The sequence below is a fragment of the Cyprinus carpio genome, chromosome B15 (genome assembly GCF_018340385.1).
Source record: "Cyprinus carpio isolate SPL01 chromosome B15, ASM1834038v1, whole genome shotgun sequence".
NCBI lineage: Eukaryota > Metazoa > Chordata > Actinopteri > Cypriniformes > Cyprinidae > Cyprinus > Cyprinus carpio.
Window position 1 is genome coordinate 2,885,439 of NC_056611.1, and position 72,089 is coordinate 2,957,527.

The following is a 72,089-nucleotide window of genomic DNA, read 5'->3' on the forward strand; positions in this document are numbered from 1 at the left end:
ACCTTCTATAAAACAACATCCCAAACACAGTGTTAGGTTACAGTGCCTTAGGAAAAACAGCTCATCTTTAAAAATAAAGCTTATACATAAACCCAAATAGGAAATAAAAGTTATTGAATAAGCATGTGTTCTGAGACACTGGTGTCTTGTATTTTAGAGCAGTCAATGCAATTTATGAAAGAAATCAACTAAATCTGTATGTGTGTGAAAATATTCAGATGCAACCCCTTTTGTAGTCATTAACATTTTCATAAGTAACTGTAGTTTAATTACACATTTTTATCTCAGTAACTGTAACAGATTACAGTTTCATTTATTTTGTAATTAAATTAACTAATTCTGTTACTCCCAAACACTGTATACAACACAAACAAACAAACAAACAAACAAACAAACAACAAAAACATTTAAAAAATTGTATTCATGACATCTCTAAACGGGCGCTGCAATCTTTCTATGAAGGCTATATATATATATATATATATATATATATATATATATATATATATATTATATATATATATATTATATATACTATATATATTAATTAATAAAACAACTGGATATTGTCATTGTTGTCCTTCAAAAGCGCTCTTATCAAATGTTACTTTCTTGTCTTTTAATCGGCGTCACAATGTATCAGGGAGACAGCGCGAGCGCATGCGCGCCAGTGTTTTCCAGGGCTGGTGTTCATGTGTCTGGAGCAGTCCCACTATGGCCAAGGCTCGGGAAGCGCCCAGGCGCGTAACTAAAACTGAAACTACACTCAAAGCTTCGCCAGCGGACTCCCGCCTACTTACCGACTCAAAGCCGTAAGCTAATCAGACAGCAGCGCGACGCGACGCGACGCGTGTAATATTCATGAGGCGAGGCTTTGCTGTTTGCAGCGCAGCTCCAGCGCCGCGTTTCTCCAGCGCGTCTGACCGCAGAGGGGAGCTTCTGTCGCGGCGCTTGAATGAGGTTGATGCTGCTCTGCTGCTCCTGGAAGGACGAACGCATGGGAGAGGAGGAAGGTTAGTGTGTCTGGTGTACACTGCTGATGCTGAGGATGATGATGATGATGAGGATGAGGATGTGTTGTGTCGCTATAGCGTGACCTGTGAAGAAGCACATGTGTGCTCACTGCTGCTGCAATATTGAGAGAAACATTGACTCAAGTGTCTCCTCAGATGCTCACTATCCCTTCACTTGTGTTCACTTCAGCAGCTGTCTGATTTAAAGAGAGGAGGTTTGAGCTGGTTGGCTTTTACTGGTGCATGCATACAATTATCATGCACCAATACCATGTTTATGGATGTTTACCATGGTTTTTAAGCACATCACGAAAAACTTGATATCTAGCGTTTCCAGATAAAAGCTTGCCGAAACTTTAGTCTGTCTGTTGAGATTCTTAATGAAGATGCATGTAATCATTTAGGCTAAATCTATTAATACAAATCTATTGACTCAGATGACTGGAAAATCAGAAAAGTTCTGGAAATTCATGGGCCAGAAAGACTGGGAATGTACAATGGCGCTGTGATACCACTTGTTACAAACTTATTACAACTGTGTTACGTGTCCAAAGTGCCATGTTAGTATTTTGTTTATATTTTGCATATTTAGTGTGATGTTATCCTGTATCCATCTGCCCTCATGTACATCTCTCTCTCTCTCTCTCTCTCTCTCTCTGTCTCATTCTCCATCTCATTCTCCCCTCTCTCTCTCTCTCTCTCTCTCTCTCTCTCTCTCTCTCTCTCTCTCTGTGTGTGTGTGTGTGTTCACTGGTTTGGGTGGTTTTTGGGGACACATTTGTATATTAACATGGGTATGACAGAAGCATTGGCCACTGAATGTGGTTTATGAGGACACTGCCTCTGTCCCCGTAATTCAAAAGGCTTAAAAACATACTAAATGGTGTTTTTTTTAGGGTTGAGTTGATGTAGGGCGATAGAAAATACAGTTTGTATAGTAGAAACACCATTATGCCTATGGAGAGTCCCTGTAAACCATAAAAACCAATGTGTGTGTGTGTGTGTGTGTGTGTGTGTGTGTGTGTGTCAGACACATGGATCTGTCATAACCACACGTCCGTCACAGTCCATACACACCTCCAGTTTATACATGAATCACACACATGCAGAGAGCAGATCACTGAGAGACGCATGGCACAGATGATCATGTCACTTGTGCTGAATATAGGACCGTTTGTTTGATCATTCAGTGTTAACAGCATCATAAAGAAATGCACAAGCTGCAGACTGACACTCCTCACCTAAACTCCCCCCGGAAGCATGTCAGTAGTTTGTTCAGTGTTATTACAGCGCACCTGTTATGGAAAATTCACTTGCGGTGGTGGCTTATGTCTGTTGAATGGTGATTTAATGCTACGTTGTCACCTAGCTGGAGAGACCCAATGCTAAGTAAATAAACAACAGTGTCGTACAATGAGCTTATTATATTCGTTTGCTACATTAGTAGGGCACTGTGATTTTTCGCGATGCAGAAAACATGAATGGAATCATGGAATTCAGTCATAAAAACAGATTTTACTGTATAACGTGGAATTTCATGAAATTTATCTTATTTTTGATGAACTAATATAAAACTAAAAATTTCTATATATATTATTATTTATTCATTTTAGATGTTTACATCTGGAAAAGCTGTGCTTCCATAACTTAAATAGACAAGGAAACAGTTGAAATGCTGTTAAACGGACCGTTCACCCAAACATGACACCAAAGATATTTTGAAGAATGTGTGTAACCAAACAGTTGACGGATCCCATTGACTTCCACAAGTGGAAAAGAGAAAGAAGTCGAACAGGAATATTAGAGAAATACCATATATAGTTTAGACTAATCCATCATTTAATATTTAAGCACTTTGAAATGATCTGCGTTGGCTAACTACCCTCAGTCTTGTCTGTGGATAATGCACAGCTTCTGTTTGCAGTACGAATGGGCGTTGTGTATCAGGATGAGCTGTGCAGGGTGCTGATGCGAGTGTGTGCTGTGTTTGTGTGTGCAGCTGGCGGCAGGTTGCCGGAGTGTGCGGGCTGCAGACAGCACATCTATGATCAGCAGTACCTACAGGCCCTGGACTCGGACTGGCACACGCTGTGTTTCAGGTAAGAGCTGCGTCCGGGAGCGTGACAGGGCCGCCTCCTTACCTGGAGTTTGCACATCACCAAAACTACTGCTACATGATCTACACCACCAAGACAACGATTTCACCCAAGTTGTGGGTTTAGAGTCCAAATGATGAGGTGAAAATAAAATGAATGGCCTTTCTGCTGAGTTGTTCTCGTGGGCCGTACACAGTGCAGTGATCCACCAACAGATGACCCCGACTCACTGACTCCATCAGAGCAGATCATTTCACATGCTCCAGAAAGAGAAATGTTGGTTATTCATGGCATTCAATAGGAAATACATTTCATTTATACCATGTTTATCAATAAAATGAATGAAAATAAATAGAAATTGGTTCATTTTAATTACCCAAATATTTGTGTGCTTATCAGAGTAAGACATTGGGTCTCATACACTAATAATTGCATAGATTATTGGTATTTATATACACATTCGGACTTCCACCTAATTCACATCACATGAATTAGTTCTTAATGTTAGTGACTCTGGAGTACTCTAAATCAGCAGCCGCACGCACGAGGTCAGTCAAGTGCATTAAGATGCCCAGACCATCTCTTTCCTTACAGCCTTTCGTCACTCTCATCAAAGATCCCCCACACGAACTCGTATGACGCTCGCTGTCTACAGACGCACTCTCACCAGATCTTTCAGCAATGCAAAGAGCCAGTTCATGCACCATAAAACAGACCCAGCTTCCAGAGCTCTCATTGGCCGGCTGGGCAGATGCTCGCAGCTCCAGCTATAGTCTAACACAGCTCGTCTTACTCTTTCACTGTATATGATGAACTCATTTTAAGACTATTATCCTGAGATGAAACATATATGATATACATATTTTATCCTATAGATTAAATACATTATTAAGAGATGCGTATGTGTGCATTTGGCTGTTCCTATATTTTTCTTAAATTTAGAATATATTTTAGAAGGAAAATGTTTTAGTGAATCATGATTTCTCCGTGAAAACATTTGTACGCAGGTTTCACATGTATTCATGCTCGGTGTGAATGAGAGCCATTGTTAGTGTATTCTAGTTTTCTTGTCTTCAGGCACTATGTAGGCAGTCTGCTCTCAGCCATTTGAAACAGAACTAGTGTGTTACTTTGCTCTGCTTGTGTATTTAATTAAACCTTTCTTAAACCCCTCAGTTACTGAGGTACAGTGTGGAGACTGAAGCTGAAGTGTCTGCGTTTCCTCAGAGCCAAACTAACGCTGATGAACTCACTTCTTGCCCTAGCAGAGGAAGTACGGCGCTTACAGGACAGACAAGCGGCTCTGAGTGTTGAACAGAGCTGCTTTTGTCTTTGTTTTCTGTGTTCACCTCTTGTTTGGGGCTTTTTTGCTGTGTAATTGTTTCTTTCCCAATAATCCATCAGACCGCTGAGAGGGATCTGTTCCTTCTACCAATAACTGGAAGATTTGTGTGTCACATGATCTCAGGTGGTGTGTAGAGGCCTCCATCTCACCTGATGAAAAGCGATCTGAGATTGGGAAACCATTCAGCTACGTAATTCTTTTCAGCAACATTGTGGAAGTCTGTTTCATCATCAGCGGCACTGGAGGAAAACACTCTAAATAAGTGAGATTGTAAGGTGCTGACTGACCCAATTAAAAAGAATCTGTCCTTGTGTGTCTGTGATCTTTGGTCTGTAGATGTAGCTCAGGTTCATCCTTCAGCGTGCGTCTCCTGATCTGAGGACTCGTCTCCATGTTCTGCTGTGTTCATGTGTCAATCACAGTCGTGAGGCCAAAAACCCACACATTGTGAAACACACACAACCCACTCATATTTACACAATCCTCATCTCAAAGCCTCTTGTGAATCGCTCACTGATGCTGAAATCAAGTTGCTGGCTGCTTATCCAAACAGTTAAAGAATGAGCTGTGTTCTTTATGCTAATGTTGGACTAATCTGTGTGGCTATAACAGGAACAGTCATGCATGCTGCTGGCTTTAAGCAATATCTGCACAGGATTTCAGAAGTTTGTTGGGAAACTGTGTTTACAGGTTCATACGATGGTAACACTTAACAGCAAGATAAAAATAATCATGCTCAGACTTCTGTATTTCATTTGGTTGTAAATATTGTGTTAGTGTTGTTTTTAATTTCACTATTTGAAAATAAAATATTACATAAAATAAGTTCACTAATAATGCCATTAAATAGTACATTAAAACATGTATCCTTAGATTTTTCAAACATTGCATTAAAAAGTTCAATTGAAAGTAATACAACAACAAAGAAACACATTACACAGAACAGTGGCAGGACTATTGCACTAACACTGCAAGACTTGATGCACAGCTCTATTTTACAGCATACAAATATCACTTTTATATTATGAAGGGGTTATACTCCGAAACCAAACAAAAAAGAAGGCTTATTAATCAATCAAGCTCATATCACTTCAGTTCAGCCACAGTTCAAGCTCACCGACTGACTGAAAACTTCCATTCTAATCAAAAATCTGTCTATGCTGCACTATTAATCTCATATTTACATTGGGTTTAATCTTTGGTTAAAGCGACACTGAACAAACTAAATGCAGTGTCTGCGATTGAATGCTGCAGACACACGTTGTAAATAGAAACCTCGTGAGAGTGTTTGAAAGCAGGCGCTCATCAACCGGTGACAGGTTTTCAGTATTTTAGTATTGACTTGGCACCATAGTACTGGTACTTTTGACAACAGTAATGTATATGAAATAATCACTTTTGCAGTCAGTCATTTTGATTGAAAGCTGGTCTATATGAGGAGTACTGGTCAGATTGTGGTTGTCTGGATCAGAGCTCATGCAGATATTCAGAGGTCCTCACAACAGCGGCTTTGCTTGTTTTCTGGTGTGTCACTGAGTCACAAAGCAGAAGCTGAACTTCCCTATAGCGCTGAACCGCACAGAGCTGTGTGAGAGCCGGTGATTTTCCATCACGTCTGTCATTGTCCTGACACGCTCTAATCCAGGGGATGGAGGATCAGTTCTTGATTTCTTCCTCAGAACTGTCCAGATCCGCTTAGAATGAGCGAGGGCCGGATCTGTGTTTGTGAATGCAATAAGACTCAAATCACGGCGTGAGCGTTCAGCTGCCTAATCATCAGCTCTGATCTCCAGGGAATAATGGCATTGATGTGGGGTGATTAGCTGTGTGTGTTGTGTTTTATATAAGAGGTGATTCTTGTGGCCCGCATGACGCCTGTGTCAGCTGAGAGACCAGCACAAGTGAGCCAGAGTTTCCAGATTAGATCAAATGGTATTTCAGGGGAATTTACTTCCTTGGGTTTTACTCTTTCATTCACTCTTTTGAATTCAATCTTTCAGTTATTGCAAATATCTTGACAAACAGCAGTTAAACACATCAGAGTACTAGACAAAGTTTAATAAAGCACTTGTGTTATGATCCTTATTAATAGTAGTAGGATTTGTTCCTGGATCAAAGTCCATGTTGGTCAATAACTTTGTTCAACATCAGGTTTTATTGAGAGTTGGGGTGGGCGATATATACACAATATATATAACTATGTAGTTATTTTTGCTTTTAATAAGGTTTTTATGATATAAACACTTTTGATACCATTGAATTTTCTTAATTCTTGTCACAAGTGTCAGTATCACAAAAAAAAAAAAAAATATAAGCATAAAACAAGAAGTACAAAATCTCAAGCTCATGTGTGCAAGTGATACATTGTCATGACCACGGCACACAGCAGCTTGAGGTGAGTGTGTAACTGTGATGAAGGCGATAGTCCAGAATCTCTACTGGTTAATAGTGTCTAGTGGTATTTCACACAGCTCTAGTGAAGGTTAAGGATGGAGGCTTGTCAAATATTTTTGTTGACTTTTGTCAACTTTTTTTTTTTTTGTCAATGATTTTAGGGATTGCTGAATTCAGAGTATGGGTCACCATACTTGTCTGTATGTCACGTCACTCATATTAGGGTTGGGGATTTCTTTGACATGAATGTTGTTCCATAGCTAGCAGAAGATCTATTGACGACTCACTCATCGTCAAATTAAGGTATAGAGAACATGAACTAATGAAACAGTTTAGTTCCAGAGACACATCCGTCCTGCGAGGCAGAAAAACAGTGTTTTCTCAGCAAAAAGTCTCAGCAAAAGCATTTCCACTGGGTTTGGAAAGTGGCACGATCGAGAACTGTCTCTGTGCTGAGATGGAGGACATCAGGTCCGAGGGAAAGAGAGGACTGGGGATTTTTGGAGATGCAGTGTTCACATCTGTGGCCTCAGCCGTGAGCAGAGAGAGGCGGAGGTCGAGGAAAGAGGTCGCTCTGTTCCCATCTGTGACACAAGTAGCTTATACCTGAGCCAAACCTTGACCAGGTGTATTTAAGTAGCTGCACAGGAAATATATGCAAAAATGGATTTAGTCCATTTTCTTTTCTTTCTTTTTTTCCGCTTTGCTGTTTCAGTTCTCAGTTTAAATATCAGTTCAGTTTTTGTTTAACTGGTCTGAGGTATAGTTCCGGTGGGGTTTTAAGTCAAGGAAGAGAGGAAGGCTGTCATTGAAAGCAGCCTGCAGACTAAAGCAATGTGAACGGTTGAAGAATTCATCGTCCACTGCAGTCCAGAAAGACGCGAGTAAAGCTTGTGGAAAACAGCTTCGCGGTCTGCTTTATTTGCAGGGCTGTTAGTTGTCCCTTGGTTGGGGAATCACAGTTTTCCTTGGAAGACATAAACGGAGCTTTAATTTGATGGGAAAGCATCTCTGCATTATCTTCATCCAAACAACAGATTCTAATTATAATTTATAACTTAAATGCTAATACAAGCATTCTGAGTAGTTACTAGATGGACTTTATATTATTGGTGGGATATTGGGTGTTTGCTGACTGATCAAAGGTGTCTCAGGATTGGAGTTTTGCTCAAATCACTAACCCTAGCAGGAGCAATAGTGATGATGATGCTGGACTTAGCCAACACCAGTAATACAATCTCATAGCTGGCTTTATTGGAGCATCTGTACTACACACACTGTGTCATTTCCTCCCAAAAATTACACCAGTCCTGTCCAGTTCATTATTTCTAGCAATAACCGCTCAACTTAAATTAGCTCCACATGTAGTAGTTGCGAAACACATTACAGCTAGAATACTTCCAGTGTTTTCCAATGACATAATGTTCTGGCCAAACCCAGGGCAGCGGCTTTCCCTTCAGAGCCTTGCTTCCTCCTGAGCTTTCTTTCTTACTTTCAGGGAGTTTTTCTCTGCCACCGTTGCCTTGTTTCTGTTCCCAAAAGGGTTTCAGCCCAAATCTGCTCTGTGGTAATTGGTATAATTAGGGCTGGGCAATATATTGCATGCAATTGTCACGCACATTTCGTCAGTAAAGCCGGTTCCCTGATTAGCGCTAAATCACCATCACCTGCTTTCAAATGGAGCAGCATGTAATAGACAGAGCCGTAGATCACTGACAAGCTACGCAATATCGCGTTCATTATCGCAGATGAATTGCCCTCGATATTGAACGTGATATTGCGTAGCTGAAGAAATGCGCGTGACAATCACATGCGACATATCGCGCAGCCCTAGGTATAGTTAAAAACAGCATGTAAATGAATTGAGTTTCCATCCACGCTGCTGGGAAAGTGGCGTGAGAATATCAGAGACCCTGTTACTGCCGATCCATCAGACATAGGTTTGTTTTATGGAGATGTTTCTCCTGGATGCGTGCAGGGAGTCAACAGCTCTGCGCTGGAGAACATCTGCTGGAGCTGTGTGTATTTCTGTATTTGGGTATCTGCCGATACCGATCATCAATACCGATCTTTTTAAAGGCTTCTTTTTATCATTTATAACTATATATAGTGATACTCCAGTCAGGATTTTTAGAAATTTATTCAGGGCCTGAATTTCAATTTTGAAAATGGGGTAATTCCCCTCTTATGTGTCTCTTGTGAGAGGGGAAGCACCATGGACTGTGCTTTCACAGAAGAGTCCGCTACTGATCCTTGGCTGTTTACCACAAACACAACATTTATCCATTATTTTGATATCAAATCCAAACTTTGTCACTGAAAATACTTTTTCAGCATTGCAATTATTATTATTTTTACACAGTACAGTAATACAATCTTTATCAGACATGTTTAAACACAATAAATATAAGCAACACATTATTCAATACTTTTACTTTTGCATTTACTTCTATATATTAATTTGCTCAAGCAAGTGGCAAAACATTTAAACTACTTTTCTTACATTATCAAAACTTACCATTGACAGAAATAGTCAGCTCTACTGCCTTTCCTTTTTTAAAATATTTATTACAAGCAATCCTGCTGTTCATAAAGAACTTTGTTTTTCTTCCTCCATGAGTGCCATCATTTTGCCTTGTTTATCTAAAAGTGCTCTTTCCCTATGAACCTAGCCAAAAAGCCATACATGTTGACTTTAATAATATGCATGTATGGTGTAATTACTACATTTACGTGTCAATCCGTTCATATTTACTGAAAACAATGCGCTGTTATTTTAATTCAGCGCATGCAGCGGAGCAATAGACATGAGTGCGGGAAAAAAATACACACCGCATACGCTCTTGACAGACACTGAGACGGTGCCGCTGCATGTCATGCCAAACCTCTCACTGCAGGCGTGTCATCAGCTTCAGATCGTTTTTTTTTTTTTTAGATCGGCCTTTTTAGAGACCGCCGATCAATCACCCCAAAGCAATTATCGGCCTGTTGTGATCGGTAGCCAATCAATCGGAGCACCCCTAATTTTCACCCACATTTTGACGTTTTATTCTCCCAAAACGTATTTGAAACTTTAAAAGTAGACACTTTACTTTGCTTTCAATGCATATGAAATCGCTTTTGTAAAATTATTTTTGATGCGGACATTTAAATATCTTTGACCCATTTATGTTTGTATGTCATGATTTTGTGGCACCCTGTCCTTTCTTCTCATCAGATTTGATTCAGCAAGAGTTAGTAGAGTAGAGGTGAGCTGAAGCTTGATTCACAATCCTAGCAGACACTAACGGCTGATCTCAGGTCAGTGGTGGCTGGGGAAGTACAGGCAGGTGCTTAGCGTTTCAGCGCAGGTCAGATCAGATGAAACCCGTGTGAGGAACTCACTGTCATTCACACACGTCTCCTTCAGCAGCCAGGCTGGATTTCACTCTGTTCAGAAAGATCAGTTTGAATCATTCACACAAAACAACTCTGATGGCGTTCCGGTGTCGCAGAAGAAGGTAGGACGAGTTTGACTGAATATCCACAACAACAGATGTACAGTAGTAAATATCGTTCTTTGGCAGTACCATGGTAAAATAACACTGTCATATGGTAGGACCATGGTTTGTTTTCATACAGTTAAAAGTTTTCGTATGCTTAGCCCACACTTAAAACTGTGACTGTTATTGCATTGATGATTTTAGTGGAAGTATGAAGTTAGTTCCCCTCAGTAACCACAGGTGTAGTTCATCACACTAACACGTTTATTACAGCACAGTACTTTTTGAACAGTATATCTGTTGTTTTATCTTTTAAAAGGAACATACTTATTTTCATCAAGTGTATTCTTTGTAAAATTGCTTGTACTGTATTTATGTAAAGTATGTCATTTGGTTGATATTTTGCTAATGCAGTGGTGTTTTAATTTTAAAACAAACCTCGGTAGTTATTTAAAAGCTGTAGAAACGTTAATTATGTAGGAATCCTATCAGTAATATCATCAATAATAAAGTTACATATTTTACAATTTTATAGATAAATATTTAGATCACAAAACCAAAACATAACCACAATACTAAAAGCATAGCGAACAGAAAAAGTGAAGTGTACCGTGACAATAGCTGTAGTTACACTATAGCATTATATGCTGTAGATATCTCTAAACCTGACTCTAACCATTTCTCTAAAATATAAGCAGTATCAAGAAAAAGTAACAGACAGTCCCACATAAGGATTTTTATCCAAATTTTTTGCTCAGATTGGCTGTAAGGTTCTTTGAATAAGCTGAAGTTAATTTTGAAGTTAATAACATTCTTCATTTGGGGGCAAAAAGAAGTTTGAAAAGGCTGAGCGACGGTATACAGTTTTCGATCATTCCGACACCCCCGCGCTGCTGGAGGCGGGGTGTAGATTAATGTTAACATGTGTCGCAACACTCACACGTATCCCTTAAACACAACAACGATGAAATGATGAAGTGTAGGCAATCTAGGTGTGAGATGGGCACCGATGGTCAGAATATTATAGACAAAAGAATAATGATTAGCAGCAGTTCAGAGTCAAGTATCATGTTTGCAATAGAATGGTTCTTTTGTATTTCCATAATCAGTCCTTTTTGGGAAGTGTGAATGTCTCATTCATGTCTCAAGCTCAAGTCTGAAAACTTTAGCATGATTTGGAGAAAAAATACTGGAGTCAGTTTGTTACTTGGTTTTATTATTTGTGTTCATTTATTTGATTAAACTGGATAAATTATAACACATTTTTATATTTTATGTGGTGTCATGATTTACTTTTTATAAAAACAAAGGTTTATTATTGTATGTTTGTGTGGCATTTCATTTATTGTATACCCTTTAACCCTCTGGGGTCTGAGGGGTTTTGGGGGCCTGGAGAAGTTTTGACATGCCCTGACTTTTGAGCTTTTTTCAGTTGCTTATACATGGCTAAAGTCTGAAAACACTATATTCAGTACAAAGTGGGCTACAACAATATGTAAATATAGCATGTATGTACATGATTGTGTTTTTGAGAAAACTACAATTTTGAAGTCAATGAAATAAGGTCATAAAACACATACAGAACATTTCTTCACAAGACTATCAAACATGGAGCTTGTAGCCTAGAATTTTTGCTTCAAAATTATGTGAAAATCATCATGCTTACTCACTCACAGAAAACAATAGATTAATTTAAATTTTCTAAGACATTTTGTTTCAAAAGGACATATGCGAGTAGGCATGATTGACCATGAATGTTAGTATGATTCACACCTGAGAAGACAAAGGCAATGTGACCAAGAGGGAAGAGTTAAAGAAAGAATTTGAGGACCTAATAAATGTATATATATATATATATATATTTTTATGTTTGTAGTTTATTTATAATATATTTAATTATCCCACAAAACAACTTTAGATTCACTTGCGAGTGCAGTTAAACAGTTTATTAGGAGCAATCAAAGCTGAATTTTTAGAAAATCATTTTTAGAATTTTTAGAAATCATTGTAATATTCTGATTTGCTACTCAAAAAATGTATTATTATTATTATTAATGTTGAAAAGAGCTGAAATAATTTGATAAATTGAAAGAACAGCATATTTATCATCATGTGTGTGCTAAATAAAAGTTTGAATTTCTATATATACTGACTCCAAGCTTTTGAAAGGTATAGTGTATATTGTTACACTTTGAGTAAGACTGGAGTAATGATGCTGAAAATTAAGATTTGATCACAGGAATAAATTAAATTTTAAAATATATTCAGTTATTTTAAATAGTAAAAATGTGAAGAAGTGACCTTCTTTACCGCTGCAAGTGGTAGCACTGGCACGCATATATGAACACGCACACACACATACAATCATTACTCACCCATCCTGTCCCAGTTTATGCCGCTATCAGCATAGCTTGGTAGCACTCGGTCAGTCATCCACACTCCTTCCTCTCCCTCAGTCATCATGCCATCCGTATAAATCACACATAAACTTTGTCTACTGTTTTATGTTTTATTGCTAATCGTCTGTGTTACATGTTGCCATAGCCGGGTTACTAGACACTGTGCTGGCGAACTAGAGGTTGCGGATGGCGATCGCTTTTGACATTATCGGCTGGCGTCACGCCAGCGCGGCAGTCTAAGGACCTGGTGAAACCATGTTTGTTGGTGTTGTGGGGTACCTGAATGTTTCGATCTGTAAAGAGAAAGGGATTGGTGACAGCTAATACATGGTTGTTTTATATTACGGTTAAAAATGCAATAGTGATCTGTTTTACTATATTACCAAGTTAAGTTATTGTATAAATCTTAAAGTGGATGATTAAATAATAACTGGTGTAACATACCTTTTGGTCGTGCCTGGAAAAGGGGGGGAGTCTGGTCTTTAAAATCTGGCGCCAGACTTCAAACGGTGCTTGTCAACCAAGTCGAGCAAACGTGCTACTGCAGCCCCTTTGTATATTAGTGGATACAAGTGGAAAGTCTGTATATATTATATCGTTGTTTGGTTTATTTTGGGATATTTTGGTACTTTGTTTTTTCCCTTTGGTGTTTATATTTGTATATATATTGGTTTGGACTAAGCACTTGTAAATAGCTACACTGCTGGACTGTTGGATTATCGGTGCATGTGTAAATAAAACACCAGTTTACACTGAAGAAAATCCGCGGTTTAAGTCATCCTTATTGTTTAGGGGTTTTTTATGTGTGTTTTTTTGGACATTATCATGATCCACAGTAGACTGGAGAGACCCATTCTGGGCCTATCAAAGTCTGCTGCATCACAAAAAATATTTCACAATATTACTGCTTTAGCAAAATGCAACTTTGTATGTAGGCCTATACAATATATATAGTTCTAAATATATATGGCTATATTCGTGAACAGAGAATAGCCTATCACAGTAAAGTTTTGTCTAATCATTCTTACTGACATTAAGCTAGCAACAGTATAACTCATATTCCTTTTATATCGCATTGCTGTCTATGTTATAGAACATTAAAAAAAATAATTAAAAAAAACATCCTTGCATCATGAAACATTTAGATGATGTGAATGAAACTTCATTATGTTTCACCTGATTATACATTTAGTCAGGAATTATAGTTTGGAAAAAGTCTAACTAGTAAAATGTGTACAAGTTATGTGAAAACTAATACAAGTAGATTAATAAAAAAAGACTTACTTATGTTTTTGATCTCTGCTGGATCAAGCCGCTGCATTCTTTTTTCTGAGGTAATCCAAATGTTATTCCTCTCAGCGCGTCTACTTGGGGTGAATTATGTCTTATTCCTCTCAGCGCAAAGCAAACAGTAACATAAAAAAAAAAAAAACTTCAACAGTCTCGCTGCTTTGTTTGCTGTCATGTGGGTGTTTACAATCTGCGTGCTTCATGTGGACTATTGTAATATCAATAGTGCACTCACCGTGTGGGCGTGGTCGCATTAGATATAATGAAGGGAGACGTGAAAGACGGAACATCGCGTTGTTTTCATATGGATTACTTTATCACAGAATATTTGTTTTCAATAAAACTTGCTTAGTTTAAAAGTAGACATGTCAAGCTTTCTATAGATCTATCTCTCATGTGTCTTTATTGAGTATTTGCTGAGTTAAAGTTCGCTTTGGTCAGCTGTTTGAACTGCCGAAACGAACCCAAAACAAACTTCTTTCGGCCTGATTTTGTTCGAAATGATGTCATATCAGTTCGTACTTTGATTTCGTTTGAAGTATATCAGGGCCTTTAGTCTTATACAACTCTTTGTAGGACTGTTTTTTTTTAGGACTGCACCACTGATTTGAATGTGTGTAAATTTGTTCATACACAAATTATTTATGTTTTAGATGCGTTCAATTCATAAATATTGTGTGTTTCAGTTTATATGCACGTGTAAGTAAATGTATATGTGGTGGAAAAACACTTCACTTAATACATACAACTACCGGCAAGGTCATGGCACTATAAGGACCTTCAAAGAATGCCATCTTCATCTAATACCAGGATGTATGTTCACAAAATACAATATTACCATTCTACAAAAAAAAAAAAAAAATACTTTGTAAATGTTACACTGTCCAAAACAAATCACAAAACTAAACTATAGTAAACAAAACACTAAACTAAACTAAACTAAACAAAGCAAAAAAAAAAACAAAACTAAACAAAAAACACAAAACTAAACTACACAAAACAAACCACAAAACTAACGTACACAAAACACAAAACTAAACTAAACACAAAACTAATGCAAACTAAACAAAACAAAACACAAACTTAATGCAAACAAAAAAACTAATCTAAACAAAACACAAAATTAAAGTAAACTAAACAAAACACAAAATTAAAGTAAACTAAACAAAACACAAAACTAAATTAAAGCTGCAAGCAGCGATGAACGGGCCCTCGCACCCGGGCTCACCGCCACTGGGTGGCTTTAGTAAAACAGCGAACGCCGAGAAATATGCGTTTAATGTGGTAAATATAAGAGGAATATGTCAAAGTCATTTATATATGCCAATCTTCCTGCTGCCAGCTGGTGGCGCTATGACTATAACTGGATTTTGTCATGTAGATTTCTTCAGTCCAGCACTTTTATCAAGCATATGCAATTAAGTGCAGATTGAACATGGTATGTTTGAGTTAGTATAAAGCATGAAGTGTCTATTGCCAACAGGTGGCGCTATGATTATAACTGAATATTGGCTTTTACATGTCTTCAGGCCATGACTCTTTCCATACATGTCAAGTTTGGTGCAGAATGGACATTGCATGTGTAAGTTAGTGTAAAACCAGCCATTTCCTGTTGCTAGCAGGTGGCACTATGATTATGATTGAATATTGACCTTCAGATGTGTTCAGGCCAAGACTCTTTTCGAACATGTGAAGTTTAGGGAAGATCTGAAATTTTATGCCTGAGTTACAACAACTTCTATTCCCATGGCGAGACATCAAACTTTGTCACGGCGCCATGGCCACACTTTTTAATGAAACCTCAAGATGTTCACAATTTAACATTGCAAAGGCCTTTAGATTAGACTGACCAAAAAAAAATTATAAAGTGTCATAAAATTTCTAAGAGTAGTTCGTTACAGCGTAAAACATGTCACTTCCTGTTGCCAGCAGGTGGAGCTATGGTTATAACTGAATTTGGGCATGTAGATATATTCAGGTCAGGAGTCTTATCAAACGTGAAGTTTGGGGCAGATTGGACATTGTATGTCTGGGTTACAACAACTTCCTTTCTCATGGCGAAACATTGATATTTGTAAGGCTGCCACAGACACGCCCTTCAACGAAATAGGGCTGTATACCTTGGAGAACCTGGCGATACGATACATACCTCGATACACAGGTCACGATTCGATACGTACCTCGATACAGAGCTGTCTCGATACGATTTGATACAATGTGACACGATTCGATACGATTCAATAAAAATACATGGGCCAGAGCCAATTAGTTAATGCTGAACACATTTACTCAACAAACAGAACTCTGCATTTTTCTTCCATTTATTGAAGACAAAAGTGCATTATAACAAAGTGCATTTTGCTTAAATATTTGCAACTTTAAGTGCTCTGATTAATTGTACACAAATTGTATTAATCTGGAAATTACCACAAGTCAACATTTAACTTTCCAAGGGTACAGTCTGAGCTCACACAAGCACAAAATCTTCTTCTTATTATTCTTCTTATTAAATCTTCTTATAATTCTTTTTTGTGACACCATGTACTGCCATAACATATTTCACTATGAAATCACTTAAATGCTACATCTTGCTTTAACATTTGGCAAAACAACAAAATCTAATCTACCTCATAACAGGATGGATTTTTAAAATCTTACGGCTAAACCAGGTTTGTCCTCAAAAAGGCAGGTTGAACAAAAATCACTGCAGCAGACAAAACAATAACCTGAGGATACTCTTGGTAATGCTAGTTTTATCCTATGACTTAAGATTTTTGTTCAAAAACAGAAGTTGGTCAACATGCTTTGAGCTTAGTACACTTCTCTGTGCGGTTACAATATCGCCTGCCTTAGAGAAAACGCGCTCCGAGGAGACACTAGTCCCTGGAATGCACAGGTACACTTTGGCAAGGCGTGACATTAGTGGATATTCATTCTGGTGCTCTTTCCACCAACTGAGTGGACTTCCCTCAGCAAGAGACAGGGGTGGTGCCTCCTTGTACCTTGACATCTCCTCTTCTGCCTGGGCCTGTGTGGTTCTGTGTCTCACCTTAGGACCTGCACTGTAAGTTGAACCAAGCAGAAGTCCTTTTTCTTCTTGGGTGGTGGGCTGGCAGGAATGTCATCCTTGTCTTCCACATGATTGTCCTCCTCTCCTGGTATCACTTCAGCCTCTTCCTATTATGCAAAATACAAATTTTTTATCAATAAACCCATAGTTAATTCTATAAAGAGCATATTCAAAGACATGTAATAGTAAGTTTGCCTTTTATTTAATGCGATGAACTGACAAACCTTTACAATATATGTATTGCTAGTATAGTGCTTTACATGAAGTATATGTCTGAAACCATTTAGTTTTTTAAGCTCTAACATACTATTATGAATTTGAAATTATGAACTGAATATTTTGTTTTATTACACTTGGTGTATGTATGTATATATATATATATATATATATATATATATATATATATATATATATATATATATATATATATATATATATATTTTTAAGTACCTCAGTATTTATCCGTATGTCTGTGTGTTTGTTTGTTATGTTTTTTAACCATGTAATGCTAATGTTAATGACACAGTAAAACGGCTTACCTGAAATAGTTCTTGAATTCTTCGAGCTTCTGCAGTGATTCTCAAGTATATTTCCTCTCGTTCATCATCAGGAAGGAAGGGCAAAGCTTTGAATCTTGGATCGAGTGCTGAACATACATACATGGTCTCTTTCTGCTGATCCATGTACCTCTTGCTCAAATCTTGGCAAATAGCCGCTTTGATTTCTTTCACTATCTCACTATCTGCTCTGCTCTCTTGGAAATCCTGGATGAGCTGAGCATGAAGAGGGGCCACAACTGACAGCGTTGGAGAGCTTTCTTTTGACATTACAAGAGTAGCAATCTTCATGGGCTTCATTGCATCCACTATCTCCTCCGCAGATGTAATGTCCGACTCACATAGGGTGCAAACTTCTTTCTCGGTTTTTCCTAAGCTCGTTGGACAGAAGAGCAGCGGAGACAGCGGGTTGCTGCTCAAGAAAGCGCTCGAGCATATCATGCGCGCTATTCCAGCGCGTCACAACATCTGTGATCAGTTTATGTTCAGGCAACTCGAGCAACTTCTGCTTCTGTCGAAGTACGTGGCTGGCTGTGGTACTGCGCTTAAAAAAGGTGGATATCCGTCTAACACGTCCCAATAAACGAGCGACAGCAGGAAGCTTCAGTGCACGCTGCGAGGCAAGGTTTAAAGTGTGAGCGAAGCACCTGAAATGCAACATACCGGCAAGCTCCGCCGCGACGCTCATATTTGCGGCGTTGTCAGTCACAATAGCTGGGTCTTTGGATACGAGGTCCCACTCCTCCAGCGCCCGCTTTAAGTAACTCTGCAATGTTTGACCCCGTATGGCTCTCGTGCATGGCTCGCGTTTGTAAAACGTGCGACATCAGTTCCCACTCCTCGTTAACGTAATGGCAAGTGATTGTAACAAAAGCTTCCGTGGCTCGCGATGTCCACCCATCACAAGTCAGTGCCACTCGTGGGGCAGAACTCAGGGCTGACTTAACATTGTCTTTGACTTTGTCATACATCCTCGGTACTGCTTTGTCGGACATGTAGCTGCGGGTAGGGATCACATAACGGGGATCTAACGTGTTGATCATAAAGCGAAAGCCTGTGTTCTCGACAACACTGTAGGGACATAAACCTTTGCAAATATAATGCACCACAGACTCCGTAATCTTCTGTGCACGGACTGAGTTAGATGGAAGCTTGGATGTTGTGTTGTCCAAAGTAGTTTGCGTGGGGTCCCGTGTTTTTTTGGGCTGCGGCGAAGCTAGCTTGTCTGCATGGTGTCTTTGCAGGTGGGTGCGCAGGTTAGTTGTATTACCGGTGTAGCGTATAGAAGCCTGGCAATGCTTGCAGATTGCATTTGTTTTATCGATCCCTTGGTTTCCTTCCTTTGCTTTAAAACCAAAATGTGTCCAAACATCTGCCTTTAGGGACAACGGCGCCTTCTAAAATCTTCGACATTTTCCATGAGTTTTTTAAAACTCGCGGGCGCCGCTGCGCCCCCTAACGGCTGGGCGGAGTATCGATACTAAGGGCTAGAATATCGATACTGTATCTTTTTTTATTATATCGGTATGTATCTAAGAATCGATATTTTGAGCACACCCCTACAACGAAACCTCAAGATCTTCGCTATTTAAGATCGCAAAGGCCTTTAGATTACACTGACAAAGTTTGGTGTTGATCTGAATAAATCTCTAGGAGGAGTTCGTTAAAGTACAACCCCTGAAAATGGCAAAAACGACACAAATTTCGCAGAGAAAATTCAAAATAACTGACTTCCTGTTGGGATTCGAATTTCGTACCAAGAGACTTTTTTGTAGGTATTGGTGTGTTACATGTGTGTACCGACTTTTGTACATGTACGTGAAACATAGCTCGAAACGCACTCCATTGAAAGTGTATAGGTGGCGCTATCGAGGCATTTTGCCACACCCGATGGAATATTGGCCTTCAGATGTGTTCAGGCCAGGACTCTTATCTAACATGTGAAGTTTGGGGAAGATCAGACATTTTATGCCTGAGTTACAATACCTTTTATTCCCATGGCGAGACATCGAACTTTGTGACAGCGCCATGGACACGCCCTTTAACGAAAACTCAAGATCTTCACAATTTAACATTGCACAGGCCTTTAGAATAGAGTGACTGAAAAAAAAATGAATGTCGTAAAATTTCTCAGAGTACTTTGTTACAGCGTAAAATATGTCATTTCCTGTTGCCAGTAGGTGGCGCTATGACTATAACTGAATATGGGCATATCAATCTGTTCAGGTCAGGAGTCTTATCAAACATGTGAAGTTTGGGGCAGATTGGACATTGTATGTCTGAGTTATAGCAACTTCATGGCGAAACATCGAAATTCGTCAGGCCGCCACGGACACGCCCTTCAACGAAAACTCAAGATCTTCGCAATTTAACATCGCAAAGGCCTTTAGATTAGGCATACCAAATTTGGTGTTGATCTGAATAAATCTCTAGGAGGAGTTCGTTAAAATACAACGCATGCAAATGACAAAAATGATGCAAAATTTGCTCATAAAATTAAAAATAACACCGTCTTCCTGTTGGGTTTCGGATATTGCTCCAAGAGTCTTTTTTGTAGGTACTGATGCTTTACATATGTGTGCCAATTTTCATGCATGTACGTGAAACACAGCTCGAGGGCTGCTGATTTTTTTAAAATAGGTGGCGCTGTTGAGCCATTTTGCCACACCCTCTTCTGAAACCTATATCAGACATAAACTAAGCTAAACTAAACAAAACACAAAACAAAACTAAAAACAAAACTAAACTAAAAAACACAAAACTAACGTAAACTACACAAAACTAATCAAAACAAAACTAAAGTGAACTACAAGAAACAAAACACAAAACTAAACTAAACAAAACATAGAACTAGCATAAACTAAACAAAACACAAAACAAAACAAAACAACTCAAAACCTAAACAACTCAAAACTAAACTAAACTAAACACAAAGCTCAACTACAAGAAACAAATCTCAAAACTAAACAAAAAAAAAAAAAAAAAAAAAAAAAAAAAAAATAAACTAAACTAAAAAACACACAAAACTAACGTAAACAAAACAAAACATAACAAAACTAAACAAAACACACTAAACTAAACTAAACAAAACAAAACACAAAGCTAAACTACACAAGACAAAACACAAAATTAAACTAAACTAAAATAAACTAAACACAAAGGTAAACTACACAAACAAAACCAAAACTAGACAAACAAAACACAAAACTAAACTTAAAAACACACAAAAACAAAACAAAACACAACAAAACTAAACTAAACAAAACACAAACCTAAACTACACAAAACAAAAAACATTTATTTAGGATTGATTTTAAAGTACTTTTACTTGTCTATAAATCACTAAATGACCTAGGACCTAAATACATAGCAGATATGTTCACTGAATATAAACCTAACAGACCACTCAGATCATTAGGATCGAGTCAGTTAGAAATACAAAGGGTTCACACAAAACAAGAGGAGTCTGCTTTTAGTTATTATGCCGCCCGCAGCTGGAATCAGCTTCCAGAAGAGATCAGATGTGCTAAAACAATAGTCATATTTAAATGCAGACTCAAAATTCATCTGTTTAGCTGTGCATTTATTGAATGAGCACTGTGCTATGTCCGAACTGATTGCCCTGTATTTTATGTATAATAATTTTCTATTTTTAAAACTGTTTTTAAACTCATTTTAAACCTCTTAAATTGATTTTTTAATCATTTTCAAAGTTTTTAAATTACTTGTTTCATTGTTGTGATGATGTTTTTATTATTATTATTTTCTTTTCTTTCCTGTTAAAGCACTTTGAATTACCATTGTGTATGAAATGTGCTATATAAATAAACTTGCCTTGCCTTACTACAATGAAGCGCTTTACTGCAGCGCAACTCTCGCGAGTCTTTTTAAAGTTTTAAATTCCTGCCGCTAAGATGCTCCTCCGTCGGTCACGGATCATGGAAATTGAAACTTATAGGGGTGGTTGGAAATTTTTCACACATGTTAAAATATTTATTTGAAGCTTCTTTCTTTTCAGATTCTTATTTATAGTATTATCTTAATAGGCTGTGTATTAACTTTGGGAGAAAAACGGTAGTTCTATGTGTAATCAGACATTTGAGCTAGGGATATGCCGGTATCAAATTTTCATGTTGCGATTAATTGCTAATTCTTTTATCATGGTATATGGTATTATCATGGTATTGAAATTTAGTTTCAAAAAAGTGGTCATAATACAGTATAACAGGTTAAATAACTTTTCTTATAATAACAAAAATAACTGAACATTTAAATACAATAAAGCAATACAGAAAAATATATAAAGTGAAAAGTTTTACACAGATTAGTGTAAAAGAACACAGTGCAAAAGAACTATAAAGTCCAATAGGTACCACTTTACAACAGGTCCTCATTAGTTAACCTTAGTTAATGCATTAACATTCTTAATGAGCCAAAAATAGACTCGGTACATAAACGAACGCTGCACTGCTGCAGACGCACCGCTCCTGGAACGCACTGATGGACCGCAACCTCATGCAGTATGAACGCTGGAATCCGTTAACATGTGTGCGTAAAAGAAATACGCAACGCATACGCACTGCAGACGGAGTATGTGTGAAACAGGCGTTATAACGTAACACCAGAGCACTACTGTGTTTACCGCTGTCGCTGCTTAGAAGTGCAACATTGTAAAGGGTCCGTCTGAAAACAGTGTGCCGCGGCAGCGGCGCAGCATAACATTCTGAACGTTGAGTAATTAAATACATCGGTATGGAAGTATATTTAAAAATTACTATCGTAATTAAAATATACACCGGTTTTCGGTGTAAACCGGTATACCGCCCAGCACTACATTTGCTACAGAAGTTATTAATCTTTGTTAAAAAAATACAAGTCTTCGTTCATGTTAGCTCATTAAATAACACAGTTGCAACTTTCGATTTTAACAACGTGTTATTAAATATTGGAATAGCTAAGATGAATGAATGTTCAGAAGAATTTTTTATTGGCAGTTTATGTTAACTAATGAATTAACTAATGTTAAAGGGGTCATGACATGGGTTTTTTTTATTTTATTATTATGGTTCCCTAGGTGCAATTATAGTATTACTATAGTTTTTTTTTAAAAAAAACTTTTAAAATGTAGTGAATTATGACATTTTCCCACCCTGTTTCTCATCCTTTGATTCAAACAGTCTGTTTTTGGGTTGTTTCCCCTTTAAGAGTACAGTGTTAACGCCCACTGTTATGATTGGCTAACGACGGTGCCTATGGATCAATTATTAACACCCCCAGCCAGAACATTTGCGGATTGAGCGTAACTGTTTAGTAGCGGGTGATTCCATGTACGATGTCGCGTTTTTAATTGGTAAGTCGCTGAAGCCTATTTCTGATTGGTTGTTGCCGTTTTGACAGCGTTTATGCCAAGATCAAAGAGAAAGAAATCGAAGAGAAGAGTACTTGGCCATGCGCGAACGCACGGGACACAGTCTAAGCACATACACGCTTACTTTAAGCGAAGAGGAGAGATTCGCGATTGCACTGAACACGGTTTAAGTGCAGGCAGACTCTCTGAGCGATCCCAGAGAAAATTCTTACAAGAGCAACGTGTATCTGAGAGCACCAGCGCCCAGTTCCCGCGCGAGCAGAGAGATTCGTGCTCACACATTATATTAATGTACTTTCGCGCTACAATAATGCGCTCTCGACATTTGACAGGGAAATAACGCCATACCTGCGTGGCACTGTAATTTTCCTGTACACAGACCCACTCGCTGTCCGTCGACTGAACACTTGTGAGGCGCGCGGCGTGACAACGATACGAAATGAGCGTAGTTGTCTTGTGCAGGAGGCGGTCATATGCAAATGGTTGGAACGTCACTTCGCACCGTGACGTCACTTCTTACCCTGGATCCAGAACGAGCTGTATTTAGAGCTGGATTAAATAAATGGCTCGTTTATAATGGGGAGGACGTCTTAAGCTATGAAACTTGCAGGACGTTTTAATGGTACAAAGACCTCTTATATTCCAAAAGATCAAGGCAAATTTGGTTTCTCATTTCATGACCCCTTTAACTAATGAAGCCCTAATGTAAAGTGTGAATGAACAATAAAGATTCAGAACACTTTCAAACAGTATCTAGGGTATGTTGTAGTCCAGATTAAAATGTAAAAAAAAAAAAAAACACACTGTGATGAACACCATAGCAAATCCACAAATCTGAATGGCTATTTAAAATTAATTAAATATGTTTTAGAAAGTAAAGCAGCTGCTTTATTTATGGGGTTTCCAGGGTAAGGGCTGCATTTTCTGCAGTTTAGCGCCATCTGCTGTCAGAGAGTGAATGTGCTTTCATTCAGCGCGTCTCTCACGTGTTCCTCATGTGCTTCTCTTACATGCTTGTTTACATCAGAGCGCACACGTATCTTTCAAGCAGCATGCAGCGTTGTTGTGCATTTTGACCAGCTGATGGGAAAAGTATTCTTAAAATGCATTCCAAATTCTGAATAATTTGTAATATATAATTATTCACGGTATTTAGAAGTGCCCACGATAACTATATCATGCATATTCATAACCGTGATATATCGCATTACCGAATACCGGCACAAGTCTAATTTGAGCACCCCCATATAGTCAAAATGACATGGTCATAACACCCTGTGAATATCTGACTGTGAGATTGGTAGTCGAATCAGGTTCCTCCTTTCAAAGCATCGAATCGTTGACTATTCGGGGTCACCCCTAAAACGAAACAAAACTAAACTAAACTAAACTAAACTAAACTAAACACAAAACTATACAAAACACAAAACAAAACAAAACAAAACAAAGCATGGTACTGTCCCATAAAGATGTGATCTGGGTGAGTGTCAGTCAGACAGGAAGTGGAAGGGAAGGGTGGAGAAAGAGCTGGGGTCATGGGGTCACAGGAAGTGGCAGAGGCATGCAGTTGGCTGTAGAGATGAGCAGAGACGCTCAGACATGAGTGATCCTCCAGCAGTGCAGCAGAAGGTGCAGATGATCTCCTGCAGGAGCCGGCGCTACCGCCGCATCACTGGCACAGCGTAAGCCTTCACATGCGCCTCTGATTAGTGGACAGCTATAGTGAGGAATTGTCTAAATAATGATCTTTCTTTTATTTGTGTCAGAAAACATACAGTATCAGTGGTTGTTAGTGTCTTTCTGTTGGAGTGGTTTGTGATCGGTTAAGAAGGGTGTTCGTCGCCTGTAGTTTCACTTCTGTTTTTTCCAGCAAACAGTGTTTAGTTAGATGTGGTTGTGTGCGATTAACCCTTGTGTAGTTTGTGATACAGTACTGCAGTGTGACTGGAGTTCTGACTACTAGGTTGATCTGCAGTGTCCTTTCTCGTCCTGCTCTCTCTTTCATGACTGCTCAACTACAGAAGGTCCAGTCAGCGGTCAGGGTTTGCTTTCTGCCATGCAGCGTCAGCAGTGGGAGACATAGAACGACTTACAGGTTCGTCAACATCTGGACGACTTTTATTTCAGGCATCTCAGAGTTTTGCACTGTAGGAATGTGCTGACATTCTGCCATAAGCTGATGAGTTTTATGAGGAGGACTTTCATATTATGAGCAGTAACTCATGAATAATGATGACATTTACTAAATACTACATTGATTTACATGCTACAAATGAATTTAGGCATCATCATATTGTTATACGCAAGGATAGATACATTTTTTTGAAATCTGATTTAAAAATGTATATTAAGTGCAGAGGATGATGTGGATGAGGTGTGGTGTGTGTGTGTGTGTGTGTGTGTGTGTGTGTGTGTGTGTGTGTGTGTGTGTGTGTGTGTGTGTGTGTGTGTGTGTGGTCTGAAAACAAGCATGGTCTATAAATGTGTCATTATGTGCCAGTAAGAATGAAAATGCACGACACAGGCATCATGTATGTTGTGTTCTCCAGCGCTTTATGAAACAGCAGGAGTGTGTGACAGAGAGCAGCATTTTTCAGTGTGTGTGTTCAGATGTGTGAGGGCTGCAGTTTGTAATACACTGAGTGCTTGTTGCAATCTTAACGGTGCTCAACCATTTTAAACAATGCAAAGAATTGCTTTTTGACACTGTTATGCAGATTCTTCATTTCCCATGCTAAAGTGAGGTCACTTCAGGTGCTAGTCTGGGATTTTATTCATATTAATTGGAGTGTGGCAGATGAATGCCATTACTCAAAAAAAAAAAAAAAAAAAAAAAAACAGAAGCGCATCTTAATTTGGTTTTTGGTCTGTGGGCAAAATGTTTTGTGATCTGATGAAAGCAAATGTAACTTTTGGGTCATAAGTTTGGTGCAAAAAACAAGACTGTTTGTCACCCAAACAGCACCATATCCACGATGAAGTTATTTTAAGTCTTCTGTTTTTCTTTTTCTTTTTTTTTATATCTATGGTGTTGATACAGTACACTTTTACATTTACTTTTATGTTTCAAATCTAAAATATCTGCAGTTTTAACAGGGGTGTGTAGACTTTTTTCTGGCCCACTGTCGTTGTTATAGTTAGTCTTGATTACAGAAATCTGTTCAGTCAAAGCACATTAATAAGCAGCATTTGTAGTGTAGCTGCTAACAAGTCCTGATTTGTCCTGACAGCACAACGTTTCACAACGCTTCATTATAAAATCCACTGCTCATGTCCTCAGTGTTGCCAACTCATTTTCAGAGAGAGAGAGCTGCTAAAGGAATGTCGATTTGTTGCTAAAAGTTGCTAAGTGACGTTGTGACGTCTTTGCGTGATGATATCATTGTGTAATCACTACGCAAAACTGTCACTACATCAAATATCAACAAAAATATATTTTATATCTAATTTAGATTTGTTTATAACAATATTCTTAATATATGTATATACATTTTAAATATTGAATGATTACAATTTAAGTTTTTCAATAGCTGGTAAACTAGTAATACAACACATTTTCAACCATTATGCTTTAAGCAGTGTATTAGTAGTTTACTTAGTATAGCTACAAGAAAAGTGGGAAAAAAAATTAGGGCACAATCTTCTCTGTTAATGTTTTAATAATTTTTCCGTTTTGGTTTTTTACCTGCATCTTAAGTTACGCATTGTGTTTTCAGGTAACATGGTTACAATGGATAATGTCCTGGAAAATTACTAGTATTTTTTTCTTTTTTTCTTAGAGTGTACTCACTGATCAACTTACTTACAAAGTGCATCATAGATGAACAATTATTCAAATTTTAATTAATTATTAAATTGTTGTTGTTTTTTGTTGTTCAACTGAACAGTTGCAAACAGCAGCTCTGGTCACGTGATGTGTGTACTGCTAAGCATCTGTGGTTTCCTCTTTTCGTTTTATTTGGATGGAAAATGTGTGCCTTTTTATTGTCTGAGTCACTTATCAAAGGTTGCTAAAAGTTAAATGAAAAAAAAAATTGCTAAATTTGTTGCTAGGGTAGTCTGAAAAGTTGCTAAATTTAGCACCAAAATTGCTTAGTTGGCAACAGTGCGTGTGTCCTACAGAACTGGCGTCTGCATCTCTAAAAACAGATGCTGAACCTATATAAAGGCCTGTGTTGTGGCGATAAGCCTTGTGTCAGGCTGGATCTGATGTGTCTGTCTCACGCTGATAAAACTCTGCATCGGATTCGGAGTTCATTATGCTGGTTAGATTCGCTCAGATGGGTCTGTTACCCCTCCTCCTGCTTCTCCTGTCCTGATGTCTGCTGAGGATTGTTTGTCTTCTGTGGGATCAGATCCAGATCTTGGCTGAACTTGTGAGGGCACTTCATTCTTCCTCCAGACTGACAGAATGAGAACCGGAGCAGTGCTTTCTGGGAAGGGCTTAGTAAGCACAAAGGAAGCACTGGCATGCAAAACCATTCCCACAAGACACCCCCGAAATGCAAAACACGTCTAATGCTGTTAAAGAGACACCGTGAGAAAAACAGCAGCCAAATCCCCAAACATGCTCTGTTCTTATATTCCAGCTTTATGCATGCATGCTTCAACATTCATTTGATCAGAAGACTCTGAACATCTGGTTTATATCCATCAAAGAAAGATCATTTGAGATGAAGCAATTTTCTCTTTGCACTAAATTGCATTAGCACATGGTTTTGTTTCCATTTCAAGCAAAAGCACATAGTGATCTGAACTGTTACCCTGATACAGAATGACTCACTGTGATACTGGATTTGAGCCACAACCAGCCTTATGTGTGCTCCTCTGCTGCTCCTGCTGCTCCGCCCTCACCATGACATCACAGCTCACACTCGTGATGTCATCCGTGTGCTGCTCTGCTGCTCCTGATGCTCCGCCCTCACCATGACATCACAGCTCACACTCATGATGTCATCCGTGTGCTCCTCTGCTGCTCCTGCTGCTCCGCCCTCACCATGACATCACAGCTCACACTCGTGATGTCATCCGTGTGCTGCTCTGCTGCTCCTGATGCTCCGCCCTCACCATGACATCACAGCTCACACTCGTGATGTCATCCGTGTGCTCCTCCGCTGCCCCTGATGCTCCGCCCTCACCATGACATCACAGCTCACACTCGTGATGTCATCCGTGTGCTGCTCCTGATGCTCCGCCCTCACCATGACATCACAGATCACACTCATGATGTCATCCGTGTGCTGATCTGCTGCTCCTGATGCTCCGCCGCCCTCACCATGACATCACAGCTCACACTCATGATGTCATCCGTGTGCTCCTCCGCTGCTCCCTGATGCTCCGCCCTCACCATGACATCACAGCTCACACTCGTGATGTCATCCGTGTGCTCCTCCGCTGCTCCTGATGCTCCGCCCCTCACCATGACATCACAGCTCACACTCGTGATGTCATCCGTGTGCTCCTCTGCTGCTCCTGATGCTCCGCCCTCACCATGACATCACAGCTCACACTCGTGATGTCTTCCGTGTGCTCCTCTGCTGCTCCTGATGCTCCGCCCTCACCATGACATCACAACTCACACTCGTGATGTCATCCGTGTGCTGCTCTGCTGCTCCTGATGCTCTGACATCACCATGACATCACAGCTCACACTCGTGATGTCTTCCGTGTGCTCCTCTGATGCTCCCGCCCTCACCATGACATCACAGCTCACACTCATGATGTCATCCGTGTGCTCCTCCGCTGCTCTGATGCTCCGCCCTCACCATGACATCACAGCTCACAACTCGTGATGTCATCCGTGTGCTCCTCTGCTGCTCCTGATGCTCCGCCCCTCACCATGACATCACAGCTCACACTCGTGATGTCATCCGTGTGCTGCTCTGCTGCTCCTGATGCTCTGACATCACCATGACATCACAGCTCACACTCGTGATGTCTTCCGTGTGCTCCTCTGCTGCTCCTGATGCTCCGCCCTCACCATGACATCACAGCTCACACTCATGATGCCATCCGTGTGCTCCCTCCGCTGCTCCTGATGCTCCGCCCTCACCATGACATCACAACTCACACTCGTGATGTCATCCGTGTGCTCCTCTGATGCTCCGCCCTCACCATGACATCACAGCTCACACTCGTGATGTCATCCCGTGTGCTCCTCTGCTGCTCCTGATGCTCCGCCCTCACCATGACATCACAGCTCACACTCGTGATGTCATCCGTGTGCTCTCCTCTGATGCTCCGCCCTCACCATGACATCACAGCTCACACTCGTGATGTCATCCGTGTGCTCCTCTGCTGCTCCTGATGCTCCACCAAAACATTTTGTAATGCGTTTTTTTTTTTGTTTTTACTTTATTTTTACTTTTATCTTTTATCTTTTTATCTTTTTATTCTGTGCATGACACCCTGAGCATGTAAGAAGCACACAGAATTACTAAAATCAATGTTTTAATAGGGCTTGTGTGATTTATGTTCATGTGTCCTGAATCTGAGCGTCACGTGTCGGATGATGTGCTGTTCAATTCAATTCAATTCAAGTTTATTTGTATAGCGCTTTTTACGATACAAATCATTACAAAGCAACTTTACAGAAAATTAAGTTTCTACAATATTTAGTAGTAGCTTATCAGTGGTGACTGTCAGTTCATGTGCATATAGCAGAAATGTTCAGAGAAATCAATGTTTTGCACTGATGAATTCTAGTATTACGTCTCGAGGTGTTTTAGGGATGTCAGAAAACGACTAGGTTTGATTATAGACTGGCAGTATTGAGTCACACTTCAGAAGATGTCATCTGTAGTATCGCTCTTACTGTTCCTCATACTAACTGATCTTAAAACAGGGAAAGTCAGAGTCTGGTTGTATTGTGGAGCACTTACTCCCCTGAGTCTGATGAGCTTTCATGACAAATAGAGAGCTTTCCCTGACGCTGAGACCCAGCGGAGCTCCTCTTTTCCTGCTGCTCTCTCACAGGGGATGTTTTGAGGGATCATCATCAGTGTGTGTTGATGAAGTAACACTGAAGGTGATGCAACATCAGCTGCTTACAGAGCTGTGCAGCTATAAACCTGCTGCCGCCCCCCCCCCCCCCAGTGTTTGAGTGAGAAGGAACTGAGGAAACGGCCGTTTGTTTTTCTCTCTTTGCTGCATCTCTTACTCAACATTAGCACAGTTACACAAACACTGGAGGAGCTGCAGTCACTGTGAATGGAACTGGACATTATTCACTGCTGTCATCTCAGCAAGAAAATTAAAAATGACACAAACTCTCTCAAAGGCTTGTTAGAGTTGGTTATTTATTGATTTGTGGTTTTTACTATAGTAAGAATGACTGTATCTTTGCTTACTGTGGTAAATGTTAAGCACATTTTATTAATCATGTCCATATTCTGTTACTTTTCCTTTTTTGAAATGGCAACTTGTTGATGTCTAGAGTAAGTCACTGCTTCTGTTTCACGCAGCACTAATGTGCTGTTAACATGCTTAATAACTTAACGTTGTGTTAACATGACATTATTACCATGGTACTGTCACGTCCCTCAAGCATGGCGCTACATGTATTCTTTAAGCAGACTTTTTAATCTGAAGAAACACAAATGAAAACCAACTGGAAAATACAGATTCCACAACGAGATGTTTCCCCAAGATGGCTCTCAATCATCAGATGTTTTGCTGAGGAAAAAAAAAACCCAGTAAAACCAGTAACGCCAGTTATTTTGCTGTAAATATTTTCATCCAGTGACAAATTCAGAGGCAAATGGGCTTTAACTGCAGATGCTGCTAGATGTGGTGAGCTGTGACAGATATCCTCTGGGATGGAGCCGATGTCATGTGTTTGTGCTGCTCTGACCCGGATCAGTAGATGGGCGCTGGATGAAGTGAGAAAAGCCAGCTCTGATGAGAGATCTGAGACGAGGAGCGATTCACAGCATCCGCTCCGTCTCCGCTTTCATCATTAGCGCTGATAACAGAGCCCTGGGGATCATGGCATGGATTACCCAGCTTCCCCCGTGTCTGCCGGCCAAACAACTTTCCTCTTCTCCTCTTTCTAATGGAGAGATCTTCATTGACTTGGCTCAGCATTGTGCTCAGACTTTCTGAAGATGATGTCTGAAGGTTTGTGATGCTCAGAGCGGCTGGGGTTCGACTGCTCTGACACCTATATCTGTAGTCTGCGGCTGTGGTTTGTCAGACTCTCGCTGTTATTATCAGCACCGCATTGCTGTTATAGAGAATTATAAAACACGCAGAGACATGCAGCTTCTGTCCCTAAAGACAGGTGCATCACAGCACACTCAGCATTCCCACTTCAGTTCAACAGAACACTGCGGTTCTTCCTTCTTTCTAAAAACTAATCTGCTTTATTTGCATTGAGTGTGGGCACGTTATATCAGCTCTCGCCCGGTGAACAGGAATTAGTTTACTAGAGCATTTATCCTGGTTATACACCGATCCATGGAGCCATTGTTATCAGGACAATTGTGTTTCCTCATCTCACACGAATACAGTGACGCTTCAAGTTCAGTTTACAGTAAAGATGGGGGATAGGGGGGGGGCATAAGAAAGGCAAAATATGAGCTCAGATGCATTTTGCTTTTGCACATATTCACTTAGCAGATGCTTTTATCCAAAGTGTCTTGAGGAATCAGGAAAGGATAAAACAAGCGTTTCGTTTCAAGGAGGCAGCAGTAAAGAGTTTCAGCATCATTCAGAGTATATAAGACCGTAAAAGCACAGAGGAAGAGAAGCGTTTTTACCGGTTTCCCATTGATTGTTCTGTCTGTAGGGTTAGAGGAGCTTCAGCAAATGCTCAACACTTTATTCGCTTTGGGTAAAAACACCTGCAAGTGCATAGATGTTGTATTATTATGAAATATTATTCAGACACACTTCTGTAATACATCATAGGTGAGATCTGGTGGATAACTTTTCTCTTTTGCCTTGCTTGAACTGGCCGTTGTGTCCTCCTTCAGGTCCTGTGGTGTGTATGTGAGAAGGTAAAGCCTCTTCTTCACTGTGATCAGAAGACTGATGAACATGATGAAATACTCTCCACTAGATCTAGTAGTTGTACTGATTCTCCGCTCACTCTGCCACACAGTCAGGAGGCTCAGGGGTCAGTAATGAGCTCTCATCAGATCAAGCCTCACACACAGAGGACAGTGAGGCATCAGCGTCTGGCTGCTGTTATGACACACACATGACGGATGAACTGACGTCATGCTGATGCTGCTGTGTTTAGGTTTCTCAATGCATTTGCTCCGTCTCCCGTCATCTCTGCGAGTATCAGCATGTTCTTTCCTGGTTTGCTTCATTGAGTATTAAACAGAGAGTATTATCTGTGCCTGTGGATCCATCACTAAGAGTTAAATAACACCAATCTATTTGATTTGCATAAATGTTTTCATGATGATTGAAGTCCTTAAAGGGTTTACTCCACCACAAAATTAAAATTTTGTCAATCACTTACCCCCATGTCATTCCAAACCAGTAAAAGCTTTGTTTTTGTTTTTTGTGTTGTTGTTGTTTCTTCTGTGTGCAAAAAGTATTTCGTCGCTTCATAATGTTTACGGTTTGAAATCAAATCTGATGGCAGATGGAGTATTCTGACGATATCTTTCATACTTTTCTGGACCTTGACACTGTTATTTACTTGTCAGTCTATGGGACAGTCACAAGCCTCCCGGTTTTCATCCAAAATATCATAAATTGTGTTCTGAAGACGAACAAAAGCTTTTACGGGGTTTGGAAAGGACCATGGGGGGGGGTAAGTGATTAATGACTAAATTGTCATTTTGTGGTGGGTATACCCTTCAATAGTTTACAAACAGTAGTAAACCCTTTTCTAAAGGCTCTGTGCAGTATTGTGAATCTGTTGTGTACCATAACTGTATTTATTTTTCACATCGAAATACAATCTATCATTACACTATTACCTAATTCTAGTTAAATGATGCTGTTGCCAAACAAACCTCAGAGTTTCATTGGATGACGCTCTTTTCAGTTGGGATTTTGTTGGCCAATCTCAGGCCCACATGGTCAGATATATTGCTAACTAGTATCAGGGTTGTAACAAGATACCGGTATGACGATTATACCGCAGTATAAACATGTACGATTATCATACCGTGAACATTTGCTTATCTACGGTATTGGGAAGGGGGGGGAAAATAACAGATGACCAGAATCTCACCTGCCCCTAGGCAAACAACTTTACACTTAACTGTTCTCAAAGTTGCTCCACCCACACATACAGTGTAGAACAACATCAACATATCTCTAATCTCTATCCTACGGCCACATCGAAATTAAAAAATGGGCAGTATGGAAATACCTTGGATAATAGAAAATTATATGAACTCTTATTTGTCCTCGAGGACTAGACACAGTTGGACACAAAAACTGTGGTCGCAAAGCGGCTACAAAAAGAGTAAAACGCATCGAACATGTTTTGCCTATATTTTAGAACACCATCCCCACAATGCAGATACAGGTATGTCCCATTTATAACTTAAGGTTTAAAGCCTTATGATTTCCATTTTGCGGAGTTATGCTTGTGTTTCCAGGCAGGTTTTTGAGCCCGTAAAGCCCCGACTTCAAACCCCGACTCACGACTTTGTAGCGTTCCAAGGCAAAGTCACGCCAAACTGCCTGAGTGCAAGGAATTGTAGCTAGATTAGGTAAATTAATTGCGACGTTATATTGTCATAAAATCTATTTTTCAACATGTACCACCTGCATAAACACCGCATCCATAGGTAATATTATCCATAGGGGCTGCCATTGTTGTTTCACGGGCTATGTGACGTCAGAGCTCGGAACTGGGAGTACATCGATCTAGTACGAGTTCACGGGTGGGAAGTCACCGATTTGACTGCCGTTCCAGTGCACTTTCACGGGTAGAAGGTTGGAAAAACACAGGTTACGGGTTGCCTGGAACGCCGGGGCATTAATCCCAGAATCCATAATGAATTTACAGTAGGTCTACAATGCAGATGACACACAAGAAGCCCAATTTGATGGATTGATGAATAAATCAAAAACAGAGCTTGTCAAATAACGGCATGGTCTAGTGTCTGTGAATACAAAAAAAACACCCTGCTATATAAATATATATTCTGTTGTTTTCTGTGTGTCTCTCTGTGAAATAAATGGGCGTTGTGTCATGTACTACATTATTAAGTATTTACCGGCATCGCTCATAGTGTTTAAAAGGCCTGGCTGTCTCACATACTGAGGACGTGAACACAAACACGGAGAGACACCTGAGAGAGAACAATTAATAATCCTTTTCATCATTTTATTTTTGAGAAATAAATTTATTTGTTTAATACCGTATACCGTGATATTTTCCCGAGACTATTATCATACCGTGAAAATATCATACCATTACAACAACTAACTAGATTCATACTCGACCAACATACAGGAAAGCAGACGTTCAACCTTGAGTGTGCAAAAATGTTTAAAGAAGTATTGAAGCATGCAGAGGAAACGGGCAAGCGGTCAGGGAGAACGGAATGACTCTTCTTCACGAGGACTGAGGGCCCGCAGACCGAATGTTGATTTCTCCCTGCGTTGAATGCGACTGTGCCTTGTGTTTGATCTGCAGGTTGCTGTGGAGTGGGCGCGCGTACCTCTCTAACTGGTTACTATGCGAAGGGCGGCCGTATCGTCTAGTAAGAAGGGACTACTGGGCTAAGTTGGAGAGGCGTGTCCATTGGCGCTGTTCAGAGCAATCACCCCCCCCCCCAAAACCGGAATCATCATGGTGAGTCCAAACCGTCCGAAACCCAATCTCTGCGTCCCTCCTACCCCCACATGTCCTGCTGTCCACCCGTCCGTGCAATACGGTTTATCACAGCCGATCCAGTTACACGGCTATGCAGTGGATTCTCCCATTTCACACAGTCAATGCTTGCTGGTATCACTCAGGAGCAGATCAACAGCACTCCTCGTGTGCGTTCATGAAAGAGCTGCTAGCTATAATTTTCAGACACAGAGCTCATTAAGGCAGAGGTTCGAGTTGTGCGCATCTTGTTTTGAATGCATTCAATGTACTGGCTGGTGCTTATTCAGGGTTGTATCTACAAAGAGAGAGAGCTGTTTCATTTGAAAAGCATTCATTTGAATCATGTATGGACTGTTCTGAATTCCTTCAATGTGCCTTGATCTTTAAATGTTAACTCTTTAGCATCCAGTCATCTGGTCTGTTTACTTCTGCCTTTAATTAAGTTTTAAATAAAACTTTCAATTTAACATGCACAATTTTACAAGTATATCAAAACGTTCCACAGATGTTGGCAGTTTGTTCCCGTACGTCAAAAGTGTCAGTAGTTATGGACGTAATAGGACTAAAAAAAAAAACTGCTATTTTATTTATTTCTTTATTTATTTGACATAAAAAATAAATTAATTATTTTAATTTTCTTTTTTTTCTCATATAGTACTCATATAGTTGCCCATTGGATTTTTTCCTGATCCAGACACAAAAATGTCTCATGTTTTGTTTTGTTGCTTTTTTAAGGTGTTTCTCCCTTTTTTCCTTAGAAAAAAATTAATAATACTAATGTTAATAAGAATAATAAACCACCCTTATGAAACGATCTATGTGAAATTTTTTCATTTTGCCAGCACAACATCATAAATAGTATGCAATTTTGATGAATTCAAACCTGTCTCGCTGGTTTGGATTTAAAAGAAACTGCATCTGAGATGAACGTTGACCCGCATTTCCCTCCTGAGGGTGTGGTGACGATGCTTCATTTATTCTCAAGAAACACGTTAATACAGGCTGAACCCTTTGACCTAGTTTGTTACTAGCTTATTATGGTTGTTGGTGGATCAAAGTTGATCACCAACTTATTTTAGAGCACTTGAATGAACATTTACACAAAATGAGATCGATTGTTTTTGTTTGTGGTTTTTATGTGTTTGTATTTTGAACATGTAAATATTGATAAGCAGGAGAATAGTTATTGCAATGCTTTCTATAAAAACGTTACAACCAGGTGAGTTAGTAAATTTAGTGACAGCAAACTCTTCATGTGGTCAGATTGACGTTGCGGGTACTGCATTCAATGTCTGCGACGCCAAATGCAAAAACAGCTCTAAAGATGTTTACAGCACTCAGGTCTGGTGTGTTCTGTCAGTAATATAAAACCTCCATGCATCTGTTACCACACGGCACGCTGTCGTCTGCTCGCTCTCACAGTGTTTTTTCCTCTGTTGCTGGTGGGGGTTTGACCCAGTTTGGTTTTGCTCAGATTAGTTTCTGGCTGTCAGTGTTGCCTCCTAATGGAACTATAGAGCAGATGGCAGCAGTCTGCTGTGGTCTGGTTTTTATATATAAAGCGTCTGCATTGAGGGTGAAATTAGTGGCACACAGAGCGCCTCAGGCAGTGCAGTCCAATAATCAAACTCTTCCTGCATTTGATGGACACACACACACATCTTCATTAGAGGGAATGTTGAAGGTCAGGTCTGTGTAGACTGTGCTTTTTAGCTTACTGTGAAGAAAAAAGAGGAAGATTCTGCTCAGCAGAACAAGAGCATCAAGCCACAAAACAGGACTTATTTTAGAGTTTAAGAATTTGAGAGTGAAGTGATGCTTAAATAAAAAATAATATAGACCTTAGTATACGGCAATGCTTCATTTCAATAGAAAGAAATAGAAAATGAGGGTTATGGAACCTCAACATAGCCAAATAGGAAAATGTATGGTAAAGATGTTATTTTAAATGTTTGCAGTGGCCAGAACAGAATGCTCAACACTGGACCTGCGTACAAAATAACTATTGTTATCAACCAATGCCTGTAGAGGGTATGCAAAGGAGTGATTTTTTAGTCCCACTTCTGTAGATTCTGCGCATGCTGTTTCTGGGGGGACCGAAAGCCTTCCCAGTTAGGGCTGCTCGATCCGATAGACAAAGAAAAAGATATCTTTAGTTTATTTCGGAATTTTGTGGATACTGATTAATAGACACTATTTGGCTGAGCTTGTTATTTGTGCGTGCATGTTATCAATAGGTGATATTTGAAATGATTTGGGGGGTGGGGGCGGGGGGGGGGGATGGGGAATATACTTTAAATGTAAACCTGAAATCGACATGCAGGTGGAGGGGGATTCAAGGATGAGTGAGGTCAATGAGTCATTCACTCAACTGATTCGTTCAACACACGCTGAATGATGCAGTAAAGAAACACTTAGAGATGCAAAAGGAGTTCTGCGGTTTGGATTTGTTTTGGAAACTATTTTTCCTTGATGAAACGATGAATAGAGCCAAAAGTCATTTTATCTTAACTTGTTTTATTGGAACGTTTTATTAAAATTCCAACCATGATTTACTAACCTAATCCAAACCGCCTTTGATTGTTAAAACAGTTACTGTCAGGATTCACTAAAGACGTTGCAGTGAGGAATTAGTGATGAAAAGGCCGTTGCCAAAGGTTATTTTGCCACATGAATCTGACATTTGTAGGGAGTTTTCCATTCAGACAACAGACGAGGAGAGGAAGACACAGAAGGTTGGTGAGGAGCGTACGCCCCCCCTTTTTAGACGCGTGCCCCAATAAAATGACGGCTACTGTATTTGTGCCATTATTCTCACCAGCCCAAAAAAGCATGTAAACTATTTTGTGGTTGAAATTTGTTGTTGTGGGTGGTTAGAAAGGGAAGAGGGCTTTTCCACACATATTAATTTATTTGAGGCATGCCAGAAGAACACATTATTAGAATCTGACCATTACGCGGATACTACACTGCACTTGGTAGATCAACGTTGTCAGTAAAATCACCCACAGAAAGTCCACTGGGAGGCTCCCAGCGGTCACCTGATCCAAGGAGGGCCAACCCTGTGCATGTAAACCGTTTATTTTTTTATTGATGCAGTGGACAAATAATGTTCTTAGGCCTCAACACCTTCATATAGTTGGCCTCTAAAGAAAACATTGCTCAGATCACCAATCAGGCAGCATCCTTCATGGAGAAGGCAATCCCAGAATGCATTGCAGCTAGGTCACACATTTTTTTTTTTTTAAATGTGTTGATCAGAATAGTTAATCTACAAACTGACAGTTTCAACCAAACTCTTGTTTCTTGTTTATGCCTACAAAACTATTGAATTGTTAGCAACATGCTAACTATACTCAGACAGAGAAATCTGCTGTGAGCATTAGTCCAAGCTCTCGAGTTGTTTCTGTGGCCCTGGTTGAGGTGAGCATTAATGGAGTTTCTGGCCATGAAGAGCGTTTCAGGTCGTTCACTTCCCAGTATCACGAGGGGGCTTCGAGTTCAGCAGACAGACTCCTGGCTCCCTAGTCTGTTTCTGTGCGAGTGGTTGTTCTGTAATGAGATCACTCTCACTCCCTACACATGACCCTGATGAGAGGATCTTCTCTCGAGGTCCTTCCCACCGCGCTGACACACAAACCACCATCAGAGCCACGATCCAATCAGCCTTTCTCAGTAATGATCAGTTGTCTCATGTTTGCTCATGGTTCTGTGAGCTCTCTGAAGGTCCACACACATCTCCGTTCACACCGGACTCCCGGCCACAGCTGATCTGCACCTCCTGCTAGTTTCACTGCCCGCGAATAATATCTTTCCACCGTAGTGTGGAGAAACAATTGTTCCGTTGTTCTGTTAGGAGTAGTGGGTTTCCCCTCATCCCACACTAGCTTCCGTCTCTTATCACAGAAGAGCCTTGATTCCTGGAAACACTGCTGTAATATTCTACAGCAGCCGGAGTCTCGGCCCGCAGTTCAGTCTGAGGCCGGTCTGACTGGGCAGCTCATTTCAGGTGCAGTTTTTCACTCAAGCTGCTTTACCTGATGTCACTTTACCAGGGCCCCCCCTTGCCGCCAGTCCTTGAGAAATACTCAGGCACTACAGATGATGTGATCTCTTCCTGTGCGGAGAGAGTTGTGTGTGTCGGAGGGAGGGCTGTGTGGGAGTGGGGGAGGGTGTTGTGTGTGTCGGGAGGAAGTGATGAATTCACCCGCTCAGAGAGAGACAGAGGGAGTGACACAGAGCTTCTGGGATGAGCTCAGTGCGTCTGTGTGCTGCGTTTCGCTAGAATGTTGTCTGTGGCTGGAGGTCATGATCAGTGATGTGTTTTACTGGGGCTTCTGCTGTCTGAGACTCTGGAGGAGAGAGAAGAAGGTGAGCGCAGTTCTTCACGTTTCATTATATGAGGTAAAAGACTAATTCAGTTTGACTCTGATTGCTGATGGATTTAACAAACATCACAACAACATTCAAGCATGTGCTTTGGATGAGAGTGCCTTTTTATAGTTTTCTCCCTCTTGAATTCATTTCATCTCTGAATTCATTAGGATTGAAGTTCCTCCTCCTCTGATCACACTCAGAATTCAATGATCATTCTCACTTATTTTCTGTTAGATTCATTCTGTGTGTTTCTGACATCGTATGAAATGGAAATGCATGACCTAAAATGAGCATTCATAAAGGCTTCTAATTTTCTTAATAATTGTTTGTGTTTTTTAGAACAGCAGTGGATTAGTTTGAGACCTTCTCTTTGGATCTCATCCCTTGACTATGTTAACCAGGTCCTCGTCACAGTGTTTGTGTCAACAAACAGCACAGACACACTGATCCTTACTTGATGATCAAACCCATGACATTTTAACTGCTGCTGCTGCTGCACATGGTACAATGCAGGAGCTCTTTAGTACGTTAATGGCCATTGGCAGAAAAAAACTGTTAAAAATGCTGTTTATGTTCCCGTAATATTGTGCTCTGTAGACCTGCTGTGCAGGGTAGACACCATGTGTTAATGGGATGCTATTTCACACAGCTGTGCGGACAGAGGCGAGCGTGATTTCACCAACTACTGGCATGTTACTGGGACAACTTCCAATCAACAAATCAGAACTTTTCAGGAAATATCTGTTTTTAGGCGTCGATCAGGGTTAGGTGCTTCTACACTCTTGTTAATCAGCTAATCATTTCACACTGATTTTAGGATAAATTATGTGTAGGGTTAGGTTTAGGGGTAGGGGTTGGGTTAAGTCAATAGTTTTGGACAGTAATGTTGATCCAGGAACATGTCTGTCTTTGGCAGAATCACGAGACCCGAGGACAGACATACAGTAGTTTAACAGGTTCAGTGCTTTATTATCATTCACATCATTCACGCGTGTTTGGGCTCTGATCGAATGTTGTGTGTTGTTCCCCCCGATGATGGGATGCTTGGAGGGTTTGTGAATGTGTCAGATTTCCCCAGAGCTGGGATGTCATTAATGTGTTGCTGAACAGATGAACAGCTGCCAAAGGGAAGTGAGTGTGACCTTAAGGTGGTGAATTCCAGTCTTTCTTATTTTAAATATCACTTTTGAAACCACTCTCCCCGCAGCTGTCATTTTTAGGCCCCGTTGTTAACAAGCATAAAGTAACACAGGCAGCGTGACACGGATGAGTCCAACCTGTGTGTTCACAGTCAGCCTAACCACAGCTCTCCAGTCATTTCTGTGTAATGAGAGGACTCAGAGCATGTGTGTGTGACATTATCAATCACTGAACGATTGTTTTATAATCAGAGTGACTGATTCAGATCCTGTTTTGTTTGGAAATTTTTCCAGGCACTGTTTTCTTCAGCAGTGTGTCATGTATTCATGTCTTCTGTCCTGAAGCGAATCATCCATCCCTGACCAACAGAAGATCTCATGCTGATCACATGCACTGCGAAATCTCCTAGAAACTTTCCTTACATGGAATGCTGTGCTGCTTTCCCGGTAACAACGTGAGGGAGATGGGGGAGTTTGTGCTGATTTATCTAGAAGAGAATGTCTATAACTGCACCAGAAGTTAATATTAGGCAGCAGGGACTCTACAGATGATTTTGTGTAGCTGTGGGTGGAGCAGTCGTGTTTTCAGACGAGGTTCGGGTGTGTGTCGGCGGTCTGTGGGCTCTGTTTTCTGTGTTGGTTGAGAGTCTGTGAAGCAGCTACAGAAACGGGAAGCAGTGGGCAATCAGTCACGTCACTGGAGGATCCGTCTGAAGACATCATTCACACATGAGTTAGGCTTTGAGCCCTCTCTTTTGATTCAAAGAAATGGACAAACTCTGTGGAACAATTTAGTATGCGTCTAAGATCATGTCATCACATTCATTGTGATGATTTCATATTTGAAAAAAAAAACAAAGCTGTTGCATGAGAAGCCTAAGCCAAAAGATGGTCTTACAATATGGGTGTGGTAAGGACATTTCTCAAAATAATTTGGTCCCATAAGTCAGCCTTAAGAATCGCTAAACATCCTTACATTGCATAGGCAAAATATCAAGCACACTGCGTTTCACAACATAATACACAGATCTCATACTGTTAATAGTGTTCTTATAAGAGTAGTGTAGTTAGGGTAGTTATTTAACACATTTTGGGGTCATTGTATGAAAACAAGGACTTTCTGCCATGCTTTCTTCTCTCCAGTTTTAATGATCACTAAAGCGTTTGACTCATTATTAGCAACCATCTTCAGCTAGTTTGAGGCTGGGACCCTCACTCCTCTGTGTTACGAATGTCTCTCTTCTTTAATGTGTAAATCTCTGAACATGAAGAGACGTCTGAGATGGGAGAGGATCACTGATGAAGTGTTAAACAGCTGCTGCTGGCTGAATGAATAGATTAATATCTAATGTTTAAATGAATGATTCTTTCTCTTTTGATTACTGTGAAGAACGACAGAGTTTTTACTGTTCCGAACCATTCGATGACATGCACAATCACTCAGAACCGTATCAGTTATTTAAAAGTCATCGTCTCTCTGTTTCCATCACTGTCGGGTCTGATATGTGACGAGCGAGAACAGAATGACTGTGTGTGAATGTGTTCTGAACCAGCCAGCAGCACAGAAGCGTCTCTGAGCTCAGTGTCTGTGTGCTCCAGGTCGCCGGCGAACAGAAGTATCACCCAGAATGCTTCACCTGTCTGAGCTGCCGAGCGTGTCATCGGATGATGGAGACACGTATGCTCTGGGGGAGCGATCCAAAACTCTACTGGTGATGACCTTCACATTATTCTCATGACAAATGGTTTCAGGTCTTGTTCTTGACTTGGGCGTATGCATTACTGGTTATTATTAGTATGTGTGATGTAGCAGAGCAGAAGATGCTGTTTTATCTTCCTATCGTGCCATCACTAATGTTTTCCCAGCGGAGTGACTTCAGAAATGTGTCCATAAACCTTCCTATGGAGCGCATCTGCTGTATTCATGGGAAGAACACTGACAAGTCAATAAGCTGCTCAATAAAACATTATTTTTACAGGTTTTTGTCATCGTTATTGTTGTTGCTAACTGGCAATTCTGCAAAAAAAAAAAAATAATATATATATATATATAGATATACATATATATATATATATGTGTGTGTGTGTGTGTGTGTGTCCTACAAATACATACATACATATATATAAAATTTTCAATTTATTTTATAAAGCACAAGTACCGTTGACCAGGGTGCCGTACAAAGTAAGTAACCACAAACAGAATTAAAAACAAAGACAAGGTCACAAATAAAACTGCAAGACACAGGGCAGAGCAAATGCAAATCATGAATAATAAGCCAGATCAAATAAAAACATTTTTGACCTGGATTTAAAAATGGACAGTGTAGGGGCAGTTCTGATTTCTGTAGGAAGACTATTCCAAAGTCTCCCTACTACCGCATGTATATATGCATATTAATATTATATATTTCTGTCCACATAGCATGATGTATGAATATGATTTGAGCCAGAACAGCATATTAATAAATTCACTAATAAACCTGTTGTGATGTTTAGGCGTAATATATGGGGACATTTTGCTTTAATTGCACCTTTGCTTTCAAAAACTTATTTAAAAAAACGGTAACACATTTAGATTAGGGACCACTGTTCACCAATGATGGCATAGTACTAGCATATTGACTGTTTATTAGAACTTATAAAGCACATATTAATGCATGTCCATAATCTAGATCCCTTAAACCTACCCCATGCCTAAACATGACTACTACAACAACTACCTTACTTACTATCAATAAGCAGCAAGTTAATAGTTTTACTGAGGGAAAAATGTAAGTTAATACTGAATGTGTTCCCTAATCTAAAGCATTAGCAAAAAAAAAAAAAAAAAAAAAAAACATTTAAAAAATGTATACACTTTAACCTGCTGTTTTTTAAAATTATGTGTGCGTCCCAGAATGATTAATGAGCCTGAAATGTTCCAGTGTGAAACACAGGTTCATGGCAGCTCAGATACTTGAATTGTTTAACTAGTTCTTATATTAAGCATTATACCTAGATGTTTGCTAATGCTATTAAGTAAACGTATAATGTCACCAGTTCATCAGGAATCCATGATATGACATAATTGTCCTTAAAACATGATATAAACTTTTAAATCATGTTCTCGTATGATATCATTGGGTGATTTCTGGCATGTTTTGTGATGTTGTGATGGAGAGAGTCTGTGTGAGGGTGCTGAATGAACTCTGTCTGATGGTAATGATCTGCTGTGTCTCCCTCTAGTGGACACTGTTATTATCAGACGATCGTGACTCCGGTCACCCTGCCCGACTAGCCGTGCTCCAGGATTCCTCACACGGTCACTCTAGTGTCCATTCCTGCCTCCACCGATGGGAAACGAGGCTTTTCTGTGTCCATCGATCAGGGCTCCAGTCCCAACGGCTTCAGCCCCGAACACACACACACCGTCAGAGTCTCCAAGTGAGTGTGAAAGCACAGACGCACAGCTGGGATCTGCTCACAAACAGAACATTTCAATATTTAAACATGTAGAAGATGAGAATCCTGACCAGAGTGAGAGATCCTGTTCAGATTTGTAGGTAACTGTATAAGTGTAAAAGAACGTGATGATCAGGATCAGGTAGCTCTTATGCTGATCATTTACTTTAATGACAACAACACTGAATACATTTTCAGATCAATAATTAGGAGTAAAATGTAGTTATGACTGATAACTCATATCAGATGTGTTTGATATTTTTGTGTAGAATTAAACGGCATAGAGAAAACTATTTCAATGAGTGGAAAATAAAGACTGATGATGATCTGCCAGTATCCAGACTAAAGATGCAAGCGATGATCAGCAGGAGTCTGACCAGTCTTGTGTTTCCATTAGAAATCATGTGCTCCTTCATGGCTTCGTGTGGTTTTGTCCTTGTGTTCAGGGTTCAGGGTGGACCCAGAGTGCATCAGTCCAGACGTCAAGAACTCTATTCATGTTGGCGACCGGATCCTGGAGATCAATGGAACCCCAATCCAGAACGTTCCTCTGGACGAGGTGAATAAAACCCTTTCTCACTTATGTGTGTCTTCTATAGAGCAACAGTTAGTGTGACTGCAGACGGACTGCAATTCATGCATTCATTCATGTTTCTGGCCTTCATGCAGTGTGTTTGACTCAAAGCCTGGTGTGTGTGTGTGTGTGTGTGTGTGTGTGTGTCAGATTGATTTGCTGATCCAGGAGACCAATCGTCTGCTGCAGCTGACCATTGAACATGACCCTCATGATCACGGCCCCTCAGAGGACCAGGTGGACGGACCGACACCCCCGTCTGAGGGCCCCAGCCCCATCACGCCCATCACACGGCCCCCCAGCCAGGACGTTAACAACCTGCGCTCGCGGATCATCACGTCAGTAAAGCACACCACGCTTTTGCTGTGTGTTTGTTAAGTCAGGAATTGATTGTTAGTGTTTTAACAAGTATCCAAACTTTGTCATGTATCTCCTCACTACATAACAACATGCTAACAGCTACAGAGTCTCTTGTGCTGGATCACCGTCTCGATATGTGTGTTTGGTCCATTTTAGTTGTCATCAGCTGTTGAGGATGCATGTTATTCTACTTGAGTTATTTGAGGCTGATTTGAACTGATTTGAATGTGTGTTTGCACAGGCGCAGTTTCAGTATCGATAAATCTCCGTGCTCCAGTAACACTCCGTCTCCACTGTCTCTGAGGAAAGACACAATCGGCCGCTCCGAGTCGCTTCGCATTGTGTCCAGCCGCACACGCACCCGAATATTCAGAGCCTCCGACCTGATCCACGGAGAGGTTCTGGGTACAGGCTGCTTCGGGGACAGGCCATAAAGGTGAGCACACACACACACACACACACACACACACACACACACACACACACACTCTGTCCTCACTACACACACACACACACACACACACACACACACACACACACACACTCTCTGTGCACACTACACACACACACACTCTCTCTCTCTCTCTCTCTCTCTCTCCTGTCCAATACACTGTAGAAAAGTGAAGCCAAAATGCCCCAGCTCAGTAGTGAATAGTTTTAGAACCCAAGTCTACACAGTAGTGAATAGTTTGGAGCCTGAGTCTGCACAGTAATAATTTGTTTAGAGCCCGTGTCTGTGCAATAGTGAATATTTTAAAGCCTGAGTCTCTGCCGTAGTGATTCGTTTGGAGCCCGAGTCTGCGCACTAGTGATTGATTTGGACCCCGAGTCTGTGCAGTAGTGAATAGTTTAGAACCCAAGTCTACACAGTAGTGAATAGTTTAGAACCCAAGTCTACACAGTAGTGAATAAATTGGAGCCCGAGTCTGCACAGTAATAATTTGTTTAGAGCCTGTGTCTGTGCAATAGTGATTCGTTTAGAGCCTGAGTCTGCTCAGTAGTAAATAGTTTGGAGCCCAAATCTGTGCAGTAGTGATTCGTTTGGATCCAGAGCATTAGCAATATTGATGGGTTCCCAACCCAATTCAGTACAGAATTGATTGTGTCCAGAACCCAAGTCTACACAGTAATAAATAGTTTGGCGCCTGAGTCTGCACAGTAGTGATTGATTTGGAGCCAGAGTCTGCGCAGTAATAATTTGTTTAGAGCCTGTGTCTGTGCAGTAGTGAATATTTTAAAGCCTGAGTCTGTGCCGTAGTGATTCGTTTAGAGCCTGAGTCTGCTCAGTAGTAAATAGTTTGGAGCCCCAAATCTGCACAGTAGAGATTCATTTAGAGCCTGAGTCTGTGCAGTAGTGTTTCTTTTTAAAGCCCGAGTCTGTGTATTAGTGATTCGTTTAGAGCTAGAGTCTGCGCAGTAGTGATTCGTTTAGAGCCCGAGTCTGTGCAGTAGTGATTTGTTTAGAGCCCGAGTCTGCGCATTAGTGATTCATTTAGAGCTAGAGTCTGCGCAGTAGGTGATTCGTTTAGAGCCCGAGTCTGTGCAGTAGTGATTCATTTAGAGCTAGAGTCTGTGCAGTAGTGATTCGTTTGGAGCCCAAGTCTGCACAGTAGTGATTCGTTTAGAGCCTGAGTCTGTGCAGTAGTGATTCATTTAGAGCTAGAGTCTGCTCAGTAGTGAATAGTTTTGGAGCCCAAATCTGCACAGTAGAGATTCATTTAGAGCCTGAGTCTGTGCAGTAGTGATTCGTTTTCTGGAGCCCAAGTCTGTGCAGTAGTGATTCGTTTAGAGCCTGAGTCTGCGCAGTATTGATTCGTTTAGAGCCTGAGTCTGCTCAGTAGTAAATAGTTTGGAGCCCAAATCTGTGCAGTAGTGATTCGTTTGGAGCCAGAGTCTGTGCAGTAGTGATTCGTTTGGAGCTAGAGTCTGTGCAGTAGTGATTCGTTTAGAGAGCCTGAGTCTGCTCAGTAGTGATTCGTTTGGAGCCTGAGTCCTGCGCAGTAGTGATTCGTTTGGAGCCCAAGTCTGTGCAGTAGTGATTCGTTTGGAGCTAGAGTCTGTGCAGTAGTGATTCGTTTAGAGCCTGAGTCTGTGCAGTAGTGATTCGTTTAGAGCCTGAGTCTGTGCAGTAGTGATTCGTTTAGAGCCTGAGTCTGTGCAGTAGTGATTCATTTAGAGCTAGAGTCTGTGCAGTAGTGATTCGTTTGGAGCCCAAGTCTGTGCAGTAGTGATTCGTTTAGAGCCCAAGTCTGCACAGTAGTGATTCGTTTAGAGCCTGAGTCTGTGCAGTAGTGATTCATTTAGAGCTAGAGTCTGCTCAGTAGTGAATAGTTTGGAGCCCAAATCTGCGCAGTAGAGATTCATTTAGAGCCTGAGTCTGTGCAGTAGTGTTTGGTTTATAGAACGAGTCTGTGCAGTAGTGTTTGGTTTATAGAACGAGTCTGTGTAGTAGTGGATTTTTTTTTTGTTTGGAGCCCAAGTCTGTGCATTAGTGATTGGTTTAGAGCCTGAGTCTGCGCAGTAGTGATTCGTTTTAGAGCCTGAGTCTGCCACAGTAGTGATTCGTTTGGAGCCCAAGTCTGTGCAGTAGTGATTCATTTGGAGCCCCAAGTCTGGTGCAGTAGTGATTCGTTTGGAGCTAGCGTCTGTGCAGTAGTGATTCGTTTAGAGCCTGAGTCTGCGCAGTAGTGATTTGGTGATTCGTTTGGAGCCTGAGTCTGCGCAGTAGTGATTCGTTTGGAGCCCAAGTCTGTGCAGTAGTGATTCGTTTGGAGCTAGAGTCTGTGCAGTAGTGATTCGTTTAGAGCCTGAGTCTGCGCAGTAGTGATTCGTTTGAGCCCAAGTCTGTGCAGTAGTGATTCGTTTAGAGCCCGAGTCTGTGCAGTAGTGATTCATTTAGAGCTAGAGTCTGTGCAGTAGTGATTCGTTTGGAGCCCAAGTCTGTGCAGTAGTGATTCGTTTAGAGCCTGAGTCTGCGCAGTAGTGATTCGTTTAGAGCCTGAGTCTGCGCAGTAGTGATTCGTTTGGAGCCCAAGTCTGTGCAGTAGTGATTCATTTGGAGCCCAAGTCTGTGCAGTAGTGATTCGTTTGGAGCTAGAGTCTGTGCAGTAGTGATTCGTTTAGAGCCTGAGTCTGCTCAGTAGTGATTCGTTGGAGCCTGAGTCTGCGCAGTAGTGATGGTCGTTTGGAGCCAAGTCTGTGCAGTAGTGATTCGTTTGGAGCTAGAGTCTGCGCAGTAGTGATTCGTTTAGAGCATGAGTCTGTGCAGTAGTGATTCATTTAGAACACGAGTCTGCACAGTAGTGATTCATTTAAAACCCGAGTCTGCACATTAGTGATTCATTCAGAACCAAATCCTATACAGCACAAATCTGTTTGGAGGCCCAAGTCTGTACAGTAGTGATTCGTTTAGAGCCCAAGTCTGCACAGTAGTGATTCGTTTAGAGCCTGAGTCTGTGCAGTAGTGATTCATTTGGAGCTAGAGTCTGCTCAGTAGTGAATAGTTTGGAGCCCAAATCTGCGCAGTAGAGATTCATTTAGGAGCCTGAGTCTGTGCAGTAGTGTTTGGTTTATTTGAAGCGAGTCTGTGCAGTAAGTGTTTGGTTTATAGAACGAGTCTGTGTAGTAGTGATTCGTATTGGAGCCCAAGTCTGTGCAGTAGTGATTGGTTTTAGAGCCTGAGTCTGCGCAGTAGTGATTCGTTTAGAGCCTGAGTCTGCTCAGTAGTGATTCGTTTGGAGCCCAAGTCTGTGCAGTAGTGATTCATTTGGAGCCCAAGTCTGTGCAGTAGTGATTCGTTTGGAGCTAGCGTCTGTGCAGTAGTGATTCGTTTAGAGCCTGAGTCTGCGCAGTAGTGATTCGTTTGGAGCCTGAGTCTGCGCAGTAGTTATTCGTTTGGAGCCCAAGTCTGCACAGTAGTGATTTGTTTGGAGCTAGAGTCTGTGCAGTAGTGATTCGTTTAGAGCCTGAGTCTGCGCAGTAGTGATTCGTTTGGAGCCCAAGTCTGTGCAGTAGTGATTCGTTTAGAGCCCGAGTCTGTGCAGTAGTGATTCATTTAGAGCTAGAGTCTGCGCAGTAGTGATTCGTTTGGAGCCCAAGTCTGTACAGTAGTGATTCGTTTAGAGCCCAAGTCTGCACAGTAGTGATTCGTTTAGAGCTAGAGTCTGCTCAGTAGTGAATAGTTTGGAGCCCAAATCTGCGCAGTAGAGATTCATTTAGAGCCTGAGTCTGTGCAGTAGTGATTTGGTTTGGAACGAGTCTGTGCAGTGGTAATTCGTTTGGAGCCAGAGTCTGTGCAGTAGTGATTCGTTTAGAGCCTGAAGTCTGCGCAGTAGTGATTCGTTTAGAGCCTGAGTCTGTGCAGTAGTGATTCGTTTAGAGCCTGAGTCTGCGCAGTAGTGATTCGTTTGGAGCCTGAGTCTGTGCAGTAGTGATTCGTTTAGAGCCTGAGTCTGCGCAGTATTGATTCGTTTGGAGCCAGAGTCTGCGCAGTAGTAATTCGTTTGGAGCCAGAGTCTGTGCAGTAGTGATTCGTTTAGAGCCTGAGTCTGCCGCAGTAGTGATTCGTTTGGAGCCTGAGTCTGCACAGTAGTGATTCGTTTGGAGCCCAAGTCTGTGCAGTAGTGATTCCTTTTGGAGCCCAAGTCTGTGCAGTAGTGATTCGTTTGGAGCTAGAGTCTGTGCAGTAGTGATTCGTTTAGAGCCTGAGTCTGCGCAGTAGAGACTCGTTTGGAGCCTGAGTCTGCAAAGTAGTGATTCGTTTGGAGCCCAAATCTATTCATTAGTAACCAGATTCTGCGCAGTGGTAATTCGTTTGGAGCCAGAGTCTGTGCAGTGGTGAATGGTAGTGATTCGTTTTAGAGCCAGAGTCTGTGCAGTAGTGATTCGGTTTGGAGCCTGAGTCTGTGCAGTAGTGATTCATTTAGAGCTAGAAATCTGCTCAGTAGTGAATAGTTTGGAGCCCAAAGTCTGCGCAGTAGAGATTCATTTAGAGCCTGAGTCTGTGCAGTAGTGTTTGGTTTATAGCCACGAGTCTGTGCAGTAGTGTTTCGTTTATAGAACGAGTCTGTGTAGTAGGTGATTCGTTTGGAGCCCAAGTCTGTGCAGTAGTGATTGGTTTAGAGCCTGAGTCTGCGCAGTAGTGATTCGTTTAGAGCCGAGTCTGCACAGTAGTGATTCGTTTGGAGCCCAAGTCTGTGCAGTAGTGATTCATTTGGAGCCCAAGTCTGTGCAGTAGTGATTCGTTTGGAGCTAGCGTCTGTGCAGTAGTGATTCGTTTGGAGCCGAGTCTGCACAGTAGTGATTCGGTTTTGGAGCCTGAGTCTGCGCAGTAGTGATTCGTTTTGGAGCCCAAGTCTGTGCAGTAGTGATTCGTTTTGGAGCCCGAGTCTGTGCAGTAGTGATTGGTTTTAGAGCCTGAGTCTGCGCAGTAGTGATTCGTTTGGAGCTTGCAAGTCTGTGCAGTAGTGATTCGTTTAGAGCCCGAGTCTGTGCAGTAGTGATTCATTTAGAGGGTCTGCGCAGTAGTTCGGTTTGGAGCCAGAGTCTGTGCAGTGGTGATTTTGGAGCCCAGCCAAGCAGTAGTCTGTTTACTCAATTCTCCACAGTAGTGATTCGTTTAGAGAGTCCCAAGTCTAGTTTTGCACCCCAAGTAGTGCATTCGTTTCATTGAGAGCCTGAGTCTGTGCAGTAGTCCTGAGTCTGTGCAGTAGTGATAGTTTGGAGCTCCAAATCTGTGCAGTAGAGATTCATTTAGAGCCTGAGTCTGTGCAGTAGTGTTTGGTTTATAGAACGAGTCTGTGCAGTAGTGATTCGTTTGGAGCCTGAGTCTGTGCAGTAGTGATTCGGTTCGGGCCCAAGTTTAGAGCCTGCAGTCTGTGCAGTAGTGATTCGTTTAGAGCCTGAGTCTGCGCAGTAGTGATTCGTTTGGAGCCTGAGTCTGTGCAGTAGTGATTCGTTTAGAGCCTGAGTCTGCGCAGTATTGATTCGTTTGGAGCCCAAGTCTGTGCAGTAGTGATTCGTTTGGAGTTTGGAGCCCAAGTCTGTGCAGTAGTGATTCGCTAAGAGCCTGAGTCTGCGCAGTAGTGATTCGTTTGGAGCCCAAGTCTGTGCAGTAGTGATTCGTTTGGAGCCCAAGTCTGTGCGTAGTGATTCGTTAGAGCCTGAGTCTGCGCAGTAGTGATTCGTTTGGAGCCCAAGTCTGTGCAGTAGTGATTCGTTTGGAGCCCAAGTCTGTGCAGTAGTGATTCGTTTAGAGCCTGAGTCTGCGCAGTAGTGATTCGTTTGGAGCCCAAGTCTGTGCAGTAGTGATTCGTTTGGAGCCCAAGTCTGTGCAGTAGTGATTCGCTAGAGCCTGAGTCTGCGCAGTAGTGATTCGTTTGGAGCCCAAGGTCTGTGCAGTAGTGATTCGTTTGGAGCCCAAGTCTGAGCAGTAGTGATTCGTTTGGAGCCTGAGTCTGCGCAGTAGTGATTCGTTTGGAGCCCAAGTGATAAGTCGTTTGGAGCCCAAGTCTGTGCAGTAGTGATTCGTTTAGAGCCTGAGTCTGCGCAGTAGTGATTCGTTTGGAGCCCAAGTCTGTGCAGTAGTGATTCGTTTGGAGCCCAAGTCTGTGCAGTAGTGATTCGCTAAGAGCCTGAGTCTGCGCAGTAGTGATTCGTTTGGAGCCCAAGTCTGTGCAGTAGTGATTCGTTTGGAGCCCAAGTCTGTGCAGTAGTGATTCGTTTAGAGCCTGAGTCTGCGCAGTAGTGATTCGTTTGGAGCCCAAGTCTGTGCAGTAGTGATTCGTTTGGTTAGTGCAATAGTGATTCCAAGTCTGTGCAGTAGTGATTCGTTTAGAGCCTGGAGTCCGAAGTCTGCGCAGTAGTGATTCATTTGGAACCCAAGTCTGTGCAGTAGTGATTCATTTGGAACCCAAGTCTGTGCAGTAGTGATTCATTTGGAGCCCGATTCTGCGCAGTAGTGATTCGTTTGGAGCCCAAGTCTGTGCAGTATTGATTCGTTTGGAGCCCGAGTCTGAGCAGTAGTGATTCGTTTGGAGCCTGAGTCTGCGCAGTAGTGATTCGTTTGGAGCCCAAGTCTGTGCAGTAGTGATTCGTTTGGAGCCTGAATCTGCGCAGTAGTGATTCGTTTGGAGCCCAAGTCTGTGCAGTAGTGATTCGTTTGGAGCCTGAGTCTGTGCAGTAGTGATTCGTTTGGAGCCTGAGTCTGTGCAGTAGTGATTCGTTTGGAGCCTGAGTCTGCGCAGTAGTGATTCATTTGGAGCCCAAGTCTGTGCAGTAGTGATTCGTTTGGAGCCCAAGTCTGTGCAGTAGTGATTCGTTTGGAGCCTGAATCTGTGCAGTAGTGATTCGTTTAGAGCCTGAGTCTGCGCAGTAGTGATTCGTTTGGAGCCCAAGTCTGTGCAGTAGTGATTCGTTTAGAGCCTGAGTCTGCGCAGTAGAGATTCGTTTGGAGCTAGAGTCTGCTCATTAGTGAATAGTTTGGAGCCCAAATCTGTGCAGTAGAGATTCATTATAGCCTGAGTCTGTGTGCAGTAGTGAATGGTTTGGAGCTTGGTTTGAGCCGCTTTAATTTTGTATTTTGGGAACGCAACATTCGTCATTAGAAACATTTATAATTTGTTGTAGTTTACAAAGAAGGTTCAGTGTCACATGATCTTCCGAAATCATTCTAATATGCTGATTTGCTGCTCAAGAATCATTTCTCATTATTATAAATGTTAGAAAGAGTTTTGCAGCTTAATAATTTTGTGGAAAATGATACCACTCAAACATTTGTATAAGATTTAAAAAAGAGAGAGTAATTAATAATTTTATTCATCATGCATGAAAGTGACAAAAAGTGAATGAAGACATTTAAAATGATTTCTATTTAATAAGTGCATTAACAAATTTAATTAATATATTTGATAAATGCAAATAAAAATGCTGTTCATTAAACTTTATATTTATCAAAAAATCTTGAAAAATAAAGTGCATCATCATTTCCACACAAAATATGGGGCAGCAAAATTGTTTTCAACATTGATAATAATCAGAAATGTTTCTTGAGAGTCAAATAAATTGTAACACCTCTGTTTATCAATTTGCACTGGCTACCAATAGCTGCTCGCATAAAATTCAAGGCTTTGATGTTTGCCTACAAAACCACCACTGGCTCTGCACCCTCATTCTTTACTTCAGACTTATGTGCCTCTAGAAGCTTGTGTTCTGCAAGTGAACATCGCTTGATTGTTCATCCCAAAGAAGCACAAAATCACTTTTATGGACTTTTAAATTAAATGTTCGCTCCTGGTGGAATGACCTGCCCAACTCAATCCCAGCAGCTGAGTCCTTAGCCATCTTCAGGAATCGACTTAAAACACATCTCTTCCATCTTTATTTGACACTCTAACTTTAGCACTCACTATTCTAATTCTATTCTTAAAAAAAAAAATCTAACTAGCTTTCTAATCTTTTTGTATTCTATCTGTTTCTTTTTCATTTATTATACAATTAACAAAAGCAAAAAAAGACCTTTAACACTAGTTTGCTCTATTCTTTTTCTATTCTATGTTTTCTTTTTATTTATTATATTACTGCATTAAGCTAACTGAGTCTTGTTTTAGCACTTGTATATCATTGCTCTTTTGTTGGTTTTGATAGCTTCTATTGTTTCTCATTTGTAAGTCGCTTGGATAAAAAGCGTCTGCTAAATGACTAAATGTAAATGTAATGATTTCTAAAAGAGTAATTCTGCTTTGCATCACAGGAATAACATTACATTTTATAATGTATTAAAATTGAAAACTTTTTTTGTATTTATAATATTTCACAATATATATATATATATATTTTTTTTAATTTATTTTGATCAAATAAATTCAGCATATATCAGAAGATAGTTATTTCAAAATCATTAAGAATCGTAGTGTTTCCAAACTTTTGTTTTACTATTATAACTATTATATTATTATATTGTTGTCATGATTATTAAATGCGGTTTTTATTTTTACAGGACAGTATGTATTTTTACAATATAAGATACATCTTTTAATGTGCTTAAATATATATTTTTAATAATGAGTGCTGGGGGTGTGTGATTTGTGGGCGTGGCTGGGGGCGTGGTCAGATTTTCCTTCTTTTTTTGTCTCTAGCTGATCACATGTGCCTGAATATGTAATTATTAATATTTAAACATACAATGGAAATGTTTTCATGAGATCTCAGCAAAAAAAAGTCCCAGTTTATTTCTAGAATTTGATGAATGATGGGATATGCTCCCGAGCCGTGTGCAAGATGTGATGTGTCTGTTTATGCATGTATAACACCTATAAACCTTTTTTTTTTTGGTGTTTAAATAGAAATGGAACATTACTGTAATTAGTGCCTGCCGTCAGTAAATGAATATTATCCTAAGCTATCATAACTGTTGGTAAAGAAATGACATTATAAATGTGTTAGTATTGTGCTCCTGCCTAATATCTCACAGTGGATGTTCAAGTTCAAGTTGACTGCATTGCATTGTGGGATATGATACTGCACTATTATCCTACCTGTACTGTTTCGCACAATGATCTTTTTTTTTTTTCTGTATGTATTAACCATCCAGATGATTTATGACATTCATCAAACTGTGCGGGATACAACCAGCACAGAGTGCACACAATAATCCATCCCACAATGCAATGCACTGGACTGGACCTTCCATTGACAGCATGACAAATGAACTAGAAGTGCTATGAATTTACCAATATATTTTTCTACAAAATTCAGTTAAATGCAAAAGTAACATGAATAAACTGAATGATCTCAATGACTGATGTGTGAAAACGCTCTTCACTGCATGATGCACTGCTTCACAGACAGACTAGTGTTCGTGTCAGCAGGTCGAATACAGTATATACTGCCAGCGGGATGAGTACAGAATGAGTATGATAGCACTGTGACAGTATGCTCTTGTGTGTGTGTTTGATTGTCATGTGACTCACAGAGAGACGGGAGAGGTGATGGTGATGAAGGAACTCATTCGATTCGACGAGGAAACACAGAGGACCTTCCTCAAAGAGGTGATGACACACTACACACACTACAGCACTCACACAACTCACTTATTTAGTATAATTTTGCCAGGAGACAGTTTTAAAATTTCTATCATATGTTAATGTTAAAAAAATATTTTGTAATATAACTTGGTTCTTTGTTTTTTTTTTTTTTTATTGTTTTTTGCCATAAAAATAGCCTAAGATGCTGGCATGGCATCAAATAAAAATATACTATAAAGCAAACACACACACACTACCAATGATTTCCCCAGCATGCACAGGGGTCACACCAGGAGAATGAGTCTGTAGGAGTCTCATAAGAGTGTCAGCACCTTCAGCACATTCACTGTAACCAGCGCAGCTTCTCCAGAGGAAGAAGAAACACTAGCGGAGGCTTGTCTGTCTCAGCGGCTGGAAGATCAGCCCCTGAGCGCTGGAGAAGAAAAATACAACACTGCTGTTACGTGATATAAACTACACATTAACCAAGGAAAAAAAAAATATTTTCATATAGTGTAGCTTTGTTTCAATACATTAGGGTGAAACACCCATATCATTCATTAGCGTATCATCGACACATCGATACCAGACAGTGTGTGTGTGTGTGTGTGTGTGTGTGCTGTGGTGGTGTGTGTGTGTGTGTGTGTGTGTGTCTGTGTTTCTGTGTGTGTGTGTGTGTGTGGTGTGTGTGTGTGTGTGTGTGTGTGTGTGTGTGTGTGTGTGTGTGTGATTTGAGCAGGCTTAGTTTACGCTCTGTAACCGCAGATGTGTTTGTGATTGTTGCTCTGTGGTTCAGGTGAAGGTCATGAGATGTTTGGATCATCCCAACGTGCTGAAGTTCATCGGTGTCCTCTACAAAGACAAGCGGCTCAACTTCATCGCTGAGTACATCAAAGGAGGAACGCTGAGAGATATCATCAAGAATATGGTGTGTGTGTGTGTGTGTGTGTGTGTGTGTGTGTGTGTGTGTGTGTGTGTGTGTGTGTGTGTGTGAGAGCTCTATGCTCACGAGTTTGTTTGAAGTGATAATGTTTAGCACGTCTCATGTTCAGGACACTTTCCCGCAGCAGCTCACATTTCTCCATCACAGTGCTGTGCATATGAATGCTGTCACGCTGTACTGTTGTCTCTCTGAATGTGAATGTGTGTGATCTGTGCAGGACAGCGGTTATCCTTGGAAACAGAGAGTGAGTTTTGCCAAGGACATCTCCTCTGGGATGGTGAGTCCTCGTCAGTGCTGCCCTCATCTGGACACTCAGCCCACATCACGCCACTTTTAAATGTTTTCTCCAATACTTCAGTAATTAATTTAACATTCATATTTTATGAGCTAAAAGGGTGAAAAATGTCAAAAGAAATGGTGAAAACGTTTTTATTATTTTGTTTCTGTTAATGAAAACTTAAGCTACATTAAATCATTAGCATGTTTAGAAAAACAAACTGAGCCCAAAAAATTAATTTTGACTCCAAAACTGAAATAAACTATAAATTAGCACGTTCATTTTAGTTTTAGTTTACATTACACAATGTATTATAAAATGCTAAAAAAAAAAAAGTAAATAGCATACAAAAAACAAAAACACTGAAAAAACTTTGATTAAAAACAAAATAATAAAAAAACAAAATAAATTCTAATTAAAAATTTGAGACAAACAAAGAAAAGTGAGTGTGGTGAATGTTGTCAGCAGCTGAATGAAATGTGATCTTCAGTGGCAGTGTTTTCTCATCAGTGATAGTAAAGCAGTTTCTGTCATTCTGTGCCTCAGGCGTATCTGCACTCCATGAACATCATCCACCGAGACCTCAACTCACACAACTGCCTGGTCAGGGAGGTCAGTGTGTGTGTGTGTGTGTGTGTGTGTGTGTGATAATACACATTAGAGCTCTGTTAACACAGTCAGCAGAGGATGGCAATCACATTCAGCTGAAGAGTTTTTTAAACAATAAAGCCAGTTCTCTCCGCTCCTGTGCTCTGCTTTTATAGATCAATGTAGTTTTAGTCAGTGTGTGTTGATTGTTGTTTGGCAGAATAACAGTGTTGTTGTGGCGGACTTCGGACTGTCCCGACTCATGGTGGAGGACAAGAATCAGGACAAGCTGTCCTCGGGACAGATCCCAGGCGTGAGGAAACCCCGACCGGGAGAAAGAGAGATACACCGTGGTGGGAAAACCCGTACTGGATGGCTCCTGAAATGATTCACGGTCAGAGACGACAGGCTGTGTCACCGTCCGTCTGTCATTAATCTGTTATTCTCTGTGTTAATCATAATGTTTCTCACAGAGAGCTCGTGTGCTGTTTTAGGATCAATCCTGTTTCAGAGAAGATTTTTTTAAAACTGCCAAGTTCTTAGAAATCATGTTTCAAATCATGTTTGTCTCCTAAATGTAAAAGTAAATGAATACTTTATTTACACCCTGAATGTGAGTGCACACATCATTAATCTCAAAACAAATATGATTTTTATTTTATTTATTCCGTTTGACTGAACCTGAACTTGTAGGTTAATAGATGCAAACAAAACAAGTGTTTAAATGTCCGTGCTGTTTCTCCGTCTGCTCCTCAGGGAAGAGCTATGATGAGAAGATCTTCTATCTGTCTCGTTTGGCATCATGCTGTGTGAGGTGAGTGTGTGAGGAATAAACAGGCTGCAGGCTCTGCTGTGAGGCAGTGTTCCCGGTCAGTGTGTCTCTCTCTCCCGTCTCAGATCATCGGCCGAGTCAACGCTGATCCCGACTGCATGCCCCGCGCCATGGACTTCGGGCTGAACGTGAAAGAGTTTTTGAAGGATCACTGCCCGTCTGACTGCCCGACCGCTTTCTTCCCCATGGCGGCGCTCTGCTGCGATCTGGACGCTGAGATACGGTTAGACGACCCAACGCTGACAAAACATGTGCATCAGCACATTAATATAAACTATTAGGGCTGTCAAGCGATTCAAATTCTTAATCTAATTAATTACATGATCTGCTGATTAATTAACTGCAAATTAATTCACACATCAATTTTGTCTGAAAAAGATCATTTAAAAGGAGTGATATAAATCAATGTCACATGCAGATATTGGTGTGAATCAGCTCTCTTGCTGTTGTGATATTACTAAACTCTATCATATGATATAAATATAAGAGGAAGAGCATTTGTGGATCAGATATAACAGCATTCTGATTGACTCCAACACACAGTCAGTCAGTCGCCCTCCATCATGTCATATTAATCGCACAAAATGAACGTGTCAGGGATGCACGATATTAGATTTTGGCTGATATTCAATATACCGATATTTTTCAAATCATTTTAGCCGATAGCTGATGCCTATATGTTATACATTTTCCATTGTTTTGAAACACCACTGACAAACAGTCTCTCCTGTGTGGAAACCATAAACTAATTATTTTTAATGTTTGGTAGTTTTGAGTAAAAAATTTAGAAGTAATAAACTTTAATTAAAATATCAACGGTTTTTTTTTTTTTTTTTGTATTTATTTTATTTATTTAATGACAGTACATTGAAAGCCTTGAAAATAACTGTAATAAAATCAATCTCTTGTTCTGTTTTTTTTTCTCTCAAAGCGATGTAGTTGAAACCATAACATTTTATTGTGGATTTAACATTAATAGATGGTCCTAAAGCAAAAAGGAAAAAAAAAAAGTTTATATTAATTTTTCATAATCCATTTGAAAAAATATATTACACCTTACTGAACAAAATCTGTATACATTAAATTATTTAATTTGCAAGTGTCATGCTTGTGATTTTTGGTTCATGTAAGTTACAACTTCTGACCTTTAAATCAAAACAGACACTTGATTTTATGACATCAATTTACTGCTTATTTTTATTCAAAAACACAAGTTGATACTCAGAAGTTTATTTGTGAAATTGTACTTCCATTTTATTAGAAGCAGGCCAACAGCATCCCCTCAGTAAATAAAACACTTTACCGGACGTGTTGACTCTCTCTCACACACCAGACAGCGCGTTCTGCGTACGGCTTTCACAGATTAAAAAATCGTTAGGAGTTACACTGGTTACTAAAAAAGCGCCTGGGGAGTGATATTGCTGAGATGTCCAATTATCGGCCAGTTTTTCTAATTTACCATTCCTGCCAAAATCCTTGAGCAGGTGGTTGGTAGCACTTAAAGCACAGCTATGTGTGATGATGCGTTAAGTGCATTTTGGGGAAACGCATGCGAAACCATAACAAAACTAAAATGCTCTTAAAGCTGCTAAGATCAGTCGTTATTGAGAAACGAGGCCCCTAATCACTAGCACACACCTGAGCACATGTGAGCTATCCGTCTTATCTGCAAGACATATCCGCATATCTTTTTCAAATGATCTGATATCAGTGGTTTACATCTTAAGAGTTCTTTATCGGTATTCCGATAACCTTTCGATATTATTGTGTGTCCCTAGAAACATGTTGAATCGACAGCCCTATAAACAATATTATAAGAACAAGCAATTACTGTTGATTTGTCAAAGCTAAAATAATAGAAGAGTGAAACTGTGTCTGCTCTATGCGCAGGCCTGCGTTGTGAAGCTGGAGTCGTGGGCTTGGAGAACCTGAAGATGCACCTGGAGATGGGCCTTCACCTGGTGTCCGAGCTGGAGCTCCATTCATCAGGACTTCTTAAGAAAAAACACTCGAGCAGCAAGAACATCCTCCACACGCTCCAGAGTAACAGCGGCGTCTCCCTCACAACAGATGCTCCGAGCGGTGTGCTGTTCACGTCTCACTCGCTCTGACTCTTCTGAGGCTCGAGGAGACGTGAATGCACCAGAAACACACCAGGACTCCTGCATCATCAGTGTTTTTCGTTGGGTTCATCACGCTTATAGTCCTCGCGTCGGGCATTTCCCGCAGTGTAAATAGAGTTTATTGTAAATGTGCAGCCATTATTTGAATTAATGAATGTTGTGTGAGATGCAAGTCCTCATGAGAAGATCAGGAAGATAATGACCTGTCCGTTGTCCCGACTTTGTGAAACGTCATACAGGTCACTCTAAGCTTATGGGGACTCTCCTCTTACCCCCAAATCAAAAATACAATCTAATCTGTTGTTTTGCGAGTAAAACACTGAAGCTTTTTTTGATGATGATGATTTATTATTTAAATTGTAAAAGTAATATTGCATTTGTTGTTGTAATGAAATGTATTTTATGGTGATTTTCCACAAAGGTCTTCACAGGCTTCGTGTTTGCTTGTGTAAAATCGGATTTCTGATATTCTCTTTCTTTTGATTTGGGGTTGAATCTCGTCGAGTTGACAGGGCTTCCTGTGGTGTTGCGGTGGTGATCTCATCCAAATCAAGAAGCGCTCGGGTATGTTGGACTGATCTGGAGGGGAGTTTGTTTGAAAAGCAGAGCCTGATTTGAAACCTGCATGTGGGAAAGAGCGTCTCACAGGGTCGATCCTCACTGAGTGGTGGCTGTGTGTGTGTGTGTGTGTGTGTGTGCGTGCGGGTGTGTGTGTGTGTGTGTGTGTGTGGTGGCGTGTGTGTGTGTCTCCTCATGGGAGCTTCAGCTTTACACAACACCATTGTTGTAAAATATTCTCCTCTGGATGCGCTGTGTCACTGTCACGACCTCCACTACTGATCCAGCTGTTCTCGTAAAGATCAACAGATGTTGTTTAGAAAACACAAAGGAGGAACGCCAGGAAAAAAGCACGTGTACAGACAGAAAAAAGTAAAAAACAAACAGATCTTCTTTGCTCTTCTTGAATAGAACCACTATTTTCTCTTTTCTAAAATGTTGAAATGCTTTGATTTGCACTATGTGTGAAAGCGGCTGCCTTCCTGTGGTTTTGGTGACTGTATGAATGCACTTCACTGATGGAGCCGCGGGCCCGAGCAGCAGATGCACGACGGATGGAAAGAGCTTCTGATCCCAGTGCAGTTTACTATATAAAGCACCTCATCAAAGCTGTCGTTGAATGACGGTGTTCACTATCAGTGTTCTGACCGTAGTCCAAAACAGATATTCGACTCTTGCTGAATACTGGTGTGCATCAGAAGCAGACCTCAAGCCAGTTACTGCTTTCCTTACTGACAAACACCAGCTTGCTTTATTAGGCTAATACATAGGCTTAAAAGGATTACTTCAACCAAAAATGAAAAATTCATTAATTTCATCACCATCATGTCGTTCCAAACCAGTAAGACCTTCGTTCGTACTTCGTACCGATCTACTTGCTATGTTTCTGGACCCTGATCATGTGAGGATCCTTGCTGTCTACGAAGGGTCCGAGAAGCTCACGAGATGCATCAAAAAATATCTTAAATCTGTGTTCTGAAGATGAACGAAGGACCTTAGGATGAGTAATTAAACTCCTGAATTTTGGAGCCTTGGTGATTTTTATTGGATAACAACAATCGATCAGTATTGCCATTAACAAAAAGCCAAATTACTATGAAAGTCATTGAGAGATGTTGATGATGAGTGCGGGTGTTAGTGTTTCTGTGCTGAGTTCGCAGCTGGACACACTCAGAAAAGAACACTTCTTAGACGTCCAACTCAGGGACCCGCTGCTGTCCAAGAAGGTCACGTCGTGTCACGCTTCATATCTGTTCACAAACTCATGTGCATCAGAGAGAAAGTGCTGAGGAAACCAGAAGTCCATGGCTGGTGACAGAATGCTGCAGCTTCTCCTTTTGGGAAGCGATGCTTTTACCTCTCCACATCGCTGTGCCTTTGTTTTACGCTAGCTTTGCCAACGACTCGTTCGTGTGTTTTGAGTTTTAATGTCATCATCGCTGTTTCAGTGAGGACAGTTTCATGTTCCACGTTTCTGGTTCTGTTGATGTTTCAGGTTTATGGTTTCCTGTGATTTAATGTTTCTTGCTGACCTGAAGCTGTGAAAAAGGACTGCACTTTCAAAGGTACTGGCTGTGATGGAGGAGAATAAAGTGAGGCTCCTGATGACACGCTGCTGTCTCTCGCCTCCTCAACTGTCCTCTCTCCACAGTAACTCATGCAACGGTTTCATAACCACTAATGAAGATAATTAGCTGATGATGACTCTCCCAGGGTCCACAGTGACACAATACAATAAACATTTCTTTCATCTGAAGACACTGACAGGCATGCAGGCCTCATTCACAACTGTACACTGGCAAAAAGAAAAACAGAAAGGACATGCCGAAGAAACCTTGATTAACAATGATTTAAAAACAACATCAGGGGAAACAAGATTAAAAAAAAACATTGGTCATTATTTGTTAATAACTTACTTTGTATTCAATTTAATAAGAATATGGGGAAAATGTATAATGTCAATTAATAATAATAGCAATATTAGTTTTCTTCATATAGTATAATTATGATTTACAGTTTATTTGCCACGCATTTGGCCTGACAGGAAGATGAGGAATGAAGCCCGGGTTTGGCTCGTCCATCCACATATGTGTATATATATAAATGCAGAAATTAATTGGGAACATTACAGAAAAATTTGACAAGTAAATCCAGACACACAGCAAAAAGAAGAACAATCTTAATCTGCAGGACCTTTAAAAGAAGAGAGAAAAATCATATAAAACAACCAAACAATAGTTCAGGTTATCTTTCCTTTTCCTTCGGACACACAAACAAGGACTTCAGCGGGGGAACCTATACCAGAAAAAAAATAAATAAATAATAATAAAACTAAATAAAAAATCCTCCATGAAATCTAAACCAGTATGTCATTCTTTTTGTTATTAATTGGCATTTAGAGGCCTTTTTCAAAGATTCCCTTTCTAATAAAAATTACATTTTGTTATGCATTTCGCAAATTTCTGTTTATGAATACAATATTGTACCTTTGCAAAAATATAAAAGTTAACGACATAATTTTGATTTGTGTGCTGAATAATGTGCAATGAACATCATTTAAAAGAGAGCATTTATTTGCAACAATAAAAAAGGCACGATACCAAAATCTGAAAGGACAAAAATAACAATTATAAAAGGATTGAGACGAGTCTTCTTTGTGTGCATTACAGAAACCGCAAAACCATCATTAATATCCATGAATTTAGAAAGAGCTACTTACATGGGTAAAAATTTGTGAAGTAATTTTAAAATGTGCTCTATTTAACTTTGTGCAGTTCATAATACAACATTTGTAAGGATTGGACCACGGCCGCTTCCATTTAACCATTTTACATTTCACAAGAATCTCCTCTTGGCTGTCATGTGCGATTGTGTTGACGGCGCGCGTGACGTCACGCACTGCTGCGGAGCTGCATTTAAAAGCGCTCAGTGACGCGCCTCTGCGCAAACTCCCGGCGTCTGTCCGCGCTAGCGCTGGCTGGTTTAGTGGCTGGATTTCCAGAGAGGAGTCTCTAGGAGGACGGAAGGGTTTCTTTCGATTTCAGCTGCGATGGAGCGAATTTACTCGATTCTGTCGACAGCAGCCGGGTTTCAGGATCGACTGTGCTCTTCAGCCACGGGTGGAGTGACGCCTCTCATGTTCTCGGCAGTTAGGTCGCGACAGGTCGCTTTCCTGGGCGGGAGGTAAGAAAGAAGACTGCAACACAGTGAGCCGAGCTGCACTGCGTCATTATCCAGAGCTTCTACAAACAAACCTAAACATGAGTGGGACTGAGACACCGGGAGAAGTCAGCGGAAATGTAGATGGAGATGCAAAAACAGGTTCAACTTAGAAGCACGATTAGTTCGGACAGTATCTGTTCCGTGGTTAATTAGGCCGTGACACTCACGCGCGCAGCTCCACAGCAGCTCCGTCTTACTGTCGGGTACAGAGCTATCTGGTGTGGATTGCTGTATTGGAGACGGAGGCTATGCACTGCTAGTGAAGTCTGAGAGCGGGTGAAAGGAGAGACTAGGGTTTAAGTTAGGCGGAAGAGGACCTCTGAGAGAGACTTTAGTAAGGCTTAATAGGCTATCTAGTGACAGGGTTATCTGGGTGGGTGCGCGTAGATTAGGGTGCTTGCCAAATATAGAAGTGAGGTGCATATTTGTGGCTGAGGTTACTATGTGGTGGGAGACTAGGGATATGAGTCCGTTGTGATAGAGTGACATAGTAGAGCACTAAGTGTAGTAGAGTTTAGTCCAGCAAGCCGAAAACATGGACCGCTTAAAGGCGCTGCAGTAGGTGGTGTGCGTGCCAGCGTTCAGGAAGCCTTCCCACTGTGTACAGAAACTATGTCTACTACAGCTTTATTATCTGTGCCTAACTACGTCTAGTCTCTCAGTGCTTTCAACTGTGTGTAATAACGAGTCGTCTCAGCGCGTCACTGTTGGACTAACTAGTCTACTACAGACTTTATCTGTGTAAGATCAATTGTCTCTCAGCGCTTCACACTGTGTAAGAACTAGTCTATCATGAACCAAAAACGTGTAATATATAGGTCCGTCTCAGACTTTCACCTGTGTAATAACTAGTCTCTCAGCTCTACACCTGTGTAATAACTAGTCTCTCAGACAGCTTCACTCTGTATAAATAGACTACGTTCTCTCAGCGATATCACCTGTGTAATAACGTATGGTACTAACCTCGAGCGCTTCATTAAACGTAGGTATAGACCTAGTCATCCCTACAGCACGCCTTTCACACTGTGTAATAAAGCGTAGTAACTCAGACTTTATCTGAATGGGTAATAAGTAGTCTCCTCAGGACTGCTTTCGACTGTGTAATAACTCGTCTCTCAGACTTTATCTGGCGAGGGTAATAACATGGAGGTATGCGCAGAGCTCACCGGCTCACTGCTGGTAACTAACTGGCCTCTCAGCGCGCTTTCACCTGTGTAATAAAAACTCGAGCTCTCAGCGACTTCAAGCTGTTGTACATTAACTAGGTCTCTCCAGGCGCACTTTCAACCTGCTGTCACTAGAGGCTAGTGATTACTCAGACTTTAATCGGGGGGTAATAAACTATAGTCTCTTCAGCGCATTCACAACTGTGAGGTACAATGAAAACTGAGTTATCTCAGATCGATTATCTCCCTCCCAATCTCAGGTATAAATTAGTCTTATCTCAGGCGGGATCACTGTGTAAATCACTAGTCTCTCAGAGCGTTTATCTGGTAAAAGAAATAGTCTCTCCGAGATCAGAGATAGGTCACTTAAAAATGATGTAATACAGACTACAGTTCTCTTCCACAGCGTTAACTGTGTGATATAAACTAGTTACTCTTCAAGCGCTTCAACTGTGTGTATAACTAGTCTCTCAGCGCTTCCAACTGTGTGAATTAACTTAGGTGATCTCAGAGCTGTATCTGGTAAATAACTAAGTCGTCTCAGCGCTTCAACTGTGTAATAACTAGTCTCTCAGCTCATTCACCGATTGTAATGAAACTAGTTCTCTCAGACTTTATTGCGGTGAATATACATAGTCTCTCAGCGCGTCAAACTGTGTAATTAACTAGTCTTCAGAGCCCTTCACTGGTGTCATAACTAGTGCTCTCAAGCGCTTTCACCCATGTAAAAACTAGTCGGCCAGTACTTACGTCAGTAATACAAAGTCTTCAGCGCTTCAAAACTCATTGTAATAACTGAGTTCTCTCAGCCTTCCACCCGGTCAGAGACTCAGAGATCTCCTCAGACGCGTCTGGAGATAATAAACTAGTCTGTGAGATATCATCAGCGCTTCAACTGTGTAAATAATAGTCTGAGTCAGACTTCACTGTGTTACTAACTCGTTCTTCAGCGCTTCACCATTGTAATAACTAGTGATCGCAGGTCTTCACCCTGTGTACATAACTAGTCTTCTCACGCCACTTCACCCATGTTATAACTAGTCTCTCACGATACTTCACCTGTGTTAATAACTAGCTCTAGCACTTAAAACTGTGTATAACTCAGTCTTCAGTCTGCACGTGTATAATAACTAGGTCTCTTCCGAAAACCTCACCTGTGTACAAACTCAGTCTGTCAGTTCTTCAACTGTGTATAAACTGAGTATTCAGCTCTTCACCTGGTGTAATAACTAGTCTCTCAGTTCTTCAACCTGTGTAGTAACTAGTAACTCAGCACTTCAATGTGTTAATAACTAGCTCGCGAATTATCTGTGACAGAATAGGTCTCTCAGTTATTCACCTGTGTAAAAACTAGTCTCTCAGCGCTTCAACTGTGTAATAACAGTTCGCTCAGCACTTTAAACTGTGTAATTAACTAGTCGCTCAGGATTTTATTTGAGGTAGAATACCTGGAAGCTCGGTATCTCAGCTCTTCACCCAGGTAAGAAATAGTCTCTCAGTTCTTCACCTGTGTAATGAACGTAGGTCTCTCAGCGATTCAAACTGTGTAATAAACTAGTCTCTCAGCACTTCAACCTGTGTAATAACATAGTATTCTCAGCACTTCACCTGTGAATAACTAGTTCTCTCAGACTTTATCTGTGTTGAATAACGAGTCGGTCGTCAGCGCTTACAAACTGTGACTAACTAGTCTCTCAGCACTTCAAACTGTGTAATAACTAGTCTATCAGACTTTATTCTGCTGTTAATAACTTAGTCTCTCAGCCTTCCACCCATGTAATAACTAGATGGACTTCGCGTTCTTCGACCTGTGGAAATAACTAGTCTCTCAGGCGTGTTCAGACTGTATTCGTAATACAACTGTCTCTCAGACGTATCGGTGTAATAATAAGTCTCTCAGCTCTTCACATGTGTAGAACAGTCTTCCTTTTTTGCAGACGTTCACCTGTGGTAGATTACCTAGCTGCTCTCAGGCGCTATTACCCCCTTTGGGAATATCCATGTAGTCTCATTCTCAGCGCTTCAGACTGGGAACTGGTGAAGACAGAATAGTTCTCAGAATCATGGTTATATGTGGTCAATAAACTGAGTCTGCTCAAGCCCACCATATATGTACGAACTAGCTTCTCTCAGGTATGTTAGACTTATGTGGTAATAACTAGGCTCTCAGACACTCAGCACCAGGTACATATAAAAGGCTAGTGTCCTCTCAGACTTTATCTTGTTAATAACTAGTCTCTCAGCCTTCACCCGAGTAATAAACTAGTCTATTGCAGCCTCACCCGAAGGTTAAATAACTAGGCTCATCAGGTGTCACCTGTGTAAAAAATACTAGTCTCAACAGCTGCGCGTTCAAGTGTGTACAAACTATGTTATAACTCGTGTAATAAGTATGTTCTGCCGGTATGTAGGCGGTTGGTAATTTTCATATCCCAGATTATACGTTCTTCAGACTAGCGAGAGATATGGTGCTTTCATTTAGCTCTTCACTTTGTTTTGATTTTGTTTTGTCTGTTTGGCAGCTCCTGCTGGACATCCCATGTGCATTACGGGGCAGCTCGCAGTGTTAAGAGGTTGCACACTTAGTCGGACCATTAAAGGGTGCCGGGAGCCCGAGTCTTTGCACAACACAGTGTTCCTCGTCAAGGCATGAATCACTCTACTCCCCTTATAATACTCACCAGAATGCACCATGTATAAGCAGGGAGCAGTGTTTGCTCATTATGTTCCCTTCACAGGTTTATAGTGGCAGCATGAATGTGGAGGTGCAGCCACATTACTGAGTGCCTAGAGCTTCAGTGTACACCAATCTGCAGTGATTCACACAAGAGGAAGTCGTTGGGGGACGATCTCTCTGGGTATAGTTTGAGTTCCAGTGGTGTTTGGGCACACACGTAACTAGGCACATGTAACAGAATTAGTGTATATTATAAGTACAAGAATAAAATTGTAAGCGTGTAAGCTGTGACCGTTAATGACGAACTAAAAGTGTAATTAAATTACTTATTGATGAAACATGTTAATGATACATTACAAACCTGATTCAAAAAAAGTTGGGAGACACTGTACAAATTGTGAAAAAAAAGAATGCAATGATGTGGAAGTTTAAAATTTCAATATTTATTCAGAATACAACATAGTGAAATTATCAAAGTTTATGAAACTGAGAAAAAAAATGTATAATTTTAGGGAACAAAAAAGTTGATTTTAAAATTTCATTGGCGCATTCAACACATCTCAAATAAATAGACAGTTTGGAATAAGAACGCGACCATGTTTACACTGTGAGGGCATTCCCTCTTTCTTGTTAGTATAACAGTGATGAATATAACGTCCCTGGGGAACTGAGGAAGAACTAAGTTGCCTCGACAGTTTTTGAGGATAGCAATGGTGTCCGCATTCTTGTCTCAGACAGGCTTTAGTTGCTCAACTGTCTCTTGAGAGTCTTCTTTCGTCGCATCTTCCCTCTTTAAGATGCCCTGAAATGTCTCTGATGATGGGTAGAAAGAGGAATTGGATCTGCAGGCTGGCCATTTCCAGTACCCGGATCCGTCTTCGACTGAACGCAGCTTGAAGGTTGTAAGATGATGGCAGTATGTGGTCTGGCATTGTCATGGTTGGAAAAATGACCGCAATGGTCTTCCCTGAAGATGACGACCGTTTTTACTTGGGAGGGAGCTTATGTGCGTTCTATGAACTTTGGATCTACCGTTTCAGCACTGATGGTGACACTTTAGAGATGTGTAGCAGTACTAGCTCCCTGCCACTGACGCAGTCACTCCATGCAACCGTCCCATACTCAGACATGCAGATTCAGGAGATTTGCTGAATCTGCGCGCTTTTATAATCTAGTTATTGGCGTTTGTCCTTGGTCCGGCTTTAGTCCGGATGGATCATGGCGATCCAGTTATGAAATCCAGTTGTTCCCAAAAGAGTTCACACAAATTGTGATGTTGTGAGACCAAGTACCAGAACAGTCTTTCCCCTCCACTTTGTCCACAGTCCATTTTAAATGAGTATTGGCTGCTCAGAGCAGAGAAAACACCTGGTGCGTCTGCGATCAGTTAGGAGAGGTGCTTCTTTTTTGACCTGTATGTAGTGTTTTAGTAAAGAAGAAGGTTAGCGGAGAGGACGCAGTGGCACTGGTCGTGCTATGTTCAGCCAATCAATGTTTTCCTCTGAAAGTATTGCCGTGAGCCCATGTGGTGTGATTTCATATGTACTAGTACGCATTCCCCTATATTGTGATGCCAGTGCGTCTGTCTTAAAGCACACGAATTGTTGACCATCGGCACAAGGACCGCTGCGGTTAAGCCGCTCTGATTCAAGCAGGATCCATGCCTCGTGCGACCACAACACACAGTGCACAGGATGGAACACTAATCGATTTGTTGTGGTATTTAACTTATTTACGGTTTACTGACATTGTGGCATCACCATAGGCTGAGAATGCTGCATCCCACAATGCGCCAGTTGTCACATTTTCAATGACGGTTTGATCCTGTATACTTTAAGATCTGTACAGTGTAGTTACCGTGTTTTCCCCACATCTGATTTAAACAAAGTACAGAGCCAAGCACTAGCGTTGAGGTGCATTGCAGTGGATGCAGTCATGCTAGTTGCTTCTGGACAGCGTGTCATTCAACAGACTACCAAGACACACAACTCATTAATGCAATAAACGCCATGAGGCCGTTCCTCCTGCTGGAAATGGGTTGCATCTCTGAGCTTAGAGTTGAGTCAAGAACGTGCAGAAAAACGCCGCAAATATTGCGTCAGTCGGCGGATATGGGCTCATCGATGAGTGGAGCTCAGCATCCTGTGTGACTGCACGAAGATTGACACACAGAACACATGCATGACATGCAGGCCGTGGTAGACCAACCGAACAGAGTTACGTGTATTCAGAGAAACTCTGACTGGTAGGAGGATTCAAAAGACAAGCTTTCAGAAAGTAATCGAGGGTAAACATGCATGAATTCGCGACCATGGGTTAAGATTTAGGATTTGTACTGCTTATTACCTCTGAGTATAGAGTAAGTGTTAATAACTGAGAAAGTGCAAGTCCCTTTCTCCTGTATCTTGTCTGATTGACATTCTCATGTTCTTTAGAGGTAGTGTAAAAGATCTTATAAGTGCTGGGAGCGCAATAGTGTCTCACGACATCTGTGAAGGGTTTTATACACGCGCAGTAAAACAGCTTGGGGTACGGAAAACGCCTTCATCACACATCAGACCAGATCCAGACAAGAGGCGCTCGAGCACGACAGCTTTCTTGACTCCAGTAATTATTGTGTCTCGCTGCTTGAATTTTAGTGAGTTGATATATGAAAGTGTGTTTTCTGCTCTCTTTCTTCTGGGTTGCTGCGTGCTGCGGATCCGTCCTTCTTCCGTGCGCCCACCCTGCCGCTGACAGCTCTGAGGGGAAGCTGCCGTATCTAGATTTATGATGCAACATAATTGAGCTCCGAGTATGCTACTGCAGGGCTGGTCCTTTATCCCCTGATGGATAACCAAATGGGAGAAACGGTAAGGACTTCCTTGGTAGAAATACCGCAAAGATTTTGTATACCTGCCTTTACTCCAACTATATTCCCACTTTATGCATTTAGCAGATTCTTTTATCCAGAGTTACTTATAGTGCATTCAGGCTATACATCTTTTTTTTTTTCCTGGGAATTAAACCCACATCCTTTTGCTAACGCAATGCTCTACCACTGAGCCACAGGAACTAAAAGTAGTTATAATACATTAATTATGCTTTGTAATGCACCTTATAATGCATTGTACAATCTTGTGAATAATTGTAACCACAGTAAATACATTATAACACTTATCAATTCATTGTTACACTGTGCATTTTAAATTTGGTTATAATCACACCACCAGTCAAAAGTTTTTTAACAGTCAGATTTTTTATGTTTTTAAAGAATTCTGCTCACCAAGCCTGCATTTCTTTGATCCAAAATACAACAAAAACAGTAAAATTGTGAAATATGTTTACTATTTAAATTAGTTTGTGGGAAGAGAGTTTGACTCCTAATCCTAAGGTTGTGGGTTTGAGTCTCGGGCCGGTAATACCACGACTGAAGTGTCCTTGAGCAAGACACTGAACCCCCAACTGCTCCCCGGGCGCCGCAGCATAAATGATACACACTGCTCCGGGTGTGTGTTCACGGTGTGTGTGTGTGTTCACGGTGTGTGTGTGCATTTTGGATGGGTTAAAAGCGGAGCACGAATTCCGAGTATGGGTCCCATACTTGGCTGTATGTCACTTCACTGTTTTCTGTGTGAATCTCTGTTAAAGCACTTAAAAGTAGTTATAATACATAATTATGCTTTGTAATTGCACCTTAAATGCTTGTCAATCTTGTGAATAACTTGCCTCACCACAGTCCCACGACTACATTATCAAACACTTTATCAATTGTTCATTGTGTACAACTGTGCTTTTAAGTTGGCTGGGTTATAAATGCAACACCGCTCCCACCGCCAGTCCTAATAGGTTTTTTAACAGTTTTCCGCGGTGTGGTCACGTTTTACAGCTGCTTTTTGAAGAAGTTCCTGCTCACCAGCCTGCCTTTCTTTGATCCAATACACTAAAACATGTAGAAATGGAATCGTCTGTTGTGTGACTCATAGTATGTCTGTTTCTATTACACTTCGGCACGCGGGTGGTGTGGGGTGGGGGGGGGTGGGGGGGGGGGGGCTGGGAAGAGAGTTTTTGACTCCTAATCCTAAGGGTTTGTGGGTTTGAGTCCTCGGGCCGGTACTCCACGACTGAAGTATCCTTGAGCAAGACCTGACCCCCAACTGCTCCCCCGGGCGCCGCAGCATAATGATCAACCACTGCTCGGGTCGTGTGTTTCAGGCGGCGGTGGTGTTGTGGTGTTCCCACGTATGATGGCGGTGTGTGGTGTGCACTTTGGTGGTGAAAAGCAGAGCATTCTGATTCTGACGTATGGTGCCCCCATACTTGGCTGGAAGGTCACTTCACTTTGTGTTCTATGTGAATCTCTTTATAAGTGTAATTTTATTCTGTGATTGAAAAGCTTATTTTCAGCATCATACTCCGTCTTCAGTGTTGCTCCCGCTCACTAAGACTACCCCGTTTTTGGTTTTTTTACCACCACCGGTAAATACAGCAATTCCCCCTGCTCTTGACCCACTACCCTTGGACAGCCAGCTGCTTGCCCGCCCGGCCCAAATCGTCAACATGTTATGTTTCACCTAGGTACCCTCTTTGTCCAATTTTCTGTTTTTGCGCTTGATCGCCAAAAGCGTAAAAATGTGTTCTTCTGAATTTCATTCATCAAAGATACCTGAAAAAATTATACTCAGCTGTTTTAAAGATAATAAGAATAAAGTTTTTTTTTTTTTTAACACAAAAATCAGCATATTAAAATGATCTCTGAAGATCATGTGACACTGGAATGCTTTGAAATCACAGGAAAAATGGCACAACAGTGAATTTAAATAGTAACAACCATATTTCAACAATTTTACTGCTTGTATGTACTTTGGATGAAAGGAAAGTCAAGCTTTGGTGAGCACAAGATGCTTAAAAAACATTAAAACATCAGACGTGTATTAACACCGTGTTACAATGCACAATTATGAGTAATTGTAATGCATGATGTCCTTCGCTAAACCTTTAAT

At 40.9% G+C, this 72,089-nt stretch overlaps 2 protein-coding genes and 1 long non-coding RNA gene across 3 annotated transcripts; 2 read left to right on the forward strand and 1 right to left on the reverse strand.

Moving 5' to 3' along the window:
- The first annotated feature begins 596 nt into the window (after positions 1-596).
- Positions 597-5,279, forward strand: LOC122139761. The gene is made up of 2 exons (XR_006156517.1): positions 597-1,013; positions 3,013-5,279. It is a non-coding gene; the product is annotated as an uncharacterized LOC122139761 (long non-coding RNA).
- An 11,785-nt stretch (positions 5,280-17,064) lies between these two features.
- LOC122139745 (E3 SUMO-protein ligase ZBED1-like) lies at positions 17,065-18,087 on the reverse strand. Its single transcript, XM_042738864.1, has 2 exons — positions 17,629-18,087; positions 17,065-17,196 (listed from the first exon to the last, which is right to left on the reverse strand). The coding sequence occupies exons 1-2, from the start codon at positions 18,085-18,087 to the stop codon at positions 17,065-17,067; spliced, it is 591 nt and encodes a 196-aa protein (XP_042594798.1).
- A 6,526-nt stretch (positions 18,088-24,613) lies between these two features.
- Positions 24,614-57,657, forward strand: LOC109102825 (LIM domain kinase 1a). The gene is given in 15 exon segments (XM_042738865.1): positions 24,614-24,696; positions 43,550-43,747; positions 44,219-44,324; positions 44,490-44,620; positions 44,941-45,126; positions 54,652-54,745; positions 55,518-55,649; positions 55,882-55,941; positions 56,488-56,553; positions 56,750-56,847; positions 56,849-56,888; positions 56,890-56,923; positions 57,286-57,317; positions 57,320-57,343; positions 57,427-57,657. Coding segments are annotated over 15 exon segments (1,500 nt in total). The 3' UTR covers positions 57,643-57,657.
- The last annotated feature ends 14,432 nt before the right edge of the window (positions 57,658-72,089 follow it).

What these genes read in the sequence shown, in the direction of transcription:
- LOC122139745 (XM_042738864.1), bottom strand. Translation starts at nt 18,087, where the DNA reads ATGATATGCTCGAGCGCTTTCTTGAGCAGCAACCCGCTGTCTCCGCTG. An exon ending in GAATTCAAGAACTATTTCAG is followed by an intron (nt 17,197 to 17,628) that starts GTAAGCCGTTTT and finishes TTTGCATAATAG; the next exon opens with GAAGAGGCTGAAGTGATACC.